Here is a 72,089-nt window from a genome sequence, read left to right as displayed (position 1 = left end):
CCCCAGCCATTAGTTATTATTATGTCCCCAGCCTTTAGTTATTATTATGGCCCCAGCCATTAGTTATTATTATGTCCCAGCAATGAGATATTCATATGTTCCCAGAATTTAGGTATTATTATGTCCCCAGCCTTTAGTTACTTTGCCCCCAGCCATTAGTTATTATTATGTCCCCAGCCATTAGTTATTATTAGGTCCCCAGCCATTAGTTATTATTATGTTCCCAGCCTTTAGTTATTATTATGTCCCCAGCCTTTAGTTACTTTGCCCCCAGCCATTAGTTATTATTATGCCCCCAGCCATTAGTTATTATTATGCCCCCAGCCATTAGTTATTATTATGCCCCCAGCCATTAGTTACTATGTCCCCAGACATTAGTTATTATTATGTCCCCAGCCATTAGTTATTACTATGCTCCCAGCCATTAGTTATTATTATGCCCCCAGCCATTAGTTATTACTATGCCCCCAGCCATTAGTTATAATTATGCCCCCAGCCATTAGTTATTATTATGTCCCCAGCCATTAGTTATTATTATGTCCCCAGCCTTTAGTTACTATGCCCCCAGCCATTAGTTATTACTATGTCCCCAGCCTTTATTTACTATGTCCCCAACCATTAGTTATTATTATGTCCCCAGCCAATAGTTATTATTATGTCCCCAGCCATTAGTTATTATTATACCCCCAGCCTTTAGTTACTATTATGTCCCGAGCCTTTAGTTACTATGTCCCCAACCATTAGTTATTTTTATGTCCCCAGCCATTAGTTATTATTTTGTCCCCAGCCATTAGTTATTATTATGTCCCCAGATTTAGTTATTATTATGTCACCAGCCTCTAGTTACTATGCCCCCAGCCTTTAGTTATTATTATATCCCGAGCCATTAGTTATTATTATGCCCCCAGCAATGAGTTATTATTATGTTCCCAGCCATTAGTTATTATTATGTCCCCAGCCTTTAGTTACTTTGCCCCCAGCCATTAGTTATTATTATGCCCCCAGCCACTAGTTATTATTATGTCCCCAGCCATTAGTTATTATTATGTCCCGAGCCATTAGTTATTATTATGTCCCCAGCCTTTATTTTTCATTATGTCACCAGACATTAGTTACTATGCCCCCAGCCTTTAGTTATTATTATGTCCCCAGCCATTGGCTACTATTATGTCCCCAGTCTTTAGTTATTATCATGCCCCCAGCCTTTGGTTACTATTCCCCCAGCCTTTAGTTACTATGCCCCCAGTCATTAGTTCGTATTATGTCCCCAGTCTTTAGTTATTGTTATGTCCCCAGCCATTAGTTACTATTATGTCCCCAGCCTTTAGTTATTATTATGCCCCCAGCCTTTAGTTACTATGCCCCCAGCCATTAGTTATTATGTCCCCAGCCATTAGTTATTATTATGTCCCCAGACATTAGTTATTATTATGTCCACAGCCATTAGTTATTATTATGTCCCCTCCCATTAGTAATTATTATGTCCCCAGCCATTAGTTATTACTATGTCCCAGCCGTTAGTTATTATTATGTCCCCAGCCATTAGTTATTATTATGTCCCCAGCCTTTAGTTACTATTATGCCACCAGCCTTTAGTTACTATGCCACCAGCCTTTAGTTACTATGCCCCCAGCCTTTAGTTATTATTATGCCCCCAGCCTTTAGTTATTATTATGCCCCCAGCCTTTAGTTATTATTATGTCCCCAGCCATTAGTTATTATTATGCCCCCAGCATTTAGTTATTAGTATGTCCCCAGGCTTTAGTTATTATGTCCCCAGCGTTTAGTTATTATTATGTCCCCAGACTTTAGTTACTATGCCCCCAGCCTTTAGTTACTTTTCCCCCAGCCTTTAGTTACTATGTCCCCAGCCTTTAGTTACTATGTCCCCAGCCATTAGTTATTATTATGTCCTCAGCCTTTAGTTAGTATTATGTCCCCAGCCGTTACTTATTATTTCCCCAGCCATTAGTTATTATTATGTCCCCAGCCTGTAGTTATTATGTCCCCAGCCTTTAGTTACTATGTCCCCAGCCTTTAGTTATTATGTCCCCAGCCTTTAGTTATTATTATGCCCCCAGCTATTAGTTATTATTATGTCCCCAGCCATTAGTTATTATTATGTCCCCAGCCTTGTGTTATAATTATGTCCCCAGCCATTAGTTATTATTATGCCCCCAGCCATTAGTTATTACTTTGCCCCCAGCCATTAGTTATTATTATGTCCCCAGCATTTAGTTACTATGCCCCCAGCCATTCGTTATTACTATGTCCCCAGCCTTTAGTTACTATGTCCCCAACCATTAGTTATTATTATGTCCCCACCATTAGTTATTATTTTGTCCCCAGCCATTAGTTATTATTATGTCCCCAGATTTAGTTATTATTATGTCACCAGCCTCTAGTTACTATGCCCCCAGCATTTAGTTATTATTATGTCCCGAGCCATTAGTTATTATTATGCCCCCAGCAATGAGTTATTATTATGTTCCCAGCCTTTAGTTATTATTATGTCCCCAGCCTTTAGTTACTTTGCCCCCAGCCATTAGTTATTATAATGCCCCCAGCCATTAGTTATTATTATGCCCCCAGCCATTAGTTATTATTATGCCCCCAGCCATTAGTTACTATGCCCCCAGCCATTAGTTATTACTATATCCCCAGCCATTAGTTATTATCATGCCCCCAGCCTTTGGTTACTATCCCCCCAGCCTTTAGTTACTATGCCCCCAGCCATTAGTTCTTATTATGTCCCCAGTCTTTAGTTATTGTTATGTCCCCAGCCATTAGTTACTAATATGTCCCCAGCCTTTAGTTATTATTATGCCCCCAGCCTTTAGTTACTATGCCCCCAGCCATTAGTTATTATAATGTCCCCAGCCATTAGTTATTATTATGTCCCCAGCCATTAGTTATTATTATGTCCCCAGCCTTTAGTTATTATTATGCCCCCAGCCATTAGTTATTATTATGTCCCCAGCCATTAGTTATTATTATGTCCCCAGCCTTTAGTTATTATTATGTCCCCAGCCATTAGTTATTATTATGTCCACAGCCATTAGTTATTATTATGCCCCAAGCCATTAGTTATTATTATGCCCCCAGCCATTAGTTATTATTATGCCCCCAGCTATTAGTTATTATTATGTCCCCAGCCATTAGTTATTATTATGTCCACAGCCATTAGTTATTATTATGTCCCCAGCCATTAGTAATTATTATGTCCCCAGCCATTAGTTATTACTATGTCCCAGCCGTTAGTTATTATTATGTCCCCAGCCATTAGTTACTATTATGTCATCAGCCATTAGTTATTATTATGTCCCCAGCCTTTAGTTACTATTATGCCACCAGACTTTAGTTACTATGCCCCCAGCCATTAGTTATTATTATGCCCCCAGCCTTTAGTTATTATTATGCCCCCAGCCTTTAGTTATTATTATGCCCCCAGCCTTTAGTTATTATTATGTCCCCAGCCATTAGTTATTATTATGCCCCCAGCATTTAGTTATTAGTATGTCCCCAGCCTTTAGTTATTATGTCCCCAGCGTTTAGTTATTATTATGTCCCCAGACTTTAGTTACTATGCCCCCAGCCTTTAGTTACTTTTTCCCCAGCCTTTAGTTACTATGTTCCAAGCCTTTAGTTACTATGTAGCCAGCCATTAGTTAATATTATGTCCCCAGCCTTTAGTTAGTATTATGTCCCCAGCCGTTAGTTATTATTTCCCCAGCCATTAGTTATTATTATGTCCCCAGCCTGTAGTTATTATGTCCCCAGCCTTTAGTTACTATGTCCCCAGCCTTTAGTTATTATGTCCCCAGCCATGAGTTATTATTATGTCCCCAGCCTTTAGTTATTATGTCCCCAGCCTTTAGTTATTATTATGCCCCCAGCTATTAGTTATAATTATGTCCCCAGCCATTAGTTATTATTATGTCCCCAGCCATTAGTTATAATTATGTCCCCAGCCATTAGTTATTATTATGTCCCCAGCCATTAGTTATTATTATGTCCCCAGCCATTAGTTATTATTATGTCCCCAACCATTAGTTATTATAATGTCCCCAGCCATTAGTTATTATTATGTCCCCAGCCATTAGTTATTATTATGTCCCCAGCCATTAGTTATTATTATGCCCCCAGCCTTTAGGTATTATTATGCCCCCAGCCATTAGTTATTATTATGCCCCCAGCCTTTAGGTATTATTATGACCCCAGCCATTAGTTATTATTATGCCCCCAGCCATTAGTTATTATTATGTCCCCAGCCATTAGTTATTATTATGCCCCCAGCCATTAGTTGTTATTATGTCCCCAGCCATTAGTTATTATTATGTTCCCAGCCATTAGTTATTATGTCCCCAGCCGTTAGTTATTATGTCCCCAGCCATTAGTTATTATTATGTCCCCAGACTTTAGTTATTATGTCCCCAGCCTTTAGTTATTATGTCCCCAGCCTTTAGTTGTTATTATGTCCCCAGCCATTAGTTATTATTATGTCCACAGCCTTTAGTTATTATGTCCCCAGCCGTTAGTTATTATGTCCCCAGCCATTAGTTATTATTATGTCCCCAGCTTTTAGTTATTATGTCCCCAGCCTTTAGTTATTATGTCCCCAGCCATTAGTTCTAATTATGTCCCCAGCCATTAGTTATTATTATGTCCCCAGCCTTTAGTTATAATTATGTCCTCAGCCATTAGTTATAATTATGTCCCCAGCCATTAGTTAGTATTATGTCCCCAGCCGTTAGTTATTATTATGTCCCCAACCTTTAGTTACTATGCCACCAGCCTTTAGTTACTTTTTCCACAGCCTTTAGTTACTATGTCCCCAGCCTTTAGTTACTATGTCCCCAGCCATTAGTTATTATTATGTCCCCAGCCTTTAGTTAGTATTATGTCCCCAGCCGTTAGTTATTATGTCCCCAGCCTTTAGTTACTATGTCCCCAGCCTTTAGTTATTATGTCCCCAGCCATGAGTTATTATTATGTCCCCAGCCTTTAGTTATTATTATGCCCCCAGCTATTAGTTATTATTATGTCCCCAGCCTTTAGTTATTATTATGGCCCCAGCTATTAGTTATTATTATGTCCCCAGCCATTAGTTATTATTATGTCCCCAGCCTTGTGTCATAATTATGTCCCCAGCCAGTAGTTATAATTATGTCCCCAGCCATTAGTTATTATTATGTCCCCAGCCATTAGTTATAATTATGTCCCCAGCCATTAGTTATTATTATGTCCTCAGCCATTAGTTATAATTATGCCCCCAGCCATTAGTTATTATTATGTCCCCAGCCATTAGTTATTATTATGCCCCCAGCCATTAGTTATTACTATGCTCCCAGCCATTAGTTATTATTATGTTCCCAGCCTTTAGGTATTATTATGCCCCCAGCCATTAGTTATTATTATGCCCCCAGCCATTAGTTATTATTATGTCCCCAGCCATTAGTTATTATTATGTCCCCAGCCATTAGTTATTATTATGTCCCCAACCATTAGTTATTATAATGTCCCCAGCCATTAGTTATTATTATGTCCCCAGCCATTAGTTATTATTATGTTCCCAGCCTTTAGGTATTATTATGCCCCCAGCCATTAGTTATTATTATGCCCCCAGCCATTAGTTATTATTATGCCCCCAGCCATTAGTTATTATTATGTCCCCAGCCATTAGTTATTATTATGCCCCCAGCCATTAGTTGTTATTATGTCCCCAGCCATTAGTTATTATTATGTCCCCAGCCATTAGTTATTATGTCCCCAGCCGTTAGTTATTATGTCCCCAGCTGTTAGTTATTATGTCCCCAGCCATTAGTTATTATTATGTCCCCAGCCTTTAGTTATTATGTCCCCAGCCTTTAGTTATTATGTCCCCAGCCTTTAGTTATTATTATGCCCCCAGCCATTAGTTACTATTATGTCCCCAGCCTTTAGTTATAATTATGTCCTCAGCCATTAGTTATAATTATGTCCCCAGCCATTAGTTAGTATTATGTCCCCAGCCGTTAGTTATTATGTCCCCAGCCATTAGTTATTATTATGTCCCCAGCCTTTCGTTATTATGTCCCCAGCCTTTAGTTACTATTTCCCCAGCCTTTAGCTACTATGTCCCCAGCCATTTGTTATTATTATGTCCCCAGCCTTTAGTTAGTATTATGTCCCCAGCCGTTAGTTATTATGTCCCCAGCCATGAGTTATTATTATGTCCCCAGCCTTTAGTTATTATGTCCCCAGCCTTTAGTTATTATGTCCCCAGCCTTTAGTTATTATGTCCCCAGCCTTTAGTTATTATTATGTCCCCAGCCTTTAGTTAGTATTATGTCCCCAGCCGTTAGTTATTATGTCCCCAGCCATTAGTTATTATTATGTCCCCATCCTTTAGTTATTATGTCCCCAGCCTTAAGTTATTATGTCCCCAGCCTTTAGTTATTATTATGCCCCCAGCCATTAGTTATTATTATGTCCCCAGCCATTAGTTATTATTATGTCCCCAGCCTTGTGTTATAATTATGTCCCCAGCCATTAGTTATAATTATGTCCCCAGCCATTAGTTATTATTATGTCCCCAGCCATTAGTTATAATTATGTCCCCAGCCATTAGTTATTATTATGCCCCCAGCCATTAGTTATTATTATGCCCCCAGCCATTAGTTATTACTATGCCCCCAGCCATTAGTTATTATTATGTTCCCAGCCTTTAGGTTTTATTATGCCCCCAGCCATTAGTTATTAATATTTCCCCAGACATTAGTTATTATTATGTCCCCAGCCATTAGGTATTGTTATGTCCCCAGCCATTAGTTATTATTATGTCCCCAGCCATTCGTTATTATTATGTCCCCAGCCATTAGTTCTTATTATGTCCCCAGCCATTAGTTATTATTATGTCCCCAGCCTTTCGTTATTATGTCCCCAGCCTTTAGTTACTATTTCCCCAGCCTTTAGCTACTATGTCCCCAGCCATTTGTTATTATTATGTCCCCAGCCTTTAGTTAGTATTATGTCCCCAGCCGTTAGTTATTATGTCCCCAGCCATGAGTTATTATTATGTCCCCAGCCTTTAGTTATTATGTCCCCAGCCTTTAGTTATTATGTCCCCAGCCTTTAGTTATTATGTCCCCAGCCTTTAGTTATTATTATGTCCCCAGCCTTTAGTTAGTATTATGTCCCCAGCCGTTAGTTATTATGTCCCCAGCCATTAGTTATTATTATGTCCCCATCCTTTAGTTATTATGTCCCCAGCCTTAAGTTATTATGTCCCCAGCCTTTAGTTATTATTATGCCCCCAGCCATTAGTTATTATTATGTCCCCAGCCATTAGTTATTATTATGTCCCCAGCCTTGTGTTATAATTATGTCCCCAGCCATTAGTTATAATTATGTCCCCAGCCATTAGTTATTATTATGTCCCCAGCCATTAGTTATAATTATGTCCCCAGCCATTAGTTATTATTATGCCCCCAGCCATTAGTTATTATTATGCCCCCAGCCATTAGTTATTACTATGCCCCCAGCCATTAGTTATTATTATGTTCCCAGCCTTTAGGTTTTATTATGCCCCCAGCCATTAGTTATTAATATTTCCCCAGACATTAGTTATTATTATGTCCCCAGCCATTAGGTATTGTTATGTCCCCAGCCATTAGTTATTATTATGTCCCCAGCCATTCGTTATTATTATGTCCCCAGCCATTAGTTCTTATTATGTCCCCAGCCATTAGTTATTATGCCCCCAGCCATGAGTTATTATGCCCCCAGCCATTAGTTATTATTATGCCCCCAGCCTTTAGTTACTATTATGTCCCCAGCCATTAGTTATTATTATGTCCCTAGCCATTAGTTTTTATGCCCCCAGCTATTAGTTATTATTATGTCCCCAGCCATTAGTTATTATTATGCCCCCAGCAATTAGTTATTATTATGTCCCCAGCCTTTAGTTAGTATTATGTCCCCAGCCGTTAGTTATTATGTCCCCAGCCTTTAGTTATTATGTCCCCAGCCATTAGTTTTTATTATGCCCCCAGCCATTAGTTATTATTATGTCCCCAGCCTTTAGTTGCTATGTCCCCAGCCATCAGTTATTATTATGTCCCCAGCCTTTAGTTGCTATGTCCCCAGCCATTAGTTATTATTATGCCCCCAGCCTCTGGAATAACTTGCCAGAGAACCTGAGGGGAAACTGTGGACATATTTTTAAAAATATATAAGTTTGTTTTTTATCCTATTGTGTTTGTTATGGAGTAAATATTTTAGTTGACATTTTCATAGTTTTTTTTCTTCGTGTGAAGCACTTTGTGTTGCATTTTCCATGTCTGAAATATTCTGTACAAATAACACTTGATTTTATTAGATATGATCTCAGTCTCTCTCTATCTCTCACACTGTAATACAACCTCACAATGATACATGCTACATTCTACATACTGTCAGATACAAGGCCTCTGGGTGTAGTGAGTTGGGTGGTATACTGATAGATACAAGGCCTCTGGGTGTAGTGGGCTGGGTGTTTGACTGTCAGATACAAGACCTCTGGGTGTAGTGGGTTGGGTGTTTGACTGAAAGATACAAGGCCTCTGGGTGTAGTGGGTTGGGTGTTTGACTGTCAGATACAAGGCCTCTGGGTGTAGTGGGTTGGGTGTTATACTGACAGATACTAGACCTCTGGGTGTAGTGGGTTGGGTGTTTGACTGTCAGATACAAGGCCTCTGGGTGTAGTGGGTTGGGTGTTATACTGACAGATACTAGACCTCTGGGTGTAGTGGGTTGGGTGTTTGACTGTCAGATACAAGGCCTCTGGGTGTAAAAGGGAGACAGACAGACTATTTCAGAAGAGATGGTACAACATGCTTCATCATTCATAACAAACACAACATGCTACATCATTCATAACAAACACAACATGCTACATCATTCATAACAAACACAACATGCTACATCATTCATAACAAACACAACATGCTACATTTATTTTATTTTTTATTTTACCGTTATTTTAACATGTAAGTTTACTGAGAACACATTCTTATTTACAGCAACGACCTGGGGAATAGTTACAGGGGAGAGGAGGGGGATGAATGAGCCAATAACACAACATGCTACATCATTCATAACAAACACAACATGCTACATCATTCATAACAAACACAACATGCTACATCATTCATAACACAACATGCTACATCATTCATAACATGCCACATCATTCATAACACAACATGCTACATCATTCATAACACAACATGCTACATCATTCATAACGCAACATGCTACATCATTCATAACACAACATGCTACATCATTCATAACGTGCCACATCATTCATAACACAACATGCTACATCATTCATAACACAACATTTTACATCATTCATAACACAACATGCTACATCATTCATAACACAACATGCTACATCATTCATAAAACAACATGCTACATCATTCATAACAAACACAACATGCTACATCATTCATAACACAACATGCTACATCATTCATAACACAACATGCTACATCATTCATAACACAACATGCTACATCATACATAACAAATGCAAAATGCAACATCATTCATCATTGGGGGGGCAGGTAGCCTAGTGGTTAGAGTGTTGGACTAGTAACTGAAAGGTTGCAAGATCGAGTCCACAAGGTAAAAATCTGATGTTCTGCCCCTGAACAAGCAATTAACCCACTGTTCCTAGCCCTTTTAGCCTAACGGACAAGCTAAACTACTTCTATGCTCGCTTCGAGGCAAAAAACACTGAAACATGCATGAGAGCACCAGCTGTACCAGAAGACCGTGTCATCACACTCTCCGCAGCTGATGTGAGACCTTTAGACAAGTCAACATTCACAAGACCGCAGGGCCAGACGGATTACCAGGACGTGTACTGCGAGCAGGCTGACCAACTGGCAAGTATCTTCACTGACATTTTCAACCTCTCCCTGTCTTAGTCTGTAATACCAACGTGTTTAAAGCAGATGCCCATAGTCCCTGTGCCCAAGAATACTAAGGTAACGTGCCTAAATGACTTCCGACCCGTAGCACTCACATCTGTAGCCATGAAGTGCTTTGAAAGGCTGGTCATGGCTCACATCAACACCATCATCCCAGAAACATTAGACCCATTCAAATTTGCATACCACCCCAACAGATCCACAGATGATGCAGTCTCTATTTCGCTCCACACTGCCCTTTCCATCTGGACAAAAGGAACACCTATGTGAGAATGCTATTCATTGACTACAGCTCAGCGTTCAACACCATAGTGCCCTCAAAGCTCATCACTAAGCTAAGGACCCTGGAACTGAACACCTCCCTCTGCAACTGGATTCTGGACTTCCTGATGGGACACCCACAGGTGGTAAAGGTAGGTAACAACACATCCACCACACTGATCCTCAAGACAGGGGCCCCTCAGCGGTGCATGCTCAGACCCCTCCTGTGCTCCCTGTTCACTCATGAATGCATGTCCAGGCACAACTCCAACACTCATTAAATAGGCAGATGACACAACAGTGGGGGGCCTGATCACCGACAACAATGAGACCTATAGGTCTGAGACCTGACCTTGTGGTGCCAGGACAACAACCTCTCCCTCAACATGATCAAGACAAAATATATGATTGTGGATTACAGGAAAAAGAGGACAGAGCACGCCCCCATGAACTTCAGGCGTTTGGAAATTACCCCCATGGATGAACCAGACTTGTGTAAGTATACAATTTCTTCTGAGGTCTTGTCTGATTTCTTTTGAATTTCCCATGATGTCAAGCAAAGAGGCACTGATTCTGAAGGTAAGCCTTGAAATAAATCCACAGGTACACCTCCAATTGACTCAATTGATGTCAATTAGCCTATCAGAAGCTTCTAAAGCCATGACATAATTTTCTGGAATTTTCCAAGCTGTTTAAAGGCACAGTTAACTTAGTTTATGTAAACTTCTGACCCACTGGAATTGTGATCAAGTGAATTATAAGTGAAATAATATGTCTGTAAACAATTATTGGAAGAATTACTTGTGTCATGCACACAGTAGATTTCCTAACTGACTGCCAAAACTATAGTTTTGAAATCTGTTGAGTGGTGAATGAATCCAGCCTAAGTGTATGTAAACTTCCGATTTCAACTGTACATACTACCTCAACTAACCGGTGCCCCGCACATTGACTCTGTACAGGCACACCCCTGTATTGTAATATTTTTTACTACTGCTCTTTAATTACTTTTATCTCTTATTCTCTCCGTATTTTCTTGAAACTGCACCTTCGGATAGTAAGTAAGCAAGCTGTAAGTGTGACTAATACAATTGTATTTGACCTCAGTCTGTACATTAGGGTTAGCTATAGTGTGATCTGGACCTACCTCAGTCTGTACATTAGGGTTAGCTATAGTGTGATCTGGAGATACCTCAGTCTGTACATTAGGGTTAGTGATACAGTAATCTGGACCTACCTCAGTCTGTACATTAGGGTTAGTGATACAGTGATCTTGACCTACCTCAGTCTGTACATTAGGGTTAGTGATACAGTGATCTGGACCTACCTCAGTCTGTACATTAGGGTTAGTAATACAGTGATCTGGAGATACCTCAGTCTGTACATTAGGGTTAGTGATACAGTGATCTGGATCTACTTCAGTCTGTACATTAGGGTTAGTGATACAGTGATCTGGAGATACCTCAGTCTGTACATTAGGGTTAGTGATACAGTAATCTGGACCTACCTCAGTCTGTACATTAGGGTTAGTGATACAGTGATCTGGACCTACCTCAGTCTGTACATTAGGGTTAGTGATACAGTGATCTGGACCTACCTCAGTCTGTACAATAGGGTTAGTGATACAAATCAAATCAAATTTTATTTGTCACATACACATGGTTAGCAGATGTTAATGCGAGTGTAGTGAAATGCTTGTGTGCTTGTACATTAGGGTTAGTGATACAGTGATCTGGACATACCTCAGTCTGTACATTAGGGTTAGTGATACAGTGATCTGGACCTACCTCAGTCTGTACATTAGGGTTAGTGATACAGTGATCTGGAGATACCTCAGTCTGTACATTAGGGTTAGCTATAGTGTGATCTGGAGATACCTCAGTCTGTACATTAGGGTTAGTGATACAGTGATCTGGACCTACCTCAGTCTGTACATTAGGCTTAGGGTTAGTGATACAGTGATCTGGACCTACCTCAGTCTGTATATTAGGGTTAGTGATACAGTGATCTGGACCTACCTCAGTCTGTACATTAGGGTTAGTGATACAGTGATCTGGATCTACTTCAGTCTGTACATTAGGGTTAGTGATACAGTGATCTGGACCTACCTCAGTCTGTACATTAGGGTTAGTGATACAGTGATCTGGACCTACCTCAGTCTGTACATTAGGGTTAGTGATACAGTGATCTGGACCTACCTCAGTCTGTACATTAGGGTTAGTGATACAGTGATCTGGACCTACCTCAGTCTGTACATTAGGGTTAGGATTAGTGATACAGTGATCTGGACCTACCTCAGTCTGTACATTAGGGTTAGTGATACAGTGATCTGGACCTACCTCAGTCTGTACATTAGGGTTAGGGTTAGTGATACAGTGATCTGGACCTACCTCAGTCTGTACATTAGGGTTAGTGAATATGTGATCTGGACCTACCTCAGTCTGTACATTAGGGTTAGTGATACAGTGATCTGGACCAAACTCAGTCTGTACATTAGGGTTAGGGTTAGTGATACAGTGATCTGGACCTATCTCAGTCTGTACATTAGGGTTAGTGATACAGTGATCTGGACCTACCTCAGTCTGTACATTAGGGTTAGTGATACAGTGATCTGGATCTACCTCTGTCTGTACATTAGGGTTAGTGATACAGTGATCTGGACCTACCTCAGTCTGTACATTAGGGTTAGGGTTAGTGATACAGTGATCTGGACCTACCTCAGTCTGTACTTTAGGGTTAGTGATACAGTGATCTGGACCTAACTCAGTCTGTACATTAGGGTTAGGGTTAGTGATACAGTGATCTGGACCTACCTCAGTCTGTACATTAGGGTTAGTGATACAGTGATCTGGACCTACCTCAGTCTGTACATTAGGGTTAGGATTAGTGATACAGTGATCTGGACCTACCTCAGTCTGTACATTAGGGTTAGTGATACAGTGATCTGGATCTACCTCTGTCTGTACATTAGGGTTAGTGATACAGTGATCTGGACCTACCTCAGTCTGTACATTAGGGTTAGGGTTAGTGATACAGTGATCTGGACCTACCTCAGTCTGTACATTAGGGTTAGTGATACAGTGATCTGGACCTACCTCAGTCTGTACATTAGGGTTAGTGATACAGTGATCTGGACCTACCTCAGTCTGTACATTAGGGTTAGTGATACAGTGATCTGGATCTACCTCAGTCTGTACATTAGGGTTAGTGATACAGTGATCTGGATCTACCTCTGTCTGTACATTAGGGTTAGTGATACAGTGATCTGGACCTACCTCAGTCTGTACATTAGGGTTAGTGATACAGTGATCTGGATCTACCTCTGTCTGTACATTAGGGTTAGTGATACAGTGATCTGGACCTACCTCAGTCTGTACATTAGGGTTAGGGTTAGTGATACAGTGATCTGGACCTACCTCAGTCTGTACATTAGGGTTAGTGATACAGTGATCTGGACCTACCTCAGTCTGTACATTAGGGTTAGTGATACAGTGATCTGGACCTACCTCAGTCTGTACATTAGGGTTAGTGATACAGTGATCTGGACCTACCTCAGTTTGTACATTAGGGTTAGGGTTAGTGATACAGTGATCTGGACCTACCTCAGTCTGTACATTAGGGTTAGTGATACAGTGATCTGGACCTACCTCAGTCTGTACATTAGGGTTAGGGTTAGTGATACAGTGATCTGGACCTACCTCAGTCTGTACATTAGGGTTAGTGATACAGTGATCTGGACCTACCTCAGTCTGTACATTAGGGTTAGAGTTAGTGATACAGTGATCTGGACCTACCTCATTCTGTACATTAGGGTTAGTGATGCAGTGATCTGGACCTACCTCAGTCTGTACATTAGGGTTAATTATACAGTGATCTGGACCTACCTCAGTCTGTACATTAGCCTTAGGGTTAGTGATACAGTGATCTGGACCTACCTCAGTCTGTACATTAGGGTTAGTGATACAGTTATCTGGACCTACCTCAGTCTGTACATTAGGGTTAGTGATACAGTGATCTGGACCTACCTCAGTCTGTACATTAGGGTTAGTGATACAGTGATCTGGACCTACCTCAGTCTGTACATTAAGGTTAGTGATACAGTGATCTGGACCTACCTCAGTCTGTACATTAGGGTTAGTGATACAGTGATCTGGACCTACCTCAGTCTGTACATTAGGGTTAGTGATACAGTGATCTGGACCTACCTCAGTCTGTACATTAGGCTTAGTGATACAGTGATCTGGACCTACCTCAGTCTGTACATTAGGGTTAGTGATACAGTGATCTGGACCTACCTCAGTCTGTACATTAGGGTTAGTGAATATGTGATCTGGACCTACCTCAGTCTGTACATTAGCGTTAGTGATACAGTGATCTGGACCTACCTCAGTCTGTACATTAGGGTTAGCTATAGTGTGATCTGGAGATACCTCAGTCTGTACATTAGGGTTAGTGATACAGTGATCTGGACCTACCTCAGTCTGTACATTAGGGTTAGTGATACAGTGATCTGGATCTACCTCAGTCTGTACATTAGGGTTAGTGATACAGTGATCTGGACCTACCTCAGTCTGTACATTAGGGTTAGTGATACAGTGATCTGGACCTACCTCAGTCTGTACATTAGGGTTAGCTATAGTGTGATCTGGAGATACCTCAGTCTGTACTTTAGGGTTAGTGATACAGTGATCTGGACCTACCTCAGTCTGTACATTAGGGTTATGCTACAGTGATCTGGACCTACTCAGTCTGTACTTCCCCGGATCCAGATACAGCTCTACCTATAGGACGCATAGATTTAATTTGTTAAACTGGCAGCAATATGTTATTTTAGGGGCGACAAAATGCACATAGAAATGTGTGTTATAGATCTGTAATTCTACTGTAAAGCATGTCTAAGTAGCAGTAGATCTGTTCTATGTCTGCAATGTTAATCGTTCCGTTATGTTTTTGCATCTTTGAGAAACAGCTGAAACAACAATATTTTTGGTTATAGAAAATATATTTCACAGTGGTTTTGATGGTACAGAGATTCTCAGCACTTTGCACAGAAACTGATGGGTGGTGAATAACCCTCTGGCACAAAATGGCTGCCATGATCTCTACTTTTCATCATCATCATTGAGCCTGACCTGTCTGTCTGTCTGTCTGTCTGACTGTCTGTCTGTCTGTCTGTCTGTCTGTCTGACTGTCTGTCTGTCTGTCTGTCTGTCTGTCTGTCTGTCTGTCTGTCTGTCTGTCTGTCTTCACTGCTGAGTAGACAGGGTCTGGAACGACCTTTTGACCTGTATCTCTCTGTCTGTCTGTCTGTCTGTCTGTCTGTCTGTCTGTCTGTCTGTCTGTCTGTCAGTCTGTCTTCACTGCTGAGTAGACAGGGTCTGGAACGACCTACTGACCTGTATCTCTGTCTGTCTGTCTTCACTGCTGAGTAGACAGGGTCTGGAACGACGTTCTCTGAAAGAAACACATAAACAGTTTACAACTAGTGACATGTTAAAACACTAAAAACATATTAGTTACTCCAGAAAGATGAGGGGAGTGTTGTTGGTCTCTCCCTTCTTCCAACCTCTCCTCCTGTTGTGTTGTCTCTTCTCTGTGTGGTTGATGTCAGCATAGGTCACATCACCTGGACCAGATCCACCTGGAACTAAACACAGGAGAGAGAGAGGATATTAACACAGACTGGACCAGATCCACCTGGAACTAAACACAGGAGAGAGAGAGGATATTAACACAGACTGGACCAGATCCACCTGGAACTAAACACAGGAGAGAGAGAGGGGATATTAACACAGACTGGACCAGATCTACCTGGAACTAAACACAGGAGAGAGAGAGGATATTAACACAGACTGGGCCAGCTGGAACTAAACACAGGAGAGAGAGAGGACATTAAAACAGACTGGACCAGATCCACCTGGAACTAAACACAGGAGAGAGGATATTAACACAGACTGGACCAGATCCACCTGGAACTAAACATAGGAGAGAGGATATTAACACAGACTGGACCAGATCCACCTGGAACTAAACACAGGAGAGAGAGAGGATATTAACACAGACTGGAACAGATCCACCTTTAACTAAACACAGGAGAGAGAGAGAGGATATTAACACAGACTGGACCAGATCCACCTGGAACTAAACCAAATCAAATCAAATCAAATCAAATCAAATGTATTTATTTAGCCCTTCGTACATCAGCTGATATCTCAAAGTGCTGTACAGAAACCCAGCCTAAAACCCCAAACAGCAAGCAATGCAGGTGTAGAAGCACGGTGGCTAGGAAAAACTCCCTAGAAAGGCCAAAACCTAGGAAGAAACCTAGAGAGGAACCAGGCTATGTGGGGTGGCCAGTCCTCTTCTGGCTGTGCCGGGTGGAGATTATAACAGAACATGGCCAAGATGTTCAAATGTTCATAAATGACCAGCATGGTCGAATAATAATAAGGCAGAACAGTTGAAACTGGAGCAGCAGCACGGCCAGGTGGACTGGGGACAGCAAGGAGTCATCATGTCAGGTAGTCCTGGGGCATGGTCCTAGGGCTCAGGTCCTCCGAGAGAGAGAAAGAGAGAATTTGAGAACGCACACTTAGATTCACACAGGACACCGAATAGGACAGGAGAAGTACTCCAGATATAACAAACTGACCCTAGCCCCCCGACACATAAACTACTGCAGCATAAATACTGGAGGCTGAGACAGGAGGGGTCAGGAGACACTGTGGCCCCATCCGAGGACACCCCCGGACAGGGCCAAACAGGAAGGATATAACCCCACCCACTTTGCCAAAGCACAGCCCCCACACCACTAGAGGGATATCTTAAACACAGGAGAGAGAGAGAGAGAGAGAGAGAGAGAGAGAGAGAGAGAGAGAGAGAGAGGATTAACACAGACTGGAACAGATCCACCTGGAACTAAACACAGGAGAGAGAGAGGATATTAACACAGACTGGAACAGATCCACCTGGAACTAAACACAGGAGAGAGAGAGGATATTAACACAGACTGGACCAGATCCACCTGGAACTAAACACCTGGACCAGCTGAGAGAGGATATTAACACAGACTGGACCAGCTGAGAGAGGATAGTCACACAGACTGGACCAGCTGAGAGAGGATAGTCACATTAACACAGACTGGACCAGCTGAGAGAGGATAGTCACATTAACACAGACTGGACCAGCTGAGAGAGGACAGTCACATTAACACAGACTGGCCCAGCTGAGAGAGGACAGTCACATTAACACAGACTGGCCCAGCTGAAGGAGGACAGTCACATTAACACAGACAGGGCAGCTGAGAGAGGACAGTCACATTAACACAGACTGGCCCAGCTGTGTGATGGAGTGTTATGCAGTATTACAGTACCTGTGCTGTTATACAGTACTACAGTACCTGTGGTGGTATTGTGTTATACAGTACTACAGTACCTGTGGTGTTATAGTGTTATACATTATTACAGTACCTGTGGTGTTAGTGTTGTACAGTGTTACAGTACCTGTGGTGGTATAGTGTTATACAGTACTACAGTACCTGTGGTGTTATAGTGTTATACAGTATTACAGTACCTGTGGTGTTATAGTGTTATACAGTATTACAGTACCTGTGGTGTTATACAGTATTACAGAACCTGTGGTGTTATAGTGTTATACAGTATTACAGGAGCTGTGGTGTTATAGTGTTATACAGTATTACAGTACCTGTGGTGTTATAGTGTTATACAGTATCATAGTACCTGTGGTGTTATAGTGTTATACGGTATTACAGTACCTGTGGTGTTATAGTGTTATACAGTATTACAGTACCTGTGGTGTTATAGTGTTATACAGTATTACAGTACCTGTGGTGTTATAGTGTTATACAGTATTACAGTACCTGTGGTGAAATACAGTATTACAGTACCTGTGGTGTTATAGTGTTATACAGTATTATAGTACCTGTGGTGTTCTAGTGTTATACAGTATTACAGTACCTGTGGTGTTATAGTGTTTTACAGTATTACAGTACCTGTGGTGTTATAGTGTTATACAGTACTACAGTACATGTGGTGTTATAGTGTTTTACAGTATTACAGTACCTGTGGTGTTATAGTGTTATACAGTACTACAGTACATGTGGTGTTATAGTGTTATACAGTATTACAGTACCTTTGGTGTTAGTGTTATACAGTATTACAGTACCTGTGGTGTTAGTGTTATACAGTATTACAGTACCTTTGGTGTTATACAGAATTACAGTACCTGTGGTGTTATAGTGTTATACAGTATTACAGTACCTGTGGTGTTATAGTGTTTTACAGTATTACAGTACCTGTGGTGTTATAGTGTTATACAGTATTATAGTACCTGTGGTGTTATAGTGTTATACAGTATTACAGTACCTGTGGTGTTCTAGTGTTTTACAGTATTACAGTACCTGTGGTGTTATAGTGTTATACAGTACTACAGTACATGTGGTGTTATAGTGTTATACAGTATTACAGTACCTTTGGTGTTAGTGTTATACAGTATTACAGTACCTGTGGTGTTAGTGTTATACAGTATTACATTACCTTTGGTGTTATACAGAATTACAGTACCTGTGGTGTTATAGTGTTATACAGTATTACAGTACCTGTGGTGTTATAGTGTTATACAGTATTACAGTACCTGTTGTGTTATAGTGTTATGCAGTATTACAGTACCTGTGGTGTTATACAGTATTACAGTACCTGTGGTGTTATAGTGTTATACAGTACCTGTGATGTTATAGTGTTATACAGTATTACAGGAGCTGTGGTGTTATAGTGTTCAACAGTATTACAGGAGCTGTGGTGTTATAGTGTTATACAGTATTACAGTACCTGTGGTGTTATAGTGTTATACAGTACTACAGTACCTGTGGTGTTATAGTGTTATACAGTACTATAGTATCTGGTGTTATAGTGTTATACAGTACTACAGTACCTGTGGTGTTATACAGTACTACAGTACCTGTGGTGTTATAGTGTTATACAGTACTACAGTACCTGTGGTGTTATAGTGTTATACAGTACTACAGTACCTGTGGTGTTATAGTGTTATACAGTACTACAGTACCTGTGGTGGTATAGTGTTTTACAGTATTACAGTACCTGTGGTGTTATAGTGTTACACAGTACTACAGTACCTGTGGTGTTATAGTGTTATACAGTATTACAGTACCTGTGGTGTTATATTGTTATACAGTATTACAGTACCTGTGGTGTTATAGTGTTATACAGTATTACAGTACCTGTGATGTTATACAGTATTACAGTACCTGTGGTGTTATAGTGTTCAACAGTATTACAGGAGCTGTGGTGTTATAGTGTTATACAGTATTACAGTACCTGTGGTGTTATAGTGTTATACAGTATTATAGTACATGTGGTGTTATAGTGTTATGCAGTATTACAGTACCCGTGGTGTTATAGTGTTATACAGTATTATAGTACCTGTGGTGTTATAGTGTTATACAGTATTACAGTACCTGTGGTTTTATAGTGTTATACAGTATTACAGTACCTGTGGTGTTATACAGTATTACAGTACCTGTGGTGTTATAGTGTTATACAGTATTACATTACCTGTGGTGTTATAGTGGTATACAGTACTACAGTACCTGTGGTGTTATAGTGTTATACAGTACTACAGTATCTGTGGTGTTATAGTGTTATACAGTACTACAGTACCTGTGGTGTTATACAGTATTACAGTACCTGTGGTGTTATAGTGTTATACAGTACTACAGTACCTGTGGTGTTATAGTGTTATACAGTACTACAGTACCTGTGGTGTTATAGTGTTATACAGTACTACAGTACCTGTGGTGTTATAGTGTTATACAGTACTATAGTACCTGTGGTGTTATAGTGTTATACAGTACTACAGTACCTGTGGTGTTATAGTGTTATACAGTACTACTGTACCTGTGGTGTAATAGTGTTATACAGTACTACAGTACCTGTGGTGGTATAGTGTTTTACAGTATTACAGTACCTGTGGTGTTATAGTGTTACACAGTACTACAGTACCTGTGGTGTTATAGTGTTATACAGTATTACAGTACCTGTGGTGTTATAGTGTTATACAGTATTACAGTACCTGTGGTGTTATAGTGTTATACAGTATTACAGTACCTGTGATGTTATACAGTACTACAGTACCTGTGGTGTTATAGTGTTATACAGTACTACAGTATCTGTGGTGTTATAGTGTTATACAGTACTACAGTACCTGTGGTGTTATACAGTATTACAGTACCTGTGGTGTTATAGTGTTATACAGTACCACAGTACCTGTGGTGTTATAGTGTTATACAGTACTACAGTACCTGTGGTGTTATAGTGTTATACAGTATTATAGTACCTGTGGTGTTATAGTGTTATACAGTTTTACAGTACCTGTGGTTTTATAGTGTTACACAGTATTACAGTACCTGTGGTGTTATAGTGTTATACAGTATTATAGTACCTGTGGTGTTATAGTGTTATACAGTTTTACAGTACCTGTGGTTTTATAGTGTTACACAGTATTACAGTACCTGTGGTGTTATACAGTATTACAGTACCTGTGGTGTTATAGTGTTATACAGTATTACAGTACCTGTGGTGTTATAGTGGTATACAGTACTACAGTACCTGTGGTGTTATACAGTACTACAGTACCTGTGGTGTTCTAGTGGTATACAGTACTACAGTACCTGTGGTGTTATAGTGTTATACAGTACTACAGTACCTGTGGTGTTATAGTGTTATACAGTACTACAGTACCTGTGGTGTTATAGTGTTATACAGTATTACAGTACCTGTGGTGTTATAGTGTTATACAGTATTACAGTACCTGTGGTGTTAGTGTTATACAGTATTACAGTACATGTGGTGTTAGTGTTATACAGTATTACAGTACCTGTGGTGTTATAGTGTTATACAGTATTACAGTACCTGTGGTGTTATAGTGTTATACAGTATTACAGCACCTGTGGTGTTAAAGTGTTATACAGTAATACAGTACCTGTGGTGTTGGAGTGTTATACAGTATTACAGCACCTGTGGTGTTATAGTGTTATACAGTATTACAGTACATGTGGTGTTATACAGTATTACAGTACCTGTGGTGTTGGAGTGTTATACAGTATTACAGTACCTGTGGTGTTATAGTGTTATACAGTATTACAGTACCTGTGGTGTTATAGTTTTATACAGTATTACAGTACCTGTGGTGGTATAGTGTTATACAGTATTACAGTACCTGTGGTGTTATAGTGTTATACAGTACTACTGTACCTGTGGTGTTATAGTGTTATACAGCATTACAGTACCTGTGGTGTTATAGTTTTATACAGTATTACAGTACCTGTGGTGTTATAGTGTTATACAGTATTACAGTACCTGTGGTGTTATAGTGTTATACAATATTACAGTACCTGTGGTGTTATAGTGTTATACAGTATTATAGTACCTGTGGTGTTATAGTGTTATACAGTATTACAGTACCTGTGGTGTTATAGTGTTAAACAGTATTACAGTACCTGTGGTGTTATAGTGTTATACAATATTACAGTACCTGTGGTGTTATAGTGTTATACAGTATTATAGTACCTGTGGTGTTATAGTGTTATACAGTATTACAGTACCTGTGGTGTTATAGTGTTATACAGTATTATAGTACCTGTAGTGTTATAAAGTAATACATTACCTGTGGTGCTATAATGTTATACAGTATTACATTACCTGTGGTGTTATACAGTATTACAGTACCTGTGGTGGTATAGTGTTATACAGTATTACAGTACCTGTGGTGTTATAGTGTTATAAAGTACTACAGTACCTGTGGTGTTATAGTGTTATACAGTACTACAGTACCTGTGGTGTTATAGTGTTATACAGTACTACAGTACCTGTGTTGTTATACAGTATTACAGTACCTGTGGTGTTATAGTGTTATACAGTATTACAGTACCTGTGGTGGTATAGTGTTATACAGTATTACAGTACCTGTGGTGTTATACAGTATTACAGTACCTGTGGTGTTATAGTGTTATACAGTACTGCAGTACCTGTGGTGTTATAGTGGTATACAGTATTACAGTACCTGTGGTGGTATAGTGTTAAACAGTACTACAGTACCTGTGGTGTTATAGTGTTATACAGTATTACAGTACCTGTGGTGTTATAGTGTTATACAGTATTACAGTACATGTGGTGTTAGTGTTATACAGTATTACAGTACCTGTGGTGTTAGTGTTATACAGTATTACAGTACCTGTTGTGTTAGTGTTATACAGTATTACAGTACCTGTGGTGTTAGTGTTATACAGTATTACAGTACCTGTGGTGTTATAGTGTTATACAGTATTACAGTACCTGTGGTGTTATAGTGTTATACAGTATTGCAGTACCTGTGGTGTTATAGTGTTATACAGTATTACAGTACCTGTGGTGTTATACAGTATTACAGTACCTGTGGTGTTGGAGTGTTATACAGTATTACAGTACCTGTGGTGTTATAGTGTTATACAGTATTATAGTACATGTGGTGTTATAGTGTTATACAGTATTACAGGAGCTGTGGTTTTATAGTGTTATACAGTATTACAGTACCTGCGGTGTTATAGTGTTCAACAGTATTACAGGAGCTGTGGTGTTATAGTGTTATACAGTATTACAGTACCTGTGGTGTTATAGTGTTATACAGTACTACAGTACCTGTGGTGTTATAGTGTTATACAGTACTACAGTACCTGTGGTGTTATAGTGTTATACAGTACTACAGTACCTGTCGTGTTATAGTGTTATACAGTACTACAGTACCTGTGGTGTTATAGTGTTATACAGTACTACAGTACCTGTGGTGGTATATTGTTGTACAGTACTACAGTACCTGTGGTGGTATAGTGTTTTACAGTATTACAGTACCTGTGGTGTTATAGTGTTACACAGTACTACAGTACCTGTGGTGTTATAGTGTTATACAGTATTACAGTACCTGTGGTGTTATAGTGTTATACAGTATTACAGTACCTGTGATTTTATACAGTATTACAGTACCTGTGGTGTTATAGTGTTCAACAGTATTACAGGAGCTGTGGTGTTATAGTGTTATACAGTATTACAGTACATGTGGTGTTATAGTGTTATACAGTATTATAGTACATGTGGTGTTATAGTGTTATACAGTATTACAGTACCTGTGGTGTTATAGTGTTATACAGTATTATAGTACCTGTGGTGTTATAGTGTTATACAGTATTACAGTACCTGTGGTTTTATAGTGTTATACAGTATTACAGTACCTGTGGTGTTGTAAAGTATTACAGTACCTGTGGTGTTATAGTGTTACACAGTATTACAGTACCTGTGGTGTTATAGTGGTATACAGTACTACAGTACCTGTGGTGTTATAGTGTTATACAGTACTACAGTATCTGTGGTGTTATAGTGTTATACAGTACTACAGTACCTGTGGTGTTATACAGTATTACAGTACCTGTGGTGTTATAGTGTTATACAGTACTACAGTACCTGTGGTGTTATAGTGTTATACAGTACTACAGTACCTGTGGTGTTATAGTGTTATAGAGTACTACAGTACCTATGGTGTTATAGTGTTATACAGTACTACAGTACCTGTGGTGTTATAGTGTTATACAGTACTACAGTACCAGTGGTGTTATAGTGTTATACAGTACTACAGTACCTGTGGTGTTATAGTGTTATACAGTACTACAGTACCTGTGGTGTTATAGTGTTATACAGTACTACAGTACCTGTGGTGTTATAGTGTTATACAGTACTACAGTACCTGTGGTGTTATAGTGTTATACAGTACTACAGTACCTGTGGTGTTATAGTGTTTTACAGTATTACAGTACCTGTGGTGTTATAGTGTTACACAGTACTACAGTACCTGTGGTGTTATAGTGTTATAAAGTATTACAGTACCTGTGGTGTTATAGTGTTATACAGTATTACAGAACCTGTGGTGTTATAGTGTTATACAGTATTACAGTACCTGTGATGTTATACAGTATTACAGTACCTGTGGTGTTATAGTGTTAAACAGTATTACAGGAGCTGTGGTGTTATAGTGTTATACAGTATTACAGTACCTGTGGTGTTATAGTGTTATACAGTATTATAGTACATGTGGTGTTATAGTGTTATACAGAATTACAGTACCTGTGGTGTTATAGTGTTATACAGTATTATAGTACCTGTGGTGTTATAGTGTTATACAGTATTACAGTATCTGTGGTTTTATAGTGTTATACAGTATTACAGTGCCTGTGGTGTTATACAGTATTACAGTACCTGTGGTGTTATAGTGTTATACAGTAATACAGTACCTGTGGTGTTATAGTGTTATACAGTATTACAGTACCTGTGGTGTTATAGTGTTATACAGTACTACAGTACCTGTAGTGTTATACAGTACTACAGTACCTGTGGTGTTATAGTGTTATACAGTACTACAGTACCTGTGGTGTTATAGTGTTATACAGTACTACAGTACCTGTGGTGTTATAGTGTTATACAGTACTACAGTACCTGTGGTGGTATAGTTTTTTTTACAGTATTACAGTACCTGTGGTGTGATAGTGTTACACAGTACTACAGTACCTGTGGTGTTAAAATGTTATACAGTATTACAGTACCTGTGGTGTTATAGTGTTATACAGTATTACAGTACCTGTGGTGTTAGTGTTATACAGTATTTCAGTTCCTGTGGTGTTAGTGTTATACAGTATTACAGTACCTGTGGTGTTATAGTGTTATACAGTATTACAGTACCTGTGGTGTTATAGTGTTATACCGTATTACAGTACCTGTGGTGTTATAGTGTTATACAGTATTACAGTACCTGTGGTGTTATACAGTATTACAGTACCTGTGGTGTTATAGTGTTCAACAGTATTACAGGAGCTGTGGTGTTATAGTGTTATACAGTATTACAGTACCTGTGGTGTTACAGTGTTATACAGTATTATAGTACATGTGGTGTTATAGTGTTATACAGTATTACAGTCCCTGTGGTGTTATAGTGTTATACAGTATTATAGTACCTGTGGTGTTATAGTGTTATACAGTATTACAGTATCTGTGGTTTTATAGTGTTATACAGTATTACAGTGCCTGTGGTGTTATACAGTATTACAGTACCTGTGGTGTTATAGTGTTATACAGTATTACAGTACCTGTGGTGTTATAGTGGTATACAGTACTACAGTACCTGTGGTGTTATAGTGTTATACATTACTACAGTATCTGTGGTGTTATAGTGTTATACAGTACTACAGTACCTGTGGTGTTATACATTACTACAGTACCTGTGGTGTTATAGTGTTATACAGTACTACAGTACCTGTGGTGTTATAGTGTTATACAGTACTACAGTACCTGTGGTGTTATAGTGTTATACAGTACTACAGTACCTGTGGTGGTATAGTTTTTTACAGTATTACAGTACCTGTGGTGTGATAGTGTTACACAGTACTACAGTACCTGTGGTGTTATAGTGTTATACAGTATTACAGTACCTGTGGTGTTATAGTGTTATACAGTATTACAGTACCTGTGGTGTTAGTGTTATACAGTATTACAGTACCTGTGGTGTTATAGTGTTATACAGTATTACAGTACCTGTGGTGTTATACAGTATTACAGTACCTGTGGTGTTGGAGTGTTATACAGTATTACAGTACCCGTGGTGTTACAGTGTTATACAGTATTACAGTACCTGTGGTGTTATAGTTTTATACAGTATTACAGTACCTGTGGTGGTATTGTGTTATACAGTATTACAGTACCTGTGGTGTTATAGTGTTATACAGTATTACAGTACCTGTGGTGGTATAGTGTTATACAGTATTACAGTACCTGTGGTGTTATAGTGTTATACAGTACTACAGTACATGTGGTGGTATAGTGTTTTACAGTATTACAGTACCTGTGGTGTTATAGTGTTACACAGTACTACAGTACCTGAGATGTTATAGTGTTATACAGTATTACAGTGCCTGTGGTGTTATAGTGTTATACAGTATTACAGTACCTGTGGTGTTATAGTGTTATACAGTATTACAGTACCTGTGATGTTATACAGTATTACAGTACCTGTGGTGTTATAGTGTTATACAGTATTATAGTACCTGTGGTGTTATAGTGTTATACAGTATTACAGTACCTGTGGTTTTATAGTGTTATACAGTATTACAGTGCCTGTGGTGTTATACAGTATTACAGTACCTGTGGTGTTATAGTGTTATACAGTACTACAGTACCTGTGGTGTTATAGTGTTATACAGTACTACAGTACCTGTGGTGTTATAGTGTTATACAGTACTACAGTACCTGTGGTGGTATAGTGTTATACAGTACTACAGTACCAGTTGTGGTATAGTGTTTTACAGTATTACAGTACCTGTGGTGTTATAGTGTTACACGGTACTACAGTACCTGTGGTGTTATAGTGTTATACAGTATTACAGTACCTGTGGTGTTATAGTGTTATACAGTATTACAGTACCTGTGGTGTTATAGTGTTATACAGTACTACAGTACCTGTGGTGGTATAGTTTTTTACAGTATTACAGTACCTGTGGTGTGATAGTGTTACACAGTCCTACAGTACCTGTGGTGTTATAGTGTTATACAGTATTACAGTACCTGTGGTGTTATAGTGTTATACAGTATTACAGTACCTGTGGTGTTAGTGTTATACAGTATTACAGTACCTGTGGTGTTAGTGTTACACAGTATTACAGTACCTGTGGTGTTATAGTGTTATACAGTACTACAGTACCTGTGGTGTTATAGTGTTATACAGTACTACAGTACCTGTGGTGTTATAGTGTTATACAGTACTACAGTACCTGTGGTGGTATAGTTTTTTACAGTATTACAGTACCTGTGGTGTGATAGTGTTACACAGTACTACAGTACCTGTGGTGTTATAGTGTTATACAGTATTACAGTACCTGTGGTGTTATAGTGTTATACAGTATTACAGTACCTGTGGTGTTAGTGTTATACAGTATTACAGTACCTGTGGTGTTATAGTGTTATACAGTATTACAGTACCTGTGGTGTTATACAGTATTACAGTACCTGTGGTGTTGGAGTGTTATACAGTATTACAGTACCCGTGGTGTTACAGTGTTATACAGTATTACAGTACCTGTGGTGTTATAGTTTTATACAGTATTACAGTACCTGTGGTGGTATTGTGTTATACAGTATTACAGTACCTGTGGTGTTATAGTGTTATACAGTATTACAGTACCTGTGGTGGTATAGTGTTATACAGTATTACAGTACCTGTGGTGTTATAGTGTTATACAGTACTACAGTACATGTGGTGGTATAGTGTTATACAGTATTACAGTACCTGTGATGTTATACAGTATTACAGTACCTGTGGTGTTATAGTGTTATACAGTATTATAGTACCTGTGGTGTTATAGTGTTATACAGTATTACAGTACCTGTGGTTTTATAGTGTTATACAGTATTACAGTGCCTGTGGTGTTATACAGTATTACAGTACCTGTGTTGTTATAGTGTTATACAGTACTACAGTACCTGTGGTGTTATAGTGTTATACAGTACTACAGTACCTGTGGTGTTATAGTGTTATACAGTACTACAGTACCTGTGGTGGTATAGTGTTATACAGTACTACAGTACCAGTTGTGGTATAGTGTTTTACAGTATTACAGTACCTGTGGTGTTATAGTGTTACACGGTACTACAGTACCTGTGGTGTTATAGTGTTATACAGTATTACAGTACCTGTGGTGTTATAGTGTTATACAGTATTACAGTACCTGTGGTGTTATAGTGTTATACAGTACTACAGTACCTGTGGTGGTATAGTTTTTTACAGTATTACAGTACCTGTGGTGTGATAGTGTTACACAGTCCTACAGTACCTGTGGTGTTATAGTGTTATACAGTATTACAGTACCTGTGGTGTTATAGTGTTATACAGTATTACAGTACCTGTGGTGTTAGTGTTATACAGTATTACAGTACCTGTGGTGTTAGTGTTACACAGTATTACAGTACCTGTGGTGTTATAGTGTTATACAGTATTACAGTACCTGTGGTGTTATAGTGTTATACAGTATTAGAGTACCTGTGGTGTTATAGTGTTATACAGTATTACAGTACCTGTGGTGTTATAGTGGTATACAGTACTACAGTACCTGTGGTGTTATAGTGTTATACAGTACTACATTATCTGTGGTGTTATAGTGTTATACAGTACTACAGTACATGTGGTGTTATACAGTACTACAGTACCTGTGGTGTTATAGTGTTATACAGTACTACAGTACCTGTGGTGTTATAGTGTTATACAGTACTACAGTACCTGTCGTGTTATAGTGTTATACAGTACTACAGTACCTGTGGTGTTATAGTTTTATACAGTACTACAGTACCTGTGGTGGTATAGTTTTTTACAGTATTACAGTACCTGTGGTGTGATAGTGTTACACAGTACTACAGTACCTGTGGTGTTATAGTGTTATACAGTATTACAGTACCTGTGGTGTTATAGTGTTATACAGTATTACAGTACCTGTGGTGTTAGTGTTATACAGTATTACAGTACCTGTGGTGTTAGTGTTACACAGTATTACAGTACCTGTGGTGTTATAGTGTTATACAGTTTTACAGTGCCTGTGGTGTTATAGTGTTATACAGTATTACAGTACCTGTGGTGTTATACAGTATTACAGTACCTGTGGTGTTGGAGTGTTATACAGTATTACAGTACCAGTGGTGTTACAGTGTTATACAGTATTACAGTACCTGTGGTGTTATAGTTTTATACAGTATTACAGTACCTGTGGTGTTAGTGTTACACAGTATTACAGTACCTGTGGTGTTATAGTGTTATACAGTATTACAGTACCTGTGGTGGTATTGTGTTATACAGTATTACAGTACCTGTGGTGTTATAGTGTTATACAGTATTACAGTACCTGTGGTGGTATAGTGTTATACAGTATTACAGTACCTGTGGTGTTATACAGTATTACAGTACCTGTGGTGTTATAGTGTTATACAGTACTACAGTACATGTGGTGTTATAGTGTTATACAGTATTACAGTACCTTTGGTGTTATAGTGTTATACAGTATTACAGTACCTGTGGTGTTAGTGTTATACAGTATTACAGTACTTGTGGTGTTATAGTGTTTTACAGTATTACAGTACCTGTGGTGTTATAGTGTTATACAGTATTATAGTACCTGTGGTGTTATAGTGTTATACAGTATTACAGTACCTGTGGTGTTATAGTGTTTTACAGTATTACAGTACCTGTAGTGTTATAGTGTTATACAGTACTTCAGTACATGTGGTGTTATAGTGTTATACAGTATTACAGTACCTGTGGTGTTATAGTATTATACAGTATTACAGTACCTGTGGTGTTAGTGTTATACAGTATTACAGTACCTGTGGTGTTAGTGTTATACAGTATTACAGTACCTGTGGTGTTATACAGTATTACAGTACCTGTGGTGTTATAGTGTTATACAGTATTACAGTACCTGTGGTGGTATAGTGTTATACAGTATTACAGTACCTGTGGTGTTATAGTGTTATACAGTATTACAGTACCTGTGGTGTTATAGTGTTATACAGTACCTGTGATGTTATAGTGTTATACAGTATCACAGTACCTGTGGTGTTATAGTGTTATACAGTACTACAGTACCTGTGGTGTTATAGTGTTATACAGTACTATAGTATCTGTGGTGTTTTAGTGTTATACAGTACTACAGTACCTGTGTTGTTATACAGTATTACAGTACCTGTGTTGTTATAGTGTTATACAGTATTACAGTACCTGTGGTGTTATACAGTATTACAGTACCTGTGGTGTTATAGTGTTATACAGTACTACAGTACCTGTGGTGTTATAGTGGTATACAGTATTACAGTACCTGTGGTGGTATAGTGTTATACAGTATTACAGTACCTGTGGTGGTAAAGTGTTTTACAGTATTACAGTACCTGTGGTGTGATAGTGTTACACAGTACTACAGTACCTGTGGTGTTATAGTGTTATACAGTATTACAGTACCTGTGGTGTTATAGTGTTATACAGTATTACAGTACCTGTGGTGTTAGTGTTATACAGTATTACAGTACCTGTGGTGTTAGTGTTATACGGTATTACAGTACCTGTGGTGTTATAGTGTTATACAGTATTACAGTACCTGTGGTGTTATAGTGTTATACAGTATTGCAGTACCTGTGGTGTTATAGTGTTATACAGTATTACAGTACCTGTGGTGTTATACAGTATTACAGTACCTGTGGTGTTGGAGTGTTATACAGTATTACAGTACCTGTGGTGTTATAGTGTTATACAGTATTACAGTACCTGTGGTGTTATAGTGTTATACAGTATTACAGGAGCTGTGGTGTTATAGTGGTATACAGTATTACAGTACCTGTGGTGTTATAGTGTTCAACAGTATTACAGGAGCTGTGGTGTTATAGTGTTATACAGTATTACAGTACCTGTGGTGTTATAGTGTTATACAGTACTACAGTACCTGTGGTGTTATAGTGTTATACAGTACTATAGTATCTGTGGTGTTATAGTGTTATACAGTACTACAGTACCTGTGGTGTTATACAGTATTACAGTACCTGTGGTGTTATAGTGTTATACAGTACTACAGTACCTGTGGTGTTATAGTGTTATACAGTACTACAGTACCTGTGGTGTTATAGTGTTATACAGTACTACAGTACCTGTGGTGGTATAGTGTTATACAGTACTACTGTACCTGTGGTGGTATAGTGTTTTACAGTATTACAGTACCTGTGGTGTTATAGTGTTACACAGTACTACAGTACCTGTGGTGTTATAGTGTTATAAAGTATTACAGTACCTGTGGTGTTATAGTGTTATACAGCATTACAGTACCTGTGGTGTTATAGTGTTATACAGTATTACAGTACCTGTGGTTTTATAGTGTTATACAGTATTACAGTACCTGTGGTGTTATAGTGTTATACAGTATTACAGGAGCTGTGGTGTTATAGTGGTATACAGTATTACAGTACCTGTGGTGTTATAGTGTTCAACAGTATTACAGGAGCTGTGGTGTTATAGTGTTATACAGTATTACAGTACCTGTGGTGTTATAGTGTTATACAGTACTACAGTACCTGTGGTGTTATAGTGTTATACAGTACTATAGTATCTGTGGTGTTATAGTGTTATACAGTACTACAGTACCTGTGGTGTTATACAGTATTACAGTACCTGTGGTGTTATAGTGTTATACAGTACTACAGTACCTGTGGTGTTATAGTGTTATACAGTACTACAGTACCTGTGGTGTTATAGTGTTATACAGTACTACAGTACCTGTGGTGGTATAGTGTTATACAGTACTACTGTACCTGTGGTGGTATAGTGTTTTACAGTATTACAGTACCTGTGGTGTTATAGTGTTACACAGTACTACAGTACCTGTGGTGTTATAGTGTTATAAAGTATTACAGTACCTGTGGTGTAATAGTGTTATACAGCATTACAGTACCTGTGGTGTTATAGTGTTATACAGTATTACAGTACCTGTGGTTTTATAGTGTTATACAGTATTACAGTACCTGTGGTGTTATAGTGTTATACAGTATTACAGTACCTGTGGTTTTATGGTGTTATACAGTATTACAGTACCTTTGGTGTTGTACAGTATTACAGTACCTGTGGTGTTATAGTGTTATACAGTATTACAGTACCTGTGGTGTTATAGTGGTATACAGTACTACAGTACCTGTGGCGTTATAGTGTTATACAGTACTACAGTATCAGTGGTGTTATAGTGTTATACAGTACTACAGTACCTGTGGTGTTATATTGTTATACAGTACTACAGTACCTGTGGTGTTATAGTGTTATACAGTATTACAGTACCTGTGGTGTTATAGTGGTATACAGTACTACAGTACCTGTGGTGTTATAGTGTTATACAGTACTACAGTATCTGTGGTGTTATAGTGTTATGCAGTACTACAGTACCTGTGGTGTTATATTGTTATACAGTATTACAGTACCTGTGGTGTTATAGTGGTATACAGTACTACAGTACCTGTGGTGTTATAGTGGTATACAGTACTACAGTACCTGTGGTGTTATAGTGTTATACAGTACTACAGTATCTGTGGTGTTATAGTGTTATACAGTACTACAGTACCTGTGGTGTTATACAGTACTACAGTACCTGTGGTGTTATAGTGTTATACAGTACTACAGTACCTGTGGTGTTATAGTGTTTTACAGTACTACAGTACCTGTGGTGTTATAGTGTTATACAGTACTACAGTACCTGTGGTGGTATAGTTTTTTACAGTATTACAGTACCTGTGGTGTGATAGTGTTACACAGTACTACAGTACCTGTGGTGTTATAGTGTTATACAGTATTACAGTACCTGTGGTGTTTTATACAGTATTACAGTACCTGTGGTGTTAGTGTTATACAGTATTACAGTACCTGTGGTGTTAGTGTTATACAGTATTACAGTACCTGTGGTGTTATAGTGTTATACAGTATTACAGTACCTGTGGTGTTATAGTGTTATACAGTATTAGAGTACCTGTGGTGTTATAGTGTTATACAGTATTACAGTACCTGTGGTGTTATAGTGGTATACAGTACTACAGTACCTGTGGTGTTATAGTGTTATACAGTATTACAGTACCTGTGGTGTTAGTGTTATACAGTATTACAGTACCTGTGGTGTTAGTGTTACACAGTATTACAGTACCTGTGGTGTTATAGTGTTATACAGTATTACAGTACCTGTGGTGTTATAGTGTTATACAGTATTAGAGTACCTGTGGTGTTATAGTGTTATACAGTATTACAGTACCTGTGGTGTTATAGTGGTATACAGTACTACAGTACCTGTGGTGTTATAGTGTTATACAGTACTACATTATCTGTGGAGTTATAGTGTTATACAGTACTACAGTACATGTGGTGTTATACAGTACTACAGTACCTGTGGTGTTATAGTGTTATACAGTACTACAGTACCTGTGGTGTTATAGTGTTATACAGTACTACAGTACCTGTCGTGTTATAGTGTTATACAGTACTACAGTACCTGTGGTGTTATAGTTTTATACAGTACTACAGTACCTGTGGTTGTATAGTTTTTTACAGTATTACAGTACCTGTGGTGTGATAGTGTTACACAGTACTACAGTACCTGTGGTGTTATAGTGTTATACAGTATTACAGTACCTGTGGTGTTATAGTGTTATACAGTATTACAGTACCTGTGGTGTTAGTGTTATACAGTATTACAGTACCTGTGGTGTTAGTGTTACACAGTATTACAGTACCTGTGGTGTTATAGTGTTATACAGTATTACAGTACCTGTGGTGTTATACAGTATTACAGTACCTGTGGTGTTGGAGTGTTATACAGTATTACAGTACCAGTGGTGTTAGTGTTATACAGTATTACTGTACCTGTGGTGTTATAGTTTTATACAGTATTACAGTACCTGTGGTGGTATTGTGTTATACAGTATTACAGTACCTGTGGTGTTATAGTGTTATACAGTATTACAGTACCTGTGGTGGTATAGTGTTATACAGTATTACAGTACCTGTGGTGTTATACAGTATTACAGTACCTGTGGTGTTATAGTGTTATACAGTACTACAGTACATGTGGTGTTATAGTGTTATACAGTATTACAGTACCTGTGGTGTTATAGTGTTATACAGTATTACAGTACCTGTGGTGTTAGTGTTATACAGTATTACAGTACCTGTGGTGTTATAGTGTTTTACAGTATTACAGTACCTGTGGTGTTATAGTGTTATACAGTATTATAGTACCTGTGGTGTTATAGTGTTTAACAGTATTACAGTACCTGTAGTGTTATAGTGTTATACAGTACTTCAGTACATGTGGTGTTATAGTGTTATACAGTATTACAGTACCTGTGGTGTTATAGTATTATACAGTATTACAGTACATGTGGTGTTAGTGTTATACAGTATTACAGTACCTGTGGTGTTATACAGTATTACAGTACCTGTGGTGTTATAGTGTTATACAGTATTACAGTACCTGTGGTGGTATAGTGTTATACAGTATTACAGTACCTGTGGTGTTATAGTGTTATACAGTATTACAGTACCTGTGGTGTTATAGTGTTATACAGTACCTGTGATGTTATAGTGTTATACAGTATTACAGTACCTGTGGTGTTATAGTGTTATACAGTATTACAGTACCTGTGGTGTTATAGTGTTATACAGTATTGCAGTACCGGTGGTGTTATAGTGTTATACAGTATTACAGTACCTGTGGTGTTATACAGTATTACAGTACCTGTGGTGTTGGTGTGTTATACAGTATTACAGTACCTGTGGTGTTATAGTGTTATACAGTATTACAGTACCTGTGGTGTTATAGTGTTATACAGTATTACAGGAGCTGTGGTGTTATAGTGTTATACAGTATTACAGTACCTGTGGTGTTATAGTGTTCAACAGTATTACAGGAGCTGTGGTGTTATAGTGTTATACAGTATTACAGTACCTGTGGTGTTATAGTGTTATACAGTACTACAGTACCTGTGGTGTTATAGTGTTATACAGTACTATAGTATCTGTGGTGTTATAGTGTTATACAGTACTACAGTACCTGTGGTGTTATAGTGTTATACAGTACTACAGTACCTGTGGTGTTATAGTGTTATACAGTACTACAGTACCTGTGGTGGTATAGTGTTATACAGTACTACAGTACCTGTGGTGGTATAGTGTTTTACAGTATTACAGTACCTGTGGTGTTAAAGTGTTACACAGTACTACAGTACCTGTGGTGTTATAGTGTTATAAAGTATTACAGTACCTGTGGTGTTATAGTGTTATACAGCATTACAGTACCTGTGGTGTTATAGTGTTATACAGTATTACAGTACCTGTGGTTTTATAGTGTTATACAGTATTACAGTACCTGTGGTGTTATAGTGTTATACAGTACTACAGTACATGTGGTGTTATACAGTACTACAGTACCTGTGGTGTTATAGTGTTATACAGTACTACAGTACCTGTGGTGTTATAGTGTTATACAGTACTACAGTACCTGTCGTGTTATAGTGTTATACAGTACTACAGTACCTGTGGTGTTATAGTTTTATACAGTACTACAGTACCTGTGGTTGTATAGTTTTTTACAGTATTACAGTACCTGTGGTGTGATAGTGTTACACAGTACTACAGTACCTGTGGTGTTATAGTGTTATACAGTATTACAGTACCTGTGGTGTTATAGTGTTATACAGTATTACAGTACCTGTGGTGTTAGTGTTATACAGTATTACAGTACCTGTGGTGTTAGTGTTACACAGTATTACAGTACCTGTGGTGTTATAGTGTTATACAGTATTACAGTACCTGTGGTGTTATACAGTATTACAGTACCTGTGGTGTTGGAGTGTTATACAGTATTACAGTACCAGTGGTGTTACAGTGTTATACAGTATTACAGTACCTGTGGTGTTATAGTTTTATACAGTATTACAGTACCTGTGGTGGTATTGTGTTATACAGTATTACAGTACCTGTGGTGTTATAGTGTTATACAGTATTACAGTACCTGTGGTGGTATAGTGTTATACAGTATTACAGTACCTGTGGTGTTATACAGTATTACAGTACCTGTGGTGTTATAGTGTTATACAGTACTACAGTACATGTGGTGTTATAGTGTTATACAGTATTACAGTACCTGTGGTGTTATAGTGTTATACAGTATTACAGTACCTGTGGTGTTAGTGTTATACAGTATTACAGTACCTGTGGTGTTATAGTGTTTTACAGTATTACAGTACCTGTGGTGTTATAGTGTTATACAGTATTATAGTACCTGTGGTGTTATAGTGTTTTACAGTATTACAGTACCTGTAGTGTTATAGTGTTATACAGTACTTCAGTACATGTGGTGTTATAGTGTTATACAGTATTACAGTACCTGTGGTGTTATAGTATTATACAGTATTACAGTACCTGTGGTGTTAGTGTTATACAGTATTACAGTACCTGTGGTGTTATACAGTATTACAGTACCTGTGGTGTTATAGTGTTATACAGTATTACAGTACCTGTGGTGGTATAGTGTTATACAGTACCTGTGATGTTATAGTGTTATACAGTATTACAGTACCTGTGGTGTTATAGTGTTATACAGTATTACAGTACCTGTGGTGTTATAGTGTTATACAGTATTGCAGTACTGGTGGTGTTATAGTGTTATACAGTATTACAGTACCTGTGGTGTTATACAGTATTACAGTACCTGTGGTGTTGGTGTGTTATACAGTATTACAGTACCTGTGGTGTTATAGTGTTATACAGTATTACAGTACCTGTGGTGTTATAGTGTTATACAGTATTACAGGAGCTGTGGTGTTATAGTGTTATACAGTATTACAGTACCTGTGGTGTTATAGTGTTCAACAGTATTACAGGAGCTGTGGTGTTATAGTGTTATACAGTATTACAGTACCTGTGGTGTTATAGTGTTATACAGTACTACAGTACCTGTGGTGTTATAGTGTTATACAGTACTATAGTATCTGTGGTGTTATAGTGTTATACAGTACTACAGTACCTGTGGTGTTATAGTGTTATACAGTACTACAGTACCTGTGGTGTTATAGTGTTATACAGTACTACAGTACCTGTGGTGGTATAGTGTTATACAGTACTACAGTACCTGTGGTGGTATAGTGTTTTACAGTATTACAGTACCTGTGGTGTTAAAGTGTTACACAGTACTACAGTACCTGTGGTGTTATAGTGTTATAAAGTATTACAGTACCTGTGGTGTTATAGTGTTATACAGCATTACAGTACCTGTGGTGTTATAGTGTTATACAGTATTACAGTACCTGTGGTTTTATAGTGTTATACAGTATTACAGTACCTGTGGTGTTATAGTGTTATACAGTATTACAGTACCTGTGGTTTTATGGTGTTATACAGTATTACAGTACCTTTGGTGTTGTACAGTATTACAGTACCTGTGGTGTTATAGTGTTATACAGTATTACAGTACCTGTGGTGTTATAGTGGTATACAGTACTACAGTACCTGTGGTGTTATAGTGTTATACAGTACTACAGTATCTGTGGTGTTATAGTGTTATACAGTACTACAGTACCTGTGGTGTTATATTGTTATACAGTACTACAGTACCTGTGGTGTTATAGTGTTATACAGTACTACAGTACCTGTGGTGTTATAGTGTTATACAGTACTACAGTACCTGTGGTGTTATAGTGTTATACAGTACTACAGTACCTGTGGTGTTATAGTGTTGTACAGTACTACAGTACCTGTGGTGTTATAGTGTTATACAGTACTACAGTACCTGTGGTGTTATAGTGTTATACTGTACTACAGTCCCTGTGGTGGTATAGTGTTTTACAGTATTACAGTACCTGTGGTGTTATAGTGTTACACAGTACTACAGTACCTGTGGTGTTATAGTGTTATACAGTATTACAGTGACTGTGGTGTTATAGTGTTATACAGTATTACAGTACCTGTGGTTTTATAGTGTTATACAGTATTACAGTACCTGTGGTGTTATAGTGTTATACAGTACTACAGTACATGTGGTGTTATACAGTACTACAGTACCTGTGGTGTTATAGTGTTATACAGTACTACAGTACCTGTGGTGTTATAGTGTTATACAGTACTACAGTACCTGTCGTGTTATAGTGTTATACAGTACTACAGTACCTGTGGTGTTATAGTTTTATACAGTACTACAGTACCTGTGGTTGTATAGTTTTTTACAGTATTACAGTACCTGTGGTGTGATAGTGTTACACAGTACTACAGTACCTGTGGTGTTATAGTGTTATACAGTATTACAGTACCTGTGGTGTTATAGTGTTATACAGTATTACAGTACCTGTGGTGTTAGTGTTATACAGTATTACAGTACCTGTGGTGTTAGTGTTACACAGTATTACAGTACCTGTGGTGTTATAGTGTTATACAGTATTACAGTACCTGTGGTGTTATACAGTATTACAGTACCTGTGGTGTTGGAGTGTTATACAGTATTACAGTACCAGTGGTGTTACAGTGTTATACAGTATTACAGTACCTGTGGTGTTATAGTTTTATACAGTATTACAGTACCTGTGGTGGTATTGTGTTATACAGTATTACAGTACCTGTGGTGTTATAGTGTTATACAGTATTACAGTACCTGTGGTGGTATAGTGTTATACAGTATTACAGTACCTGTGGTGTTATACAGTATTACAGTACCTGTGGTGTTATAGTGTTATACAGTACTACAGTACATGTGGTGTTATAGTGTTATACAGTATTACAGTACCTGTGGTGTTATAGTGTTATACAGTATTACAGTACCTGTGGTGTTAGTGTTATACAGTATTACAGTACCTGTGGTGTTATAGTGTTTTACAGTATTACAGTACCTGTGGTGTTATAGTGTTATACAGTATTATAGTACCTGTGGTGTTATAGTGTTTTACAGTATTACAGTACCTGTAGTGTTATAGTGTTATACAGTACTTCAGTACATGTGGTGTTATAGTGTTATACAGTATTACAGTACCTGTGGTGTTATAGTATTATACAGTATTACAGTACCTGTGGTGTTAGTGTTATACAGTATTACAGTACCTGTGGTGTTATACAGTATTACAGTACCTGTGGTGTTATAGTGTTATACAGTATTACAGTACCTGTGGTGGTATAGTGTTATACAGTACCTGTGATGTTATAGTGTTATACAGTATTACAGTACCTGTGGTGTTATAGTGTTATACAGTATTACAGTACCTGTGGTGTTATAGTGTTATACAGTATTGCAGTACTGGTGGTGTTATAGTGTTATACAGTATTACAGTACCTGTGGTGTTATACAGTATTACAGTACCTGTGGTGTTGGTGTGTTATACAGTATTACAGTACCTGTGGTGTTATAGTGTTATACAGTATTACAGTACCTGTGGTGTTATAGTGTTATACAGTATTACAGGAGCTGTGGTGTTATAGTGTTATACAGTATTACAGTACCTGTGGTGTTATAGTGTTCAACAGTATTACAGGAGCTGTGGTGTTATAGTGTTATACAGTATTACAGTACCTGTGGTGTTATAGTGTTATACAGTACTACAGTACCTGTGGTGTTATAGTGTTATACAGTACTATAGTATCTGTGGTGTTATAGTGTTATACAGTACTACAGTACCTGTGGTGTTATAGTGTTATACAGTACTACAGTACCTGTGGTGTTATAGTGTTATACAGTACTACAGTACCTGTGGTGGTATAGTGTTATACAGTACTACAGTACCTGTGGTGGTATAGTGTTTTACAGTATTACAGTACCTGTGGTGTTAAAGTGTTACACAGTACTACAGTACCTGTGGTGTTATAGTGTTATAAAGTATTACAGTACCTGTGGTGTTATAGTGTTATACAGCATTACAGTACCTGTGGTGTTATAGTGTTATACAGTATTACAGTACCTGTGGTTTTATAGTGTTATACAGTATTACAGTACCTGTGGTGTTATAGTGTTATACAGTATTACAGTACCTGTGGTTTTATGGTGTTATACAGTATTACAGTACCTTTGGTGTTGTACAGTATTACAGTACCTGTGGTGTTATAGTGTTATACAGTATTACAGTACCTGTGGTGTTATAGTGGTATACAGTACTACAGTACCTGTGGTGTTATAGTGTTATACAGTACTACAGTATCTGTGGTGTTATAGTGTTATACAGTACTACAGTACCTGTGGTGTTATATTGTTATACAGTACTACAGTACCTGTGGTGTTATAGTGTTATACAGTACTACAGTACCTGTGGTGTTATAGTGTTATACAGTACTACAGTACCTGTGGTGTTATAGTGTTGTACAGTACTACAGTACCTGTGGTGTTATAGTGTTATACAGTACTACAGTACCTGTGGTGTTATAGTGTTATACTGTACTACAGTCCCTGTGGTGGTATAGTGTTTTACAGTATTACAGTACCTGTGGTGTTATAGTGTTACACAGTACTACAGTACCTGTGGTGTTATAGTGTTATACAGTATTACAGTGACTGTGGTGTTATAGTGTTATACAGTATTACAGTACCTGTGGTGTTATAGTGTTATACAGTATTACAGTACCTGTGATGTTATACAGTATTACAGTACCTGTGGTGTTATAGTGTTCAACAGTATTACAGGAGCTGTGGTGTTATAGTGTTATACAGTATTACAGTACCTGTGGTGTTATAGTGTTATACAGTATTATAGTACATGTGGTGTTATAGTGTTATACAGTATTGCAGTACCTGTGGTGTTATAGTGTTATACAGTATTATAGTACCTGTGGTTTTATAGTGTTCAACAGTATTACAGGAGCTGTGGTGTTATAGTGTTATACAGTATTACAGTACCTGTGGTGTTAGTGTTATACAGTATTACAGTACCTGTGGTGTTAGTGTTACACAGTATTACAGTACCTGTGGTGTTATAGTGTTATACAGTATTACAGTACCTGTGGTGTTATACAGTATTACAGTACCTGTGGTGTTGGAGTGTTATACAGTATTACAGTACCAGTGGTGTTACAGTGTTATACAGTATTACAGTACCTGTGGTGTTATAGTTTTATACAGTATTACAGTACCTGTGGTGGTATTGTGTTATACAGTATTACAGTACCTGTGGTGTTATAGTGTTATACAGTATTACAGTACCTGTGGTGGTATAGTGTTATACAGTATTACAGTACCTGTGGTGTTATACAGTATTACAGTACCTGTGGTGTTATAGTGTTATACAGTACTACAGTACATGTGGTGTTATAGTGTTATACAGTATTACAGTACCTGTGGTGTTATAGTGTTATACAGTATTACAGTACCTGTGGTGTTAGTGTTATACAGTATTACAGTACCTGTGGTGTTATAGTGTTTTACAGTATTACAGTACCTGTGGTGTTATAGTGTTATACAGTATTATAGTACCTGTGGTGTTATAGTGTTTTACAGTATTACAGTACCTGTAGTGTTATAGTGTTATACAGTACTTCAGTACATGTGGTGTTATAGTGTTATACAGTATTACAGTACCTGTGGTGTTATAGTATTATACAGTATTACAGTACCTGTGGTGTTAGTGTTATACAGTATTACAGTACCTGTGGTGTTATACAGTATTACAGTACCTGTGGTGTTATAGTGTTATACAGTATTACAGTACCTGTGGTGGTATAGTGTTATACAGTACCTGTGATGTTATAGTGTTATACAGTATTACAGTACCTGTGGTGTTATAGTGTTATACAGTATTACAGTACCTGTGGTGTTATAGTGTTATACAGTATTGCAGTACTGGTGGTGTTATAGTGTTATACAGTATTACAGTACCTGTGGTGTTATACAGTATTACAGTACCTGTGGTGTTGGTGTGTTATACAGTATTACAGTACCTGTGGTGTTATAGTGTTATACAGTATTACAGTACCTGTGGTGTTATAGTGTTATACAGTATTACAGGAGCTGTGGTGTTATAGTGTTATACAGTATTACAGTACCTGTGGTGTTATAGTGTTCAACAGTATTACAGGAGCTGTGGTGTTATAGTGTTATACAGTATTACAGTACCTGTGGTGTTATAGTGTTATACAGTACTACAGTACCTGTGGTGTTATAGTGTTATACAGTACTATAGTATCTGTGGTGTTATAGTGTTATACAGTACTACAGTACCTGTGGTGTTATAGTGTTATACAGTACTACAGTACCTGTGGTGTTATAGTGTTATACAGTACTACAGTACCTGTGGTGGTATAGTGTTATACAGTACTACAGTACCTGTGGTGGTATAGTGTTTTACAGTATTACAGTACCTGTGGTGTTAAAGTGTTACACAGTACTACAGTACCTGTGGTGTTATAGTGTTATAAAGTATTACAGTACCTGTGGTGTTATAGTGTTATACAGCATTACAGTACCTGTGGTGTTATAGTGTTATACAGTATTACAGTACCTGTGGTTTTATAGTGTTATACAGTATTACAGTACCTGTGGTGTTATAGTGTTATACAGTATTACAGTACCTGTGGTTTTATGGTGTTATACAGTATTACAGTACCTTTGGTGTTGTACAGTATTACAGTACCTGTGGTGTTATAGTGTTATACAGTATTACAGTACCTGTGGTGTTATAGTGGTATACAGTACTACAGTACCTGTGGTGTTATAGTGTTATACAGTACTACAGTATCTGTGGTGTTATAGTGTTATACAGTACTACAGTACCTGTGGTGTTATATTGTTATACAGTACTACAGTACCTGTGGTGTTATAGTGTTATACAGTACTACAGTACCTGTGGTGTTATAGTGTTATACAGTACTACAGTACCTGTGGTGTTATAGTGTTATACAGTACTACAGTACCTGTGGTGTTATAGTGTTGTACAGTACTACAGTACCTGTGGTGTTATAGTGTTATACAGTACTACAGTACCTGTGGTGTTATAGTGTTATACTGTACTACAGTCCCTGTGGTGGTATAGTGTTTTACAGTATTACAGTACCTGTGGTGTTATAGTGTTACACAGTACTACAGTACCTGTGGTGTTATAGTGTTATACAGTATTACAGTGACTGTGGTGTTATAGTGTTATACAGTATTACAGTACCTGTGGTGTTATAGTGTTATACAGTATTACAGTACCTGTGATGTTATACAGTATTACAGTACCTGTGGTGTTATAGTGTTCAACAGTATTACAGGAGCTGTGGTGTTATAGTGTTATACAGTATTACAGTACCTGTGGTGTTATAGTGTTATACAGTATTATAGTACATGTGGTGTTATAGTGTTATACAGTATTGCAGTACCTGTGGTGTTATAGTGTTATACAGTATTATAGTACCTGTGGTTTTATAGTGTTATACAGTATTACAGTACCTGTGGTTTTATAGTGTTATACAGTATTACAGTGCCTGTGGTGTTATACAGTATTACAGTACCTGTGGTGTTATAGTGTTATACAGTATTACAGTACCTGTGGTGTTATAGTGGTATACAGTACTACAGTACCTGTGGTGTTATAGTGTTATACAGTACTACAGTACCTGTGGTGTTATAGTGTTATACAGTACTACAGTACCTGTGGCATTATAGTGTTATACAGTACTACAGTACCTGTGGTGTTATAGTGTTATACAGTACTACAGTACCTGTGGTGGTATAGTTTTTTACAGTATTACAGTTCCTGTGGTGTGATAGTGTTACACAGTACTACAGTACCTGTGGTGTTATAGTGTTCAACAGTATTACAGGAGCTGTGGTGTTATAGTGTTATACAGTATTACAGTACCTGTGGTGTTATAGTGTTATACAGTACTACAGTACCTGTGGTGATATAGTGTTATACAGTACTATAGTATCTGTGGTGTTATAGTGTTATACAGTACTACAGTACCTGTGGTGTTATACAGTACTACAGTACCTGTGGTGTTATACTGTACTACAGTACATGTGGTGTTATAGTGTTATACAGTACTACAGTACCTGTGGTGTTATAGTGTTATACAGTACTACAGTACCTGTGGTGGTATAGTGTTATACAGTACTACAGTACCTGTGGTGGTATAGTGTTTTACAGTATTACAGTACCTGTGGTGTTATAGTGTTACACAGTACTACAGTACCTGTGGTGTTATAGTGTTATACAGTATTACAGTACCTGTGGTGTTATAGTGTTATACAGTATTACAGTACCTGTGGTGTTATAGTGTTATACAGTATTATAGTACATGTGGTGTTATAGTGTTATACAGTATTGCAGTACCTGTGGTGTTATAGTGTTATACAGTATTATAGTACCTGTGGTTTTATAGTGTTATACAGTATTACAGTACCTGTGGTTTTATAGTGTTATACAGTATTACAGTGCCTGTGGTGTTATACAGTATTATAGTACCTGTGGTGTTATAGTGTTATACAGTATTACAGTACCTGTGGTGTTATAGTGGTATACAGTACTACAGTACCTGTGGTGTTATAGTGTTATACAGTACTACAGTACCTGTGGTGTTATAGTGTTATACAGTACTACAGTACCTGTGGCGTTATAGTGTTATACAGTACTACAGTACCTGTGGTGTTATAGTGTTATACAGTACTACAGTACCTGTGGTGGTATAGTTTTTTACAGTATTACAGTTCCTGTGGTGTGATAGTGTTACACAGTACTACAGTACCTGTGGTGTTATAGTGTTCAACAGTATTACAGGAGCTGTGGTGTTATAGTGTTATACAGTATTACAGTACCTGTGGTGTTATAGTGTTATACAGTACTACAGTACCTGTGGTGATATAGTGTTATACAGTACTATAGTATCTGTGGTGTTATAGTGTTATACAGTACTACAGTACCTGTGGTGTTATACAGTACTACAGTACCTGTGGTGTTATAGTGTTATACTGTACTACAGTACATGTGGTGTTATAGTGTTATACAGTACTACAGTACCTGTGGTGTTATAGTGTTATACAGTACTACAGTACCTGTGGTGGTATAGTGTTATACAGTACTACAGTACCTGTGGTGGTATAGTGTTTTACAGTATTACAGTACCTGTGGTGTTATAGTGTTACACAGTACTACAGTACCTGTGGTGTTATAGTGTTATACAGTATTACAGTACCTGTGGTGTTATAGTGTTATACAGTATTACAGTACCTGTGGTGTTATAGTGTTATACAGTATTACAGTACCTGTGGTGTTATAGTGTTATACAGTATTACAGTACCTGTGGTTTTATGGTGTTATACAGTATTACAGTACCTTTGGTGTTGTACAGTATTACAGTACCTGTGGTGTTATAGTGTTATACAGTATTACAGTACCTGTGGTGTTATAGTGGTATACATGTTATAGTGTTATACAGTACTACAGTACCTGTGGTGTTATAGTGTTATACAGTACTACAGTACCTGTGGTGTTATACAGTATTACAGTACCTGTGGTGTTATAGTGTTATACAGTATTACAGTACCTGTGGTGTTATAGTGTTATACAGTATTACAGTACCTGTGGTGTTATAGTGTTATACAGTATTACAGTACCTGTGGTGTTATAGTGTTATACAGTATTACAGTACCTGTGGTGTTATAGTGTTATACAGTACTACAGTACCTGTGGTGTTATAGTGTTATACAGTACTACAGTACCTGTGGTGTTATAGTGTTATACAGTACTACAGTACCTGTGGTGTTATAGTGTTATACAGTACTACAGTACCTGTGGTGTTAGTGTTATACAGTATTACAGTACCTGTGGTGTTATACAGTATTACAGTATCTGTGGTGTTATAGTGTTATACAGTACTACAGTACCTGTGATGGTATAGTGTTATACAGTATTACAGTACCTGTGGTGTTAGTGTTATACAGTATTACAGTACCTGTGGTGTTATAGTGTTATACAGTATTACAGTACCTGTGGTGTTATAGTGTTATACAGTATTACAGTACCTGTGGTGTTATAGTGTTATACAGTATTACAGTACCTGTGGTGTTATAGTGTTATACAGTATGACAGTACCTGTGGTGTTATAGTGTTATACATTAATACAGTACCTGTGGTGTTATAGTGTTACACAGCACTACAGTACCTGTGGTGGTATAGTGTTATACAATATTACAGTACCTGTGGTGTTATAGTGTTATACAGTATTACAGTACCTGTGGTTTTATACAGTATTACAGTACCTGTGGTGTTATAGTGTTATACAGTATTACAGTACCTGTGGTGTTAGAGTGTTATACAGTACTACAGTACCTGTGGTGGTATAGTGTTATACAGTACTATAGTATCTGTGGTGTTATAGTGTTATACAGTACTACAGTACCTGTGGTGTTATACAGTACTACAGTACCTGTGGTGTTATAGTGTTATACTGTACTACAGTACATGTGGTGTTATAGTGTTATACAGTACTACAGTACCTGTGGTGTTATAGTGTTATACAGTACTACAGTACCTGTGGTGGTATAGTGTTATACAGTACTACAGTACCTGTGGTGGTATAGTGTTTTACAGTATTACAGTACCTGTGGTGTTATAGTGTTACACAGTACTACAGTACCTGTGGTGTTATAGTGTTATACAGTATTACAGTACCTGTGGTGTTATAGTGTTATACAGTATTACAGTACCTGTGGTGTTATAGTGTTATACAGTATTACAGTACCTGTGGTGTTATAGTGTTATACAGTATTACAGTACCTGTGGTGTTATAGTGTTATACAGTATTACAGTACCTGTGGTTTTATGGTGTTATACAGTATTACAGTACCTTTGGTGTTGTACAGTATTACAGTACCTGTGGTGTTATAGTGTTATACAGTATTACAGTACCTGTGGTGTTATAGTGGTATACATGTTATAGTGTTATACAGTACTACAGTACCTGTGGTGTTATAGTGTTATACAGTACTACAGTACCTGTGGTGTTATACAGTATTACAGTACCTGTGGTGTTATAGTGTTATACAGTATTACAGTACCTGTGGTGTTATAGTGTTATACAGTATTACAGTACCTGTGGTGTTATAGTGTTATACAGTATTACAGTACCTGTGGTGTTATAGTGTTATACAGTATTACAGTACCTGTGGTGTTATAGTGTTATACAGTACTACAGTACCTGTGGTGTTATAGTGTTATACAGTACTACAGTACCTGTGGTGTTATAGTGTTATACAGTACTACAGTACCTGTGGTGTTATAGTGTTATACAGTACTACAGTACCTGTGGTGTTAGTGTTATACAGTATTACAGTACCTGTGGTGTTATACAGTATTACAGTATCTGTGGTGTTATAGTGTTATACAGTACTACAGTACCTGTGATGGTATAGTGTTATACAGTATTACAGTACCTGTGGTGTTAGTGTTATACAGTATTACAGTACCTGTGGTGTTATAGTGTTATACAGTATTACAGTACCTGTGGTGTTATAGTGTTATACAGTATTACAGTACCTGTGGTGTTATAGTGTTATACAGTATTACAGTACCTGTGGTGTTATAGTGTTATACAGTATGACAGTACCTGTGGTGTTATAGTGTTATACATTAATACAGTACCTGTGGTGTTATAGTGTTACACAGCACTACAGTACCTGTGGTGGTATAGTGTTATACAATATTACAGTACCTGTGGTGTTATAGTGTTATACAGTATTACAGTACCTGTGGTTTTATACAGTATTACAGTACCTGTGGTGTTATAGTGTTATACAGTATTACAGTACCTGTGGTGTTAGAGTGTTATACAGTATTACAGTACCTGTGGTGTTATAGTGTTATACAGTACTACAGTACCTGTGGTGTTGTAGTGTTATACAGTACTAGAGTACATGTGGTGTTATAGTGTTATACAGTACTACAGTACCTGTGGTGTTATAGTGTTATACAGTACCTGTGGTGTTATAGTGTTATACAGTATTACAGTACCTGTGGTGTTATAGTGTTATACAGTACTACAGTACCTGTGGTGTTGGAGGTCTTCACTGCAGAGTATACTGGATCAGCTCCTGGAGACTTCTCTGGAGGAGACGAGACAACGGATTGAAGACATAAAGACAGTGTGTGTGTGTGTGTGTGTGTGTGTGTGTGTGTGTGTGTGTGTGTGTGTGTGTGTGTGTGTGTGTGTGTGTGTGTACCTCTCCTCCTCCTGGGTTCTGGTTCCTGTATGATTCTGACGTCAGCATACGTAACATCTCTGGGTTCAGCTGCTACATCTTTGTTCCTCTTGCAGAACAGGACCAGTAGAATGATCAGAGAGATGGAGAGAGCAGCCACCAACCCAGAGACAGACAGAGGGAGGAGGAGAGAGGGGAGAAGGAGGGGGGTAGATATGCTTGCTTGAAAAACACAAGAGGAAACACAGCACAGTAAATAGTTAGAAGCTAATTGATTTATATCACCACAGGTACATATGTATTACTTCTAATGACTAACAGAGATGATAAGAACACACATTATTATGAATGTCTCACCTGTCACAGTCATCCTGCTCTCTGGTGATTCTCCTTCAGAGTTGGTACACTTGTAGAGTCCTTCATCTGACTTGGATACTGCAGGGATGGTCATCTCTCCTGTAGTCTCAGTCCTGATGAGGGATCCATCTTTGTAGAAATCAGCTATGAGGTTAGAGAGAGTCGCCTGATATCTGCAGCGCAGAGTCACAGAATCTCCCTTAGTCATAGGAAGGGCAGGGCTCTCCAGGATCACAGCTCCATCTGTATATAATATATAAACATCATATTTAAACAGGTCTCTCCAGGATCACAGCTCCAGCTGTATATAATATATAAACAGGTCTCTCCAGGATCACAGCTCCAGCTGTATATCATCTATAAGCAGGTCTCTCCAGGATCACAGCTCCAGCTGTATATAATATATAAACATCATATTTAAACAGGTCTCTCCAGGATCACAGCTCCAGCTGTATATAATATATAAACAGGTCTCTCCAGGATCACAGCTCCAGCTATATATAATATATAAACATCATATATAAACAGGTATCTCCAGGATCACAGCTCCAGCTGTATATAATATATAAACAGGTCTCTCCAGGATCACACCTCCAGCTGTATATAATGTATAAACATCATATATAAACAGGTATCTCCAGGATCACAGCTCCAGCTGTATATAATATATAAACATCATATATAAACAGGACTCTCCAGGATCACAGCTCCAGCTGTATATAATATATAAACAGGACTCTCCAGGATCACAGCTCCAGCTGTATATAATATATAAACATCATATATAAACAGGTCTCTCCAGGATCACAGCACCAGCTGTATATAATATATAAACATCATATATAAACAGGTCTCTCCAGGATCACAGCACCAGCTGTATATAATATATAAACAGGACTCTCCAGGATCACAACTCCAGCTGTATATAATATATAAACAGGTCTCTCCAGGATCACAACTCCAGCTGTATATAATATATAAACAGGACTCTCCAGGATCACAGCTCCAGCTGTATATAATATATAAACAGGACTCTCCAGGATCACAGCTCCAGCTGTATATAATATATGAACAGGTCTCTCCAGGATCACAGCTCCAGCTGTGTATAATATATAAACATCATATATAAACAGGTATCTCCAGGATCACAGCTCCAGCTGTATATAATATATAAACAGGTCTCTCCAGGATCACAGCACCAGCTGTATGTAATATATAAACATCATATATAAACAGGTCTCTCCAGGATCACAGCACCAGCTGTATATAATATATAAACATCATATATAAACAGGTCTCTCCAGGATCACAGCTCCAGCTGTATATAATATATAAACAGGACTCTCCAGGATCACAGCTCCAGCTGTATATAATATATAAACATCATATATAAACAGGTCTCTCCAGGATCACAGCTCCAGCTGTATATAATATATAAACAGGTCTCTCCAGGATCACAGCTCCAGCTGTATATAATATATAAACAGGACTCTCCAGGATCACAGCTCCAGCTGTATATAATATATAAACATCATATATAAACAGGTCTCTCCAGGATCACAGCACCAGCTGTATATAATATATAAACAGGTCTCTCCAGGATCACAGCTCCAGCTGTATATAATATATAAACAGGTCTCTCCAGGATCACAGCACCAGCTGTATATAATATATAAACATCATATATAAACAGGTCTCTCCAGGATCACAGCACCAGCTGTATATAATATATAAACATCATATATAAACAGGTCTCTCCAGGATCACAGCACCAGCTGTATATAATATATAAACAGGTCTCTCCAGGATCACAACTCCAGCTGTATATAATATATAAACATCATATATAAACATAATATCAGCTACCTGAAACCAGATGAACCACTAAACACAATAATGTCAGTAGATGGTGTTTGTGGACATACCATGTACTGTGATGTTGACAGCATTGCTGTGTTCTCCAGACCCAGACTCACACCAGTACTCTCCACTGTCTGATGGTTTTAGTGACACGATGCATGAAGATCCTTGTTGTTTTCCCCAGTCAGTATTACACTCTGAAAGGTTTCCTCTCTCTGTGGTCCTCACCACTCTCCATCCAGCAGAGTTTCCCTGAACCTCACAGCTCAGAGAGACAGACTCATATTCAAAGAACTGAGATCTGTCAGGACTGACACTCAGAGAGGCTGGAAGAGAGAGATCTCAGAGACAGAGAGACAATGAGAGAGAGGAAGGTAGAGAGAAGGAGAGAGAGAGGAAGGCAGAGAGGAGGAGAGAGAGAAAGAGAGTTGGAGAAAGGGAGAGAGAGAGTTTGTCTGAAGTAAATTATTAAATAAAGGTATCAAGAGCAGTAAAGCCTGTATTCTAACAGAGATGCTGAATCACAGCAGAGAGGCTATTCTCTAGCTGTTTAACCTGGTGATGAGGGGAGGATACTATCCTGAGATCTGGAGACAAGGCTTTATATTCTAACAGAGATGCTGAAACACAGCAGAGAGGCTATTCTCTAGCTGTTTAACCTGGTGATGAGGGGAGGATACTATCCTGAGATCTGGAGACAAGGCTTTAAATTCTAAAAGAGATGCTGAATCACAGCAGAGAGGCTATTCTCTAGCTGTTTAACCTAGTGATGAGGGGAGGATACTATCCTGAGATCTAGAGACAAGGCTTTAAATTCTAACAGAGATGCTGAAACACAGCAGAGAGAGGCTATTCTCTAGCTGTTTAACCTGGTGATGGGGGTAGGATACTATCCTAACCACTAGGCTACCTGCCGCCCCAATATACAGCGTCCTCTGTAATTATTGGGACAGTGAAGGGTTGGTAGGGTTAGTGTAGGGTAGGTGGGGTTAGTGTAGGGGTAGGTAGGGTTAGTGTAGGGGTAGGTAGGGTTAGTGTAGGGTAGGTAGGGTTAGTGTAGGGTAGGTAGGGGTAGTGTAGGGTAGGTAGGGGTAGTGTAGGGGTAGGTAGGGGTAGTGTAGGGTAGGTAGGGTTAGTGTAGGGTATGTAGGGTTAGTGTAGGGGTAGGTAGAGATAGTGTAGGGGTAGGTAGGGTTAGTGTAGGGTAGGTAGGGTTAGTGTAGGGTAGGTAGGGTTAGTGTAGGGTAGGTAGGGTTAGAGTAGGGTAGGTAGGGTTAGAGTAGGGTAGGTAGGGTTAGTGTAGGGTAGGTAGGGTTAGTGTAGGGTAGGTAGGGTTAGTGTAGGGTAGGTAGGGTTAGTGTGGGGTAGGTAGGGATAGTGTAGGGGTAGGTAGGGTTAGAGTAGGGTAGGTAGGGTTAGTTTAGGGTAGGTAGGGTTAGTGTAGGGGTAGGTAGGGTTAGAGTAGGGTAGGTAGGGTTAGTGTAGGGTAGGTAGGGTTAGTGTGGGGTAGGTAGGAGAGTAGAATGACATGTCAAAACCAATGAAGAGACCAAATCAAATCAAATCAAATTTTATTTGTCACATACACATGGTTAGCAGATGTTAATGCGAGCGTAGCAAAATGCTTGTGCTTCTAGTTCCGACAATGCAGTAATAACCAACAAGTAATCTAGCTAACAATTCCAAAACTACTACCTTATAGACACAAGTGTAAGGGGATAAAGAATATGTACATAAAGATATATGAATGAGTGATGGTACAGAGCGGCATAGGCAAGATACAGTAGATGGTATTGAGTGCAGTATATACATATGAGATGAGTATGTAAACAAAGTGGCATAGTTAAAGTGGCTAGTGATACATGTATTACATAAAGATGCAGTAGATGATATAGAGTACAGTATATACGTATACATATGAGATGAATAATGTAGGGTATGTAAACATTATATTAGGTAGCATTGTTTAAAGTGGCTAGTGATATATTTTACATCAATTCCCATCAATTCCCATTCTTAAAGTGGCTGGAGTTGAGTCAGTGTGTTGGCAGCAGCCACTCAATGTTCGTGGTGGCTGTTTAACAGTCTGATGGCCTTGAGATAGAAGCTGTTTTTCAGTCTCTCGGTCCCAGCTTTGATGCACCTGTACTGACCTCGCCTTCTGGATGATAGCGGGGTGAACAGGCAGTGGCTCGGGTTGTTGTTGTCCTTGATGATCTTTATGGCCTTCCTGTGACATCGGGTGGTGTAGGTGTCCTGGAGGGCAGGTAGTTTGCCCTCGGTGATGCGTTGTGCAGACCTCACTACCCTCTGGAGAGCCTTACGGTTGTGGGCGGAGCAGTTGCCGTACCAGGCGGTGATACAGCCCGACAGGATGCTCTCGATTGTGCATCTGTAGAAGTTTGTGAGTGCTTTTGGTGACAAGCCGAATTTCTTCAGCCTCCTGAGGTTGAAGAGGCGCTGCTGTGCCTTCTTCACGATGCTGTCTGTGTGGGTGGACCAATTCAGTTTGTCTGTGATGTGTACACCGAGGAACTTAAAACTTACTTCCTTCTCCACTACTTCCATCAATGTGGATAGGGGGGTGTTCCCTCTGCTGTTTCCTGAAGTCCATAATCATCTCCTTAATTTTGTCGATGTTGATGTGAGGTTATTTTCCTGATACCACACTCCGAGGGCCCTCACCTCCTCCCTGTAGGCCGTCTCGTCGTTGTTGGTAATCAAGCCTACCACTGTTGTGTCGTCCGCAAACTTGATGATTGACTTGGAGGCGTGCATGGCCACGCAGTCGTGGGTGAACAGGGAGTACAGGAGAGGGCTCAGAACGCACCCTTGTGGGGCCCCAGTGTTGAGGATCAGCGGGGTGGAAGTGTTGTTGCCTACCCTCACCACCTGGGGGCGGCCCGTCAGGAAGTCCAGTACCCAGTTGCACAGGGCGGGGTCGAGACCCAGGGTCTCGAGCTTGATGACGAGCTTGGAGGGCACTATGGTGTTAAATGCCGAGCTGTAGTCGATGAACAGCATTCTCACATAGGTATTCCTCTTGTCCAGATGGGTTAGGGCAGTGTGCAGTGTGGTTGAGATTGCATCGTCTGTGGACCTATTTGGGCGGTAAGCAAATTGGAGTGGGTCTAGGGTGTCAGGTAGGGTGGAGGTGATATGGTCCTTGACTAGTCTCTCAAAGCACTTCATGATGACGGAAGTGAGTGCTACGGGGCGGTAGTCGTTTAGCTCAGTTACCTTAGCTTTCTTGGGAACAGGAACAATGGTGGCCCTCTTGAAGCATGTGGGAACAACAGCCTGGGTTAGGGATTGATTGAATATGTCCGTAAACACACCAGCCAGCTGGTCTGCGCATGCTCTGAGGGCGCGGCTGGGGATGCCGTCTGGGCCTGCAGCCTTGCGAGGGTCGACATGTTTTCCTCACGTCGGCTGCAGTGAAGGAGAGTCCGCATGTTTTAGTTGCGGGCCGTGTCAGTGGCACTGTATTGTCCTCAAAGCGGGCAAAAAAGTTATTTAGTCTGCCTGGGAGCAAGACATCCTGGTCCGTGACTGGGCTGGTTTTCTTTTTGTAATCCGTGATTGACTGTAGACCCTGCCACATACCTCTTGTGTCTGAGCCGTTGAATTGAGATTCTACTTTGTCTCTATACTGACGCTTAGCTTGTTTGATTGCCATGCGGAGGGAATAGTTACACTGTTTGTATTCGGTCATGTTTCCGGTCACCTTGCCCTGATTAAAAGCAGTGGTTCGGGCTTTCAGTTTCACGCGAATGCTGCCATCAATCCACGGTTTCTGGTTTGGGAATGTTTTAATAGTTGCTATGGGAACGACATCTTCAATGCACGTTCTAATGAACTCGCTCACCGAATCAGCGTATTCGTCAATGTTGTTGTCTGACGCAATACGAAACATATCCCAGTCCACGTGATGGAAGCAGTCTTGGAGTGTGGAATCAGATTGGTCGGACCAGCGTTGAACAGACCTCAGCGCGGGAGCTTCTTGTTTTAGTTTCTGTCTGTAGGCAGGGATCAACAAAATGGAGTCGTGGTCAGCTTTTCCGAAAGGAGGGCGGGGCAGGGCCTTATATGCGTCGCGGAAGTTAGAATAGCAGTGATCCAAGGTTTTTCCAGCCCTGGTTGCGCAATCGATATGCTGATAAAATTTAGGGAGTCTTGTTTTCAGATTAGCCTTGTCAAAATCCCCAGCTACAATGAATGCAGCCTCCGGATAAATGGATTCCAGTTTGCAAAGAGTCAAATAAAGTTCGTTCAGAGCCATCGATGTGTCTGCTTGGGGGGGAATATATACGGCTGTGATTATAATCGAAGAGAATTCCCTTTGTAGATAATGCGGTCGACATTTGATTGTGAGGAATTCTAAATCAGGTGAACAGAAGGACTTGAGTTCCTGTATATTGTTGTGACCACACCACGTCACGTTAACCATGAAGCATACACCCCCACCCCTCTTCTTACCAGAAAGATGTTTGTTTCTGTCTGCGCGATGCGTGGAGAAACCAGCTGGCTGCACCGATTCCGATAGCGTCTCTCCAGTGAGCCATGTTTCCGTGAAGCAAAGAACGTTACAGTCTCTGATGTCCCTCTGGAATGCTACCCTTGCTCGGATTTCATCAACCTTGTTGTCAAGAGACTGGACATTGGCGAGAAGAATGCTAGGGAGTGGTGCACGATGTGCCCGTCTCCGGAGTCTGACCAGAAGACCGCTCCGTTTCCCCCTTTTACGAAGTCGTTTTTTTGGGTCGCCGGCTGGGATCTATTCCGTTGTCCTGGGTGAAAGGCAGAACACAGGATCCACTCCGTTGTCCTGGGTGAAAGGCAGAACATAGGATTTGATTCGCGAAAGTCATAATCTTGGTCGTACTGATGGTGAGTTGACGCTGCTCTTATATTCAGTAGTTCTTCTCGACTGTATGTAATGAAACCTAAGATGACCTGGGGTACTAATGTAAGAAATAACACGTAAAAAAACAAAAAACTGCATAGTTTCCTAGGAACGCGAAGCGAGGCGGCCATCTCTGTCGGCGCCGGAAGTTGTTGTGTGGGAAGAAATGTTACTATTATAGAACAGGTGATGAATATAGAGAAATGTTACTATTATAGAACAGGTGATGAATATAGAGAAATGTTACTATTATAGAACAGGTGATGAATATAGAGAAATGTTACTATTATAGAACAGGTGATGAATATAGAGAAATGTTACTATTATAGAACAGGTGATGAATATAGAGAAATGTTACTATTATAGAACAGGTGATGAATATAGAGAAATGTTACTATTATAGAACAGGTGATGAATATAGAGAAATGTTACTATTATAGAACAGGTGATGAATATAGAGAAATGTTACTATTATAGAACAGGTGATGAATATAGAGAAATGTTACTATTATAGAACAGGTGATGAATATAGAGAAATGTTACTATTATAGAACAGGTGATGAATATAGAGAAATGTTACTATTATAGAACAGGTGATGAATATAGAGAAATGTTACTATTATAGAACAGGTGATGAATATAGAGAAATGTTACTATTATAGAACAGGTGATGAATATAGAGAAATGTTACTATTATAGAACAGGTGATGAATATAGAGAAATGTTACTATTATAGAACAGGTGATGAATATAGAGAAATGTTACTATTATAGAACAGGTGATGAATATAGAGAAATGTTACTATTATAGAACAGGTGATGAATATAGAGAAATGTTACTATTATAGAACAGGTGATGAATATAGAGAAATGTTACTATTATAGAACAGGTGATGAATATAGAGAAATGTTACTATTATAGAACAGGTGATGAATATAGAGAAATGTTACTATTATAGAACAGGTGATGAATATAGAGAAATGTTACTATTATAGAACAGGTGAGGAATATAGAGAAATGTTACTATTATAGAACAGGTGATGAATATAGAGAAATGTTACTATTATAGAACAGGTGATGAATATAGAGAAATGTTACTATTATAGAACAGGTGATGAATATAGAGAAATGTTACTATTATAGAACAGGTGAGGAATATAGAGAAATGTTACTATTATAGAACAGGTGATGAATATAGAGAAATGTTACTATTATAGAACAGGTGAGGAATATAGAGAAATGTTACTATTATAGAACAGGTGAGGAATATAGAGAAATGTTACTATTATAGAACAGGTGATGAATATAGAGAAATGTACTCACCTCCACCTTGTCCGAGGCTACAGTATACCAGTGTACTCAACAGCACTGAAACACACAGAGAGAACTATCACTATGGTACATGATGTAAACACTGAAACACACAGAGAGAACTATCACTATGGTACATGATGTAAACACTGAAACACACAGAGAGAACTATCACTATGGTACATGATGTAAACACTGAAACACACAGAGAGAACTATCACTATGGTACATGATGTAAACACTGAAACACACAGAGAGAACTATCACTATGGTACATGATGGAAACACTGAAACACACAGAGAGAACTATCACTATGGTACATGATGTAAACACTGAAACACACAGAGAGAACTATCACTATGGTACATGATGTAAACACTGAAACACACAGAGAGAACTATCACTATGGTACATGATGTAAACACTGAAACACACAGAGAGAACTATCACTATGGTACATGATGGAAAAACACTGAGCTGTACCACAGATATTCATTTGTATATTGATGCATTTCAGTGCCAATATAATTAACACCCCCCATCAAAATCCTTCAGTTGAAGAGAGATCTGTTTTTTAAAATGGGCTGCGTCTCATTCCACCACATCTCCTTTGTTGGACTTCCACATCTGCTGTGTGCGGCTCTACGAGGCTCAAGGGATTCATCTGAAGTCAGAAACGCAACTTCTGTCTGTACCGTCTGGGCTGCAAACTAATATGACCCCACTATGGAAAGAGGAGACTCTCAGCTACAAACTAATATGACCCCACTATGGAAAGAGGAGACTCTCAGCTACAAACTAATATGACCCCACTATGGAAAGAGGAGACTCTCAGCTACAAACTAATATGACCCCACTATGGAAAGAGGAGACTCTCAGCTACAAAGGTGTTAAGGGAATTTTTATCAATGATGACTAATTATGTATACATTTCAATCAGGACTGACTAGTCCAAATGCTATTATGTACTGTACATAATGAATTTTCTCTCTTGCTCCCATTCCCAATTGTATATAATATAGTCAGGAGTTTAGTAACAATGACGGTCTGTTCCTTTGTACAAATGAATGAACTATCTCCAGATGGCAGGGACGGACTATCTCCAGACTGTCTAGAATGCTGATTTACAGTGACTGACCTTGGCTTTAAGAGAGGAGGGAAGGCTCGAGAACTATAGGGCCTCTACCCGTGTCATCAAGAGATAGAACATTTAGGAAACGCTGATGTCATTTTCAGTTTATAACCTGTGGTAAAATGTACCAGTACTCTCTTGAATTAAACGCTGTTACCTGACTTTTAAGACTGGTCTCGATCTATTTCATGCATAAATGATACATTTACAACTTATTATGAAATAGAGAGAGTGCGAATTTGGTTTTGGCTACAAAACATATAGGAATTTAGAATTCTTCTAACAATTGGTCCTTCGATCCTGGATCTAAATACCCCTCCCTGTTATCTGGAGGTAGTACGCTGAAAATCGTGCACGGACGAGTTTTTGACTCGTTTTACTAAAAAGACCTGACCTCCGAATTGAGGTTAAAATTCAGGCCTCCGTATTATCATGGATTCCAGGAAAGGTGACTAGATTCAAACGAACAGTGCTTTTCCCAGTCGGCAGCAGGTATAGTAGCCTTTATTCTCGAATTTGGGAGGGATTATTTAGGATATTTATTGATTAAAATGTTATGAAGGAGTTGAATTTGATCAATAATAGGTGCTTGAATATTCTGAACAAATAAAATGGGTTTCTACCTTGGGTTTTAACCAAAATCAATAGGAAGGAAGCAGGTCTGAAATTGACCTGTGGTAAGGTGCGCTACCATTAAATAAACTAGAGCTTAATAAATCCTGGTCTTGCAAGCCAGAAGGTTATTAAGGAGAGATATAGTATGCATTGGAGAATTAGGACGCTTGTTCCGTACAAATAGGATAGCCATTAATTCAAAAAACATACCTAAATAAAGTTTGAACCTGAGTCTATCTGTATATGGGAAGTAGTCTGATTATCAAGAAGTAGCAGATAAGATATATATATATATATATAACAGGTGAGGATAAATTAGGCTTGGTGAGAAGGCAGGGTAATTCTAGGCGAACAGAATAATTGAACCTGTACAATGCTGAAAGAAATTAATATCAAAGGATGAAGTAACTTAGTCTAGAGTAGTGAGATATGAGACATTAACGTTGAAAGTCCCAAAAATAATATCCTATGGGTGAAATGGGATGTCCGATCGAAAGTCTTCTATGGACGGGGTTCACAGGAAGGAAAATACATACTGATTATTTTTAAAGGGACACACACATAGTCAGACAGAAAAAGACTAAAAGTAACTAAGTGACGGTAAATTGCAAATTCGTAGAACCACACGCACATAGAATTTAAAATTAAATATAGTAAGGCATAGATAAGTGATTAAATACCATAGCTACTAGTAACGGTAAGGATTAAGAATGGGTGGAAATGCCTCAAAAGAAGCCCCGGTAACGGGAGATGAGCGTTATAAGATGGAGAAAGAAATACGATTTTGACGGCCGTCTACATGTAGAAAAGCTGGAATCCCTTATAAAAACAGATACATAAGGAATGTGGAAATAATGTGAAAAAGCAGAATAAACAGGGGTTATACACAGCCAGAGTTTGGCTTTCGGAAGCAAAAAAGAGAATGGGACGCGCAGAGAAAAAGGTTAAATAAAATTTGATTTGATTTGATTTGATTTAAATCTGACAAGACTCGAGAGGCGCTGCCCTCCGCTCCCGCAGATGAAAACCAATTAACCAATTGGGTGGAGGTGAGGGTAACAAACTATATCTTCCTCGATTATACCAACAATACAGAGATAATCCAATCGGCTGCAGGAGCTACCTGTGAAATTACCACCCAAGTATGTGGATCCCGCTGAAGCCGAGGGAGGTATAATGGAGTTAGAAAAGGGAATAAAGTCGAGAAAAATGAATAAGGTGAGACAAAATAAAAATACAACATGTTTTAATTGTAACCAAATTGGACAATTCGCCCGGGAGTGTAACACTCCCTGCAAAAGTCGTCAACAAGGTTGTAATTTAACTGTGGGGAAAGTCAGAGGCGACAATCGGGTAAAGAAAAATAAAGGTCAGATACAAAGGGAGCGAGATTAATGAGAATCCTAAACTGAGGAAAAACTTTGGCCGTTTTAAATTGGGGCTATTTTCTGTTGTCTAGATGCCGGAGTAACAAATACAGATACCTAAAATGGGTATATTTGCGGAGAGTCTCAGTCAATTCCATAGCACTGGTGGTATAGTGGTGAGCACAGCACTCTTACCAACGGCAATCCACGGTTCGGTTCCCAGCCGAGGCGGTTAACTGAAACTGATATTAGAGTGAAATTCACCTATTTGCATGTTTTGCCGGAAAAATACGGTCTCCACTAAATATAACTGAACGTTTATTATGTGTTTTAGATTGAATAAAAAATAAATAAAAAAGAAGTCGTTAAAAATAATGGCGAGACAATTGATGTAATACGCTATTTTGCCCAAAATGATCTGGGGGAATAATGTATTGAGATGGGAGTCGTATTTAAATACATGTATCATAGAAGAGAAAGTCACCTAAAGTTAAATGTAGGGGATAACGGAGAGATACGATACAATTTCATGCTATCCGGACATTATAGCTATTTATGAATCAACTGACATATGATAAGTTTAACACAAAACATGGTACGTTTAAATGTTAGAGTATTGTACGTTGAGAAGTTTGGTTGGTTTTACTTTGATGATTAGAATTTAAAACTGAACGCAATCTGAATAGGGAATATATATTTTACAGAGGCAGGCAGATGGGTGATGACGTTTCACGTTGAACAACATCGTTCCTCAAATGTAAACAGAGAAAAGGGGTTGTGGCATTTAGAGGGAAAATGGGTTGTGGCATTTAGAGGGAAAATGGGTTGTGGCATTTAGAGGGAAAATGGGTTGTGGCATTTAGAGGGAAAATGCGTGCATTATAGCTTAGAGTTACTTTTCAAAAGCGGCCAGAAGTTCCAAATACATTTCTTTTAAAAAGGAGAAGTATCGTAAAGATAGTCTGAAAAGATGCTACAGCTAGCAACATAATTGCTAGGCATTCAATTGGGCTATATAGTGCACTACTTTAGACGAGAGTCCTATTCCCTATATAGTGCACTACTTTGGACTATAAAATAGGTAAGAATAGTTGAATCGTAAAAAGTTGTGGTTGTTTTCCCGAGTATTGATTTTTGGTTAGGTAACGCCAGTGAATTCAAACAAGAAGTTAACGTATTCTAAAAACATCATCTGTTTTCATTACAGAAGCAAGTAAATGTCTTATCTTAAAGGGACAGTGCACGTTTATCACAGTGGTTTGAGTGTATGGCAGTGTATAAAATATTTTGAGGCGACAATTTGGAGATGGACTGAATGAGTTACATGAAACATCGAGGGATTTGGAGCAAATGATGTGAAGAGATTATCATAATTATTAGTAGTTTCGTTGTTGTAGTAAACGTTTGGGTTAAGGGGATTTCCCTGTTCCCAGAGACAAGGTATTTTAAAGGGGTACACTCACAGATGGATTATTAGGAGTTTTAATTAGACAAGTGAATAACGTATTGGGAATAGAGTCGTAATTAAAATACTAAGTCAAAGACGAGACAGTTACTTAGATGAAAATTAATTCTAAATAATAACGAAGAGACAATTACGATCTATACCCATCGAAATGTTTTATAAAATTAGCGTTGGGGTAATAAATTATAATTCAATATTTTAACAGATGTGATAAATTAGGTTTGGTTTTTCGAACAACAATTATTTACAATTCATTGAAAGTCGCTACGAATTGGGATGAGGTTGAGTCACTTTTCAGAAGGTGATAAAAAAGTCCATATACCTACTTGTTTGGTTGCTATGAGACTGGTTATTCTAGGAGTTGATTTAACTTAATTAAGCATTTGTTCTGGTGTGTTTAAGTAGGATTCTTCATACCGGGACGGATGGAATTTATCTAAAGGATGTGAGTTGAAGGAGCCAAGGGAAAACGCGTTTACATTTTTAATAAATATCTGGGATTAGGATTTCTTACTCTGAGAAATGTACGACATTTGCGGCAGAGGGGAAAAAGTAATACAATAATGTTATCGGGTTAATTGTATCTAAGGGAAGCATTGGATAATAATGTTATCTGGTTAATGGTATCTAAGGGAAGCATTGGATAATAAGGTTATCTGGTTAATTGTATCTAAGGGAAGCATTGGATAATAAGGTTATCAGGTTAATTGTATCTAAGGGAAGCATTGGATAATAATGTTATCAGGTTAATTGTATCATGTAAGCATGTTCATTTAAGTAAACATATACATTGACGTTGTTTAAAACTTATGATTAATGATTTGAGGTAAAGGGGAATCATCATTAGGTTTAGTTTATAGTTCACTTTTGAGTTTCTGAATCGATGTAGCATAGTGAATGCTAGTTAGGCGTGTTGTGTTCTTCTGGGAAAATTGATGTTTAGGTGTCTCACTTTTAGATGTTTCCTGGGATTATAATCTTGGGGAGAATGAGGCCATAAACGACCAAATTAAAACAGGTCTGGAAGTATATACACATAAAACCACTGTTAGGACTATTTGTTTTAGTGCAAAGGTATTTTAAAGAGGCACGCTCACATATGGAACTTTATGAGTTTTAATTATACAAGTTAATTTTTTGATTTTATGACCTATTGATCTTATCGTGACTGTCTTCTGAGGTCTGATCAGCCTCAGGGGAGAGTCATTTGTATAATGAATGTGGTCATATTGAGTTACTAGTTTTAAGGATAAATTCATTATAATGGAGTTTTGGTTAGGGGTTTAGAATTATTGTTTGAATCACTGAAGAGAAAGTGGTTCAGGATTCTGTTTTACAATATTAGCTGTAAAGTTTTTAAATGGGCTATTAATTATTTGGTATTGTAACAGAGAAAAAGTCATATTTATCATTGAGAATAAATAGGGGAAGATAAGATAGATTAAGCCAATAGGGCAGGGAATTACATAGAAAAATAAGTTTCAGTTCTTAGGGGTGATAAATTACTGTAGATAAGGTATTCCACACTATGCAACATATATTAAATTCATGTTATTGTCAGATAGAATACTGAGGGTCCCCGAAGGAGAGGGCTTGTTAGTGTAGGAAGGATTTTTAATATGGTTAGCATTTATTAGACCTTGTTTGATTATTATAAGTTTTTAAATAGTATTACATTTATATAGACTCTTTTTTTCTACTGTGTTCTTGACTTGTTAATTGTTTACTCCATGTGTAACTCTGTGTTGTCTGTTCACACTGCTGTGCTTTATCTTGGCCAGGTCGCAGTTGTAAATGAGAACTTGTTCTCAACTAGCCTACCTGGTTAAATAAAGGTGTTCTCAACTAGCCTACCTGGTTAAATAAAGGTGTTCTCAACTAGCCTACCTGGTTAAATAAAGGTGTTCTCAACTAGCCTACCTGGTTAAATAAAGGTGTTCTCAACTAGCCTACCTGGTTAAATAAAGGTGTTCTCAACTAGCCTACCTGGTTAAATAAAGGTGTTCTCAACTAGCCTACCTGGTTAAATAAAGGTGTTCTCAACTAGCCTACCTGGTTAAATAAAGGTGTTCTCAACTAGTCTACCTGGTTAAATAAAGGTGTTCTCAACTAGCCTACCTGGTTAAATAAAGGTGTTCTCGACTAGCCTACCTGGTTAAATAAGAGAGCAAAGACAGATACATTCATGACAAAGAAGGCACACGTCTTGACCCTGACAGAATAGAGGTTAACAAAACCAAAAGAAATCTGTCTTAACTCCCTTATTCCTTATGACAGTTTTTTGACTGTCTTTTTTGCCATTTCTGAATCGGTTATTAAATGCACAGGTGTAGTAGCAGTAGTACAGGCCAAAATAAAATATTTATTAAAAAAATTATACGTACTGTGTTCCTGAAATGTAAAATGAAATATCTTGTTGTCCATGATAGACCATTTAAAACAATTGTATATGTTAGCTGACCAGAACCACCCTTTTAAGAGGACATATTAAACCATACAGATATTAAACCATATAGATATTAAACTATATAGATATAAAACCATATAGATATTAAACTATATAGATATAAAACCATATATATATTAAACCATATAGATATTAAACTATATAGATATTAAACCATATAGATATTAAACTATATAGATATAAAACCATATAGATATTAAACTATATAGATATAAAACCATATAGATATTAAACCATATAGATAGTGAATGTTATAGATATTAAACTGTACAGATATTAAACCATATAGATATTAAACCATATAGATATTAAACCATATAGATATTAAACCATTCAGATTTTAAACTGTACAGATATTAAACTATATAGATATTAAACCATATAGATATTAAACTATATAGATATTAAACCATATAGATATTAAACTGTACAGATATTAAACCATATAGATATTAAACTATATAGATATTAAACCATATAGATATTAAACTATATAGATATTAAACCATATAGATATTAAACTATACAGATATTAAACCATATAGATATTAAACTATATAGATATTAAACTATATAGATATTAAACCATATAGATATTAAACTATATAGATATTAAACTATATAGATATTAAACTATATAGATATTAAACTATATAGATATTAAACCATATAGATATTAAACTGTACAGATATTAAACCATATAGATATTAAACTATATAGATATTAAACTATATAGATATTAAATTATATAGATATTAAACCATATAGATAGAACTATACAGATGTTAAACATTATAGATATTACACCATACAGATATAAAAATTATATCTAGACATTGAACCATATATATAATAAACCATTTAGATAATATTAAACTCACAGAGTAGAAGACAGGTGCGTTCCATCTCAACGTGTCGATCACTAACTCTCTAAACTCTAGTGACTTGTAGCCTGTCCATCCCTCCACCCACCTCTCCTCTCTACCCATCTATACTTCCTCTTGAGAAGGACTGAGAGGTGTGAAAGATGTGTGTGTGTGTGTCTGTGTCTGTGTCTGTGTGTGTGTGTGTGTGTGTGTGTGTGTGGGAGAAAAAGAGAGAGGGGGAGGGAGAGAGGGGGAGAGGGAGAGAGAAAGAGAGAGAGGGGGGAGAGGGAGAGAGAAAGAGAGAGAGGGGGGGAGAGAGAGAGAGAGAGAGAGGGGGGGGGAGAGGGAGAGAGAGAGAGAGAGGGGGGAGAGGGGGAGAGAGAGAGAGAAAGAGAGAGAGGGGGGAGAGGGGGAGAGAGAGAGAGAAAGAGAGAGAGGGGGGAGAGGGAGAGGGAGAGAAAGAGAGAGGGAGAGAGACGTAATGTCTTTATTCTTTTGGAACTTCTGTGAGTGTTCATTTTTATTGTTTTATTTCACTTCTGTATATTATCTACCTCACTTGGTTTGGCAATGTTAACATATGTTTCCCATGCCAATAAAGCCCTTGAATTGGTAGTTAGATACAGAGAGAGAGGGTGGAGTGGGGAAAGAGAGAGTGATAGAGAGGGAGATACAGTATATACAGAGAGAGACAGAGACAAAGAGTGAAACAGAAAGAGAGAGAGAGAGATAGAGACAGAGAGACACAGCTGCATGTGAGCTCACACATTCTTCAGCATGTTTTTACAAAAAGATAGAGTTAGATAAACTTGGATTTTTCCACAAGGACATGTACAGGATACTAACCTCCACAACATCACATTCACTACAAATCAAAACGCCAAACCTTCAACCTGATTATTGACAAATCTACCTGGAAGTATTCAAAGATTCTTATTTCCAATATTTACAGCAAATGGTCTGGCAAACAACCAACAGAAACCTGAAACACCATCCAACCTGGAACTGAGTGAGTCATGTTTAGTCTGAAGTCCAACCTGGAACTGAGTGAGTCATGTTTAGTCTGAAGTCCAACCTGGAACTGAGTGAGTCATGTTTAGTAGTCTGAAGTCCAACCTGGAACTGAGTGAGTCATGTTTAGTCTGAAGTCCAACCTGGAACTGAGTGAGTCATGTTTAGTCTGAAGTCCAACCTGGAACTGAGTGAGTCATGTTTAGTCTGAAGTCCAACCTGGAACTGAGTGAGTCATGTTTAGTCTGTAGTCCAACCTGGAACTGAGTGAGTCATGTTTAGTCTGAAGTCCAACCTGGAACTGAGTGAGTCATGTTTAGTCTGAAGTCCAACCTGGAACTGAGTGAGTCATGTTTAGTCTGAAGTCCAACCTGGAACTGAGTGAGTCATGTTTAGTCTGTAGTCCAACCTGGAACTGAGTGAGTCATGTTTAGTCTGAAGTCCAACCTGGAACTGAGTGAGTCATGTTTAGTCTGAAGTCCAACCTGGAACTGAGTGAGTCATGTTTAGTCTGAAGTCCAACCTGGAACTGAGTGAGTCATGTTTAGTCTGAAGTCCAACCTGGAACTGAGTGAGTCATGTTTAGTCTGTAGTCCAACCTGGAACTGAGTGAGTCATGTTTAGTCTGAAGCTACGATTAAAGCCAAGAAGAAAATACATTACAATGATATGTTTTACTTTATAAGGACTGAGTGCTAAGTTAAGGCTACCAAGCTTGCTACAGTGGTTCTTCCTGTAAACGTTGTGTCGAACTGCAGCACACCTTGCAGGCTGCCTCAGAGTTCTATGGCACGTTTAAGTGTCAGCCATTGTTGGCATTAATTCTAGACCACCAGCTTTGAAAAGCAGTAGATTTTTTTTATATTTGCTATACTAGAGAATTTAAATACTTTTTTTGTAAGAACATAGTATATGGGGATGACTAAGAAATGTATCTTAATTCATATGATTAATATTATGGTGTTTCTATTCCAAGAAAAACTAAAAACTAAACCCTATCCGGAATATGGTGCTGTGACGGTCGGGCTAAAATAATTAAAAGGCTGCTAAGAGCTAAATAATCCTAACATTTCCACACCCTAATTGTAGTCTAACCAATACCCAAACAGAGATGCAGTGAAAATAATAATCTCATTGATTTATCAAGACCAGTCCCCATGCTTGACTCAGAGCAGTGCAAAACGGTGCAGTCTTGAACTGTGAATGCTTGGCTATGAAAATCAACTGATGTTTACTCCTGAGGTGCTGACCTGTTGCACCCTCTACAACCACTGTGATTCTTATTTGACCCTGCTGGTAATCTATGAATGTTTGAACATCTTGGCCTTGATGGCCATATACTCTTATAATCTCCAACCAGTTCGGATTTAAGTACAACTTTTGATGACTTTAGTGAGAGGTCAAATGCTTTAATATTTAATCATTTCTACTCTCCGATTTCAAATGAATGACATACAGTTGAAGTCGGAATTTTGCATACACTTTAGCCAACTACATTTAAACTCAGTTTTCACAATTCCTGACATTTAATCCTTGTAAAAATTCCCTGTCTAAGGTCAGTTAGGATTACCACTTTATTTTAAGAATGTGAAATGTCAGAATAATAGTAGAGAGAATGACTTATTTCAGCTTTTATTTCTTTCATCACATTCCTATTTTGTCAAGTTTACATACACCCAATTAGTATTTGGTAGCATTGCCATTAAATTGACTAACTTGGGTCAAACGTTTTGGGTAGCCTTCCACAAGCTTCCCACAATAAGTTGGGTGAATTTTGGCCCATTCCTCCTGACAGAGCTGGTGTAACTGAGTCAGGTTTCTAGGCCTCCTTGCTCACAAATGCATTATCAGTTCTGCCCACACATTTTCTATAGGATTGAGGTCAGGGCTTTGTGATGGCCACTCCAATACCTTGACTTTGTTGTCCTTAAGCCATTTTGCCAAAACTTTGGAAGTATGCTTGGGGTCATTGTCCATTTGGAAGACCAAGCTTTAACTTCCTGACTGATGTCTTGAGATGTTGCTTCAATATATCCACATCATTTTCCTTCCTCATGATGCCATCTATTTTGTGAAGTGCACCAGTCCCTCCTGCAGCAAGCACCCCCACAACATGATGCTGCCTCCCCCGTGCTTCACGGTTGGGATGGTGTTCTTCGGCTTGCAAGCATCTCCCTTTGTCCTCCAAACATAACGATGGTCATTATGGCCAAACAGTTCTATTTTTGTTTCATCAGACCAGAGGACATTTCTCCAAAAAGTACGACTTTGTCCCCATGTGCAGTTGCAAACTGTCGTCTGGCTTTTTTATGGCGGTTTTAGAGTAGTGGCTTCTTCCTTACTGAGCGGCCTTTCAGGTTATGTCGATATAGGACTCGTTTTACTTTGGATATAGATACTTTTGTGAAGATGCTGGAGGAAACAGGTACAAGGTCCTTTGCTGTTGTTCTGGGATTGATTTGCACTTTTCGCGCCAAAGTACGTTAATCTCTAGGAGACAGAACGTGTCTCCTTCCTGAGCGGTATGACGGCTGCATGGTCCCATGGTGTTTATACTTGCGTACTATTGTTTGTACAGATGAACGTGGTACCTTCAGGCATTTGGAAATTGCTCCCAAGAATGAACAAGACTTGTGGAGGTCGACAATTTTTTTTCTGAGGTCTTGGCTGATTTCTTTTGATTTTCCCACAATGTCAAGCAAAGAGGCACTGAGTTTGAAGGTAGGCCTTGAAATACATCCACAGGTACACCTCCAATTGACTCAAATGATGTCAATTAGCCTATCAGAAACTTCTAAAGCCATGACATAATTTTCTGGAATATTCCAAGCTGTTTAAAGGCACAGTCAACTTAGTGTATGTAGACTTCTGACGCACTGGAATTGTCATACAGTGAATTATAAGTGAAATAATCTGTCTGTAAACAATTGTTGGAAAAATTACCTCTGTCATGCACAAAGTAGATAGCCTAACCGACTTGCCAAAACTATAGTTTGTAAACAAGACATTTGTGGAGTGGTTGAAGAACAAGTTTTAATGACTCCAACCTGAGTGTATGTAATCTTCCGACTTCAACTGTATTAAACCACGTATATATAAAAAATACAGATATTAAACTATATAAATATAAAACGATACAAACATTAAACTATATAGATATTAAACCGTATAGTTTAGATATTAAAGAAAATTCACTGAAACCAAAATACGTTTAGTTGTCCTCTCCGGCTCATTTTCAAGTCCTCTGGTGGTTACAGTCCTAACCCTGGAACAGGTAGCACCATAGGCAGAAGCTGGTGGTTACGGTCCTAACCCTGGAACAGGTAGCACCATAGAAAAGAAAATTGTTAATTTCATCTGTTCTCTTTGGTCACAATGTTTTTGACAAACAGCTCATTTTTGAATGGTAACTGTGTTAAAGGGTGGAGATTGGGGTGGGGTGAAGAGTACTGGAAAGGTGTGACTTTCACGTTACAATAGGCCATAAGTATACAACAGATCGCTGATTGTCCTCACTTTGATTATGCTGTAACAACAAACTGGAGCACCATGACCAGGATCTCTATTAATTCCAGATGAGCAGATCAGGGCGGAACTGAAAATCTACTGAAGACATTTAAAAAATACTGGTGGACTTGGAAAAAACTGTCACGGACAGGGAATACAATGGACGTTGGGGGATTTTCACACCTACAGTAGCCCGACTATGATGAGTCTATAGGCCTGCTAATAGCCGATCATGGAAACAAGCAACAAATACCTTGATCATGTCAGCAAGGTTTGACCTATTTTCGTGGAGCTGGGGGGGGAGTGCAACTAAAATGTAATTTAAATAAACATCTGTATTTTTTAAGTATTTTTTCTTGTTATTTTATTACCGAAAGCATAAAGATGTTGAGGAAGATATTGCACAGTATTTATCACAGCTTTATCTGAGATTTTGCGGTTGCATGAGGTTTTGAGTTAGAAATGTAACACTTTAGAGCAGTTAATCATTGAATACATTGCACATTGGGGGTTTTCACACCTACAGAGGCTGGGCTATGAAGAGCCTATTGTCCTGCTAATAGGAAATATTGTTTGATGGACTACACCTGCTACAGTACTACAGTACTACACCTGCTAGAGTACTAGAGTACTACACCTGCTACAGTACTACAGTACTACACCTGCTAGAGTACTACAGTACTACACCTGCTAGAGTACTACAGTACTATACCTGCTACAGTACTACAGTACTATACCTGCTACAGTACTACAGTACTATACCTGCTACAGTACTATACCTGCTACAGTACTACAGTACTACGCCTGCTACAGTACTACGCCTACTACAGTACTATACCTGCTACAGTACTACAGTACTATACCTGCTACAGTACTATACCTGCTACAGTACTACAGTACTATACCTGCTACAGTACTACAGTCCTTTATGTCCTTTATATAATTATCATCCACATGTTTAAAGTGAGCGTGGGTCTGTGATATAATTATATATTTTATATAATTATCATCCACATGTTTAAAGTGAGTGTGGGTGACGGAGAGAAACAAAATGGTGCTCCTTGGGACCCAAAAGCATAATCAGTGCTCTGATTATGAGGTAATCATTTAGCTGTTGGAGCACCAACTAATTCAGAATTCTGCTTATTAAGAGGTCGACAATTTCTAAGAGCTGAGGAATCTAGATTCCTTTTCCCCAGAAAGGGTTTCACCATAGCAGTTTCTAGTGCAGTGGGGAAAGTGTCTGTGAACAGGGAGGGATTAACCTCTCGGAACCCGGTAGCAGGCTGAAATTCCACAACATACGGTGATCGCTACATAAATAGTCATATTAAACATTCATGAAAATACAAGTGTCTTACATGTATCGAAAGCCTAGAATCTTGCTAATCCAACTGCGTTGTCAGATTTAAAAAAGGATTTACTGCGAAAGAATACGATGCGATTATCTGAGTATAGAGCCCCATAAAAAACAATTTTAACCAGCACAGGCGCAACAAAATCACAAACTGCATTAAAATAAATTGTTTGCCTTTGACGATCTTCCTCTGTTTGCAATCCCAATGCTCATTGTTACACAATGAATGATCTTTTGTTTGATAAAATCCGTTTTTATTGCCTAACACGAAACATTTTGTGAACCGCTTGTGTCGTGAATTCCGTCTCATTCCATTTTCGATGACACATTCCAGGTAAATAACCCACACAGAACGTGACTTTTCCAGTCATGTTTGGTTTCACTGCAATCAACTGGTTTGGTTGTAACACAATCAAACCTGATGGGTCATTTCGCGGGACGTATGGACTGAAAGAAGCCGATTTTGAAGACAACAAGTCATGACATCATTGTGCACCAATGATTTGCCCGCTATTTCGTTGATTGACTGTATTTTAACCCAATGACCACTGATCGTCTTGAAATCTAGCTGGGTAGATAGCCAATGAGCTGAGGTAAACGGCAATAGGCCATGTTTATGTGTTGCAAGACCAACCCATGTAGTAAGCTCCAGCGTAGAGAGTCATTCGCTATTGAAGTTTCATACCGGAAGGAGAAGCACATTACGCACAGCATTGTTTCGCATATCCCGCGTAATGATATATCAATCATTATGGCGACTAAGTCAGGGAAAGCTAAATCTAAGTCTAGATATACAGATGTATACACAATTTTAGAATAAATTGATCGGGAAAGTGAGACAGAGATTGTTGTAGGACGATTCATTAAGCGATTCCGAAGTGGAGAAATATTTTTTGAACGGGAGAGGACATCATTTTGGACAGGTAAGTTCTTCTCATGTTAAGGCCCTTGTTTGAAATTAATAATATGAAATATTATTTGTGATTTAATTTTAATTTTAGAAGCAATATATAAACATGTAATGTCATGAAATGTGAGATGCGTGTGTCTGCCGCCCCACCCCAACCCACATGAAATAGCCTATTTGAGGCTGTAGAGGAGAGGGCAGGCCCACAACAATGGCCAAAGTGAAATGGAGACAGTAGATCTAGCTGGTCTGTCATAATATATTCAACCTTATGTTCCCTGTACTCTATATATATATATATATAATCTGTTTATTATACCTGTTGATACAGCGCTCATAAACTATTCTAACTGAACATTTTCTTTCACAGTGACACTGACTCCGAATGGGAGTCTTATCCGGTGTCCTGTGTGACACTTGGAGCCCCTAGGGCCAAGGTTTCCATCCCCCACTGAAGCTGGTTCATCCAGCTCCTGTCACAAGTGGTGTTCAGCTGCCCAAATTTATTTCTGCAGGCATGGATGTTCCTCAGGGCCAAAAGGGCACAGCATGGAGGCGTCGCTGTGTTCTTTGCAAAATTAAGTCCCTCATCACCTGCGCCACATGCTTGGTGACCCTCTGCTTTACAGCAGAAAGAGACTGCTATGGCACCTGGTATCAGCAGCACAATATCGTGTAGCGCTTGGCAAAGTGGGTGGGGTTATATCCTGCCTGTTTGGCCCTATCCGGGGGTCTCACCGGATGGGGCCACAGTGTCTCCTGACCCCTCCTGTCTCAGCCTCCAGTATTTATGCTGCAGTAATGTATGTGTCGGGGGGCTAGGGTCATTTTGTTATATCTGGAGTACTTCTCCTGTCTTATCCGGTGTCCTGTGTGAATTTAGGTATGCTCTCTCTAATTCTTTCTTTCTCTCTTTCGGAGGACCTGAGCCCTAA

The 72,089-nt window shown here is 38.5% G+C and overlaps 1 protein-coding gene and 1 long non-coding RNA gene across 2 annotated transcripts; both read right to left on the bottom strand.

Annotated features, from left to right (window-relative positions):
• Window positions 1-15,619: 15,619 nt before the first annotated feature.
• Window positions 15,620-47,930, bottom strand: LOC149980696 (uncharacterized). The gene is made up of 3 exons (XR_016482999.1): window positions 47,872-47,930; window positions 15,790-15,870; window positions 15,620-15,677 (listed from the first exon to the last, which is right to left on the bottom strand). It is a non-coding gene; the product is annotated as an uncharacterized LOC149980696 (long non-coding RNA).
• Window positions 47,931-48,049: 119 nt separating this feature from the next.
• On the bottom strand, window positions 48,050-64,432 carry LOC149980695 (low affinity immunoglobulin gamma Fc region receptor II-b-like; the record flags this gene model as incomplete). Its single annotated transcript, XM_090185651.1, is given in 4 exon segments — window positions 48,050-48,618; window positions 50,307-50,582; window positions 56,471-56,515; window positions 64,388-64,432. Coding segments are annotated over 4 exon segments (915 nt in total), but the record flags the coding sequence as incomplete, so codon positions are not given.
• Window positions 64,433-72,089: the final 7,657 nt, after the last annotated feature.

The sequence above is a fragment of the Oncorhynchus mykiss genome, chromosome 9 (genome assembly GCF_057628025.1).
Source record: "Oncorhynchus mykiss isolate SJ-2025 chromosome 9, ASM5762802v1, whole genome shotgun sequence".
NCBI classification, from domain to species: Eukaryota; Metazoa; Chordata; class Actinopteri; order Salmoniformes; family Salmonidae; genus Oncorhynchus; species Oncorhynchus mykiss.
This window is presented reverse-complemented; position numbering and strand designations above follow the sequence as displayed.